Raw genomic sequence first — 60,900 nt, 5'->3', positions numbered from 1 at the left:
ATTATAATACAATGTATCAATGCACTTTGAAACACATGAACAAATTGTTATACACACCACAAGACATGTAACCCTACAATATACACTACATTACCAAAAGTATGTGGACACCTGTTGAACATCTCATTCCAATGCCATGGGTGTTAATATGGAGTTGTTCCCCCCTTTGCTGTTATAACAGTCTCCACTCTTCTGGGAAGGCTTTCCACTAGATGTTTGAACATTGCTGTGGGGACTTGCTTCCATTCAGCCCCTAGAGCATTAGTGAGGTTGGGCACCGATGTTGGGCGATTAGGCCTGTCTTGCAGTTGGCGTTCCAATTCATTCCAAAGGTGTTCGATGGGGTTGAGGTCAGGGCTCTTTGCAGGCCAGTCAAGTTCTTCCACACCGATCTCGACAAACCATTTCTGTATGGACCTCGCTTTGTGCACATGGGCATTGTCATGCTGAAACAGAAAAGGGCCTTCCCCAAACTGTTGCCACAAAGTTGTCTAGAATGTAATTTTTTGCTGTACCTCTAAGATTTCGCTTCACTAGAAATAAGGGGCCTAGCCCGAACCTTGACAAATAGCCCCAGGCCATTATTCCTCCTCCGCCAAACTTTACAGTTGGAACCATGTATTGGGGCAGGTAGTGTTCGCCTGGCATCCGCCAAACCCAGATTCGTCAGTCGCACTGCCAGATGGTGAAGTGTGAATCATCACTCCAGAGAACGCTTTTCCACTGCCTCAGAGTCCAATAGTGTCGCGCTTGACACCACCAGCAGACGCTTGGCATTGTGCATGGTGATCTTAGGCTTGGAAACATGGAAACCCATTTCATGAAGCTCCCGACGAACAGTTATTGTGCTCACGTCGCTTCCAGAGGCAGTTTGGAACTCGTAGTGAGTGTTACAACCGAGGACATGCAATTTTTGCACGCTATTCTGTAAGCTTGTGTGGCCTACCACTTCGTGGGTGAGCCGTTGTTGCTCCTAGACATTTCTTCTTCACAATAACAGTACTTGCCGTTGTCCGGGGCAGCTTTAGCAGGGTAGAACATTTTACAAACTGACTTGTTGGAAAGGTGGCATCCTATGACCGTGCCATGATGAAAGTCACTGAACTCTTCAGTAAGGCCATTCTACTGCCAATGTTTGTCTATGGAGATTGCATGGCTGTGTGCTCGATTTCATAGACCTGTCAGCAACAGATGTGGCTGAAATAGCTGAATCCATTTATTTGAAGGGGTGTCCACATACGTTTGTACATATAGTGTATGTATTTCACAAGTTCCCAAGGATCATAGTGATCTTCCTCAACTAACACACATGATATCAAATGATGTTTTCTGTGGAAGTATTTGATCAGTAAGAACCCTGAATTGTTACATAACCCAGCAAAGCACTTCTTTAAAATGCCCTAATTCAAAGGCACCTCAGAGTTGCTGCTTTAGTTGCTTAGCAACCACCCAGCTCCACAGCTATGCTTGAAGCTAAAACAGCAGCAGCAGCACAGTTTTCCTAAGCAATAGATTGTATGTTGGGTGAATGTGCATCACTGTCGTTTTAAACCCAAAGGTTGGATTACATGTATTACCTAATGTAATGTAACATTGTGAAAAGTTTATTTTACTCGTTCCATGTAAAATAAGTTGATTGTGCAGGTGTAAATAAATAGCCCACTGGCCTAATGTCATGTATCCAGGGGAACTCGGAGGCAACAGCATGTCACACCTATGTTCATGGTCAATATTTCTTAGATTTGTGTCGGGACTATATGTTGTGGAATGATTCAATAGTATGAATAAATGAATAAAATAAAATAAAAATGAGAAAATATGTCAATCATTATTTGAATATGTCGGTAACCCGTTGTATAAAAGTGATAATGCCCTAAAGGCCGGTGTTTGGAGGATATATTGGCACGGTGTTCGAGCCCGAGACCGCCTCGAACCTAACAACACACATGCCAATATATCCTCCAAACACCGGCTCATTATCACTCAAACAAACCATACAAACTATACATTCCATCATCATCTCTGCATGTTAAAACACATAGACAAAACAAAGACCACAGTATGTTTGGCTGAGAGGATCCGAGGAGAACTCTTTCCCCTCCTTATGACCTCACAATGGGAACATTCTCTCTGGGAATATTCTCTTGGCCTTCCAGGACAAACGAGTTCTCTTCTCTCTGAGAAACACTGACTACCACTGCATGAAGTCAACATTCCTAACCTCCCATCAGTCCCCTGGCTCTGCTGTGGCTGTGGCTGTTCAGACGTAGAAATAGAGCAGGAAAATTTCCTCGGACCATGACAATCTAACAGTACATTCATGGATACACCCAAAATGGCTGACATGGTATTTGTGATGCATATTATTGCCTAACTTCTCTTGCCAATGCTGTGGCTGCGGCTGTTCAACCCAGGAAAGCCCATCAGACCATGACAATCTGACAGTACATTCAATATGGCTGTCACGGTCTTTGTGATGCATAGAATTGCTATGGTAATTATATTTTTATAGTTCAGTTTACACAGAGATGCATCTTATGGGACTAGTATTTCCATAGAATGTGGGTTTTGTAATAATTACCCCAGCATGTCCGTTTTTTCAGTGCACGATTCGGACGGGATTAGTTTTACCAAACTACCCCTGTGTGTGTCTGTGGCAACCGCTTCCTCATCTGACGGTACATCTGTTTGAGGAAACAGACACGTGGAATTGATGAAACTGGTTCTGAAGAGACATCAATCTTCCTGTCTGTTGTTGAATTTCCTTGTCGCATTGACTCTTGGATCTTGTTTTCTCTCCTTAACTCACACACACGTGTTTGTTTCTCAGGGCTGTACAGATATAGGAAAACATGTTGTTTTGAACACCTTTCTCATTCAGATAAAACATGCTGCTTGATTCATGTGTGAGCACTTCCTGCTGTGTGACAGTGTTGTGATATGAACATCCTCTGGTGAGGGAGGGAGGCCAACGAGGAGTTAAGCCCTCTCTCCTCTTTTCTCTTCTAATCTAGTCCTCTAGAGTCATATTTTCAGACTCTGTCTCACGTCACGATTTCGGCTTGTTGCGTAGATAAGCTGCCATATGTGAGAAAGACAGTCGTAGATAAGCGGCCAGATGTGAGTGAGAGAAAAAAGGAAGGAGGAAGAAAGAGAAGAGTGGAGAGGGGGGGTGAGGGGAGGACGTATACTTGAGAATCGTTTTTTTTTTGGAATGAGCGCTGTTCATTAGCAGTAAACACGAGAAAGAGAGAAACTCAAACCGGGGGATGGGAAAGGAACAATGGATCAGCAATCTACAGAGTCCACAGCCACACACATGCAAATTATATTTTGCCTAATCCTTAACCTAACCTTAAATCTAAAATAGCATCTTTCCTTTTGGGGACCGGTGAAAATGTCCTCATATTTTCTTTGTTTTACTATCCTTGTGAGGACTTTTGGTACCCAAAAGGATAGTAAGTTAGACCACACACACACAACACACATTGCTGAGAGATTAGTGTTTTTCTAGGTCGGTTCAGTTTCGGTTTGATTATTAAAAAATAATCACGTAAATGCATTATAAAATAACATATGGAAGTGTTTTAAAATGGTCGTACCATGTATCATTTAGATATTTGGACTTTTAGGCCTCTTTTAGGTATATAAAAACATATATATATATAAAATATATAATGAGGCTTTACTTCTATAGCCCATAGAAACACATTGAATAAGACATTCTGAAAATGGCAAGAAATACAGTCAAAAGAAAAATAATAAGGAATAAGGTTTTGAAGTGTCTGTCCTATATCTAGGAGATATAAGAAAGTTCTGGAAATATATGTATATATATATACATACAGTGCCTTGCGAAAGTATTCGGCCCCCTTGAACTTTGTGACCTTTTGCCACATTTCAGGCTTCAAACATAAAGATATAAAACTGTATTTTTTTGTGAAGAATCAACAACAAGTGGGACACAATCATGAAGTGGAACGACATTTATTGGATATTTCAAACTTTTTTAACAAATCAAAAACTGAAAAATTGGGCGTGCAAAATTATTCAGCCCCCTTAAGTTAATACTTTGCAGCGCCACCTTTTGCTGCGATTACAGATGAAAGTCGCTTGGGGTATGTCTCTATCAGTTTTGCACATTGAGAGACTGAATTTTTTTCCCATTCCTCCTTGCAAAACAGCTCGAGTTCAGTGAGGTTGGATGGAGAGCATTTGTGAACAGCAGTTTTCAGTTCTTTCCACGGATTCTCGATTGGATTCAGGTCTGGACTTTGACTTGGCCATTCTAACACCTGGATATGTTTAGTTTTGAACCATTCCATTGTAGATTTTGCTTTATGTTTTGGATCATTGTCTTGTTGGAAGACAAATCTCCGTCCCAGTCTCAGGTCTTTTGCAGACTCCATCAGGTTTTCTTCCAGAATGGTCCTGTATTTGGCTCCATCCATCTTCCCATCAATTTTAACCATCTTCCCTGTCCCTGCTGAATAAAAGCAGACCCAAACCATGATGACCACCATGTTTGACAGTGGGGATGGTGTGTTCAGGGTGATGAGCTGTGTTGCTTTTACGCCAAACATAACGTTTTGCATTGTTGCCAAAATGTTCCATTTTGGTTTCATCTGACCAGAGCACCTTCTTCCACATGTTTGGTGTGTCTCCCAGGTGGCTTGTGGCAAACTATAAACGACACTTTTTATGGATATCTTTAAGAAATGGCTTTCTTCTTGCCACTCTTCCATAAAGGCCAGATTTGTGCAATACACGACTGATTGTTGTCCTATGGACAGAGTCTCCCACCTCAGCTGTAGATCTCTGCAGTTCATCCAGAGTGATCATGGGCCTCTTGGCTGCATCTCTGATCAGTCTTCTCCTTGTATGAGCTGAAAGTTTATAGGGACGGCCAGGTCTTGGTAGATTTGCAGTGGTCTGATACTCCTTCCATTTCAATATTATCGCTTGCACAGTGCTCCTTAGGATGTTTAAAGCTTGGGAAATCTTTTTGTATCCAAATCCGGCTTTAAACTTCTTCACAACAGTATCTCGGACCTGCCTGGTGTGTTCCTTGTTCTTCATGATGCTCTCTGCTCTTTTAACGGACCTCTGAGACTATCACAGTGCAGGTGCATTTATACGGAGACTTGATTACACACAGGTGGATTGTATTTATCATCATTAGTCATTTAGGTCAACATTGGATCATTCAGAGATCCTCACTGAACTTCTGGAGAGAGTTTGCTGCACTGAAAGTAAAGGGGCTGAATAATTTTGCACGCCCAATTTTTCTGTTTTTGATTTGTTAAAAAAGTTTGAAATATCCAATAAATGTCATTCCACTTCATGATTGTGTCCCACTTGTTGTTGATTCTTCACAAAAAAAATACAGTTTTATATCTTTCTGTTTGAAGCCTGAAATGTGGCAAAAGGTCGCAAAGTTCAAGGGGGGCGAATACTTTCGCAAGGCACTGTATATATATATAGATACTTTTTTTTTTACACATATTTAACCCCTTGTTTTTTTTGCACAAAATCTCCCTTACTTCTATTTTTTGTATAGGTTACCTTCAGACGAGCGTTCATGAGAGTCTCCCCTTTCCACATATTAGTTTGTAGCTCAAACGGTTCAGACACTACAGACAAATTGGCACATCAGCTTTACCAACTTCGGATGAGTCCTGTGACACTTGTTGGGCTCGTAGAGCAGAAAGGATAATACTGTAGTTTGTAGTAATAGCCGAACCATTCAGACGCTACAGATGTTTTCATGAAAATACCAATTTTCGGGATGTCTTATGGGCTGACATACACCACTATAGCTCGGCCACCTTCCACCGCAGATGCGGAAGGCTGACATAGGCGGATGCGGTGGATTGGCTGATATCTCTATCTTGAACTGACAGATTTTGATGGGGATTTTTGTATTATGTTTCTTAGATTGGCGCACTGGTGCAAATTTTAATAACTGAATCCCCACCGAAATGTTGGTTAATCGCTCGGCAACAAAAAACACACACACACACACACACACACACACACACACACACACACACACACACACACACACACACACACACACACACACACACACACACACAGTCTGGATTTCATTATAAGTAAATACATTTGGCAGTGGGTCCGTGTGTGTGTGAGCGGGAGAGAGCAAGAGGGAGTGCTGAAAAGCCTTCAGAACTTCAGCGCACACACACCACTGTGCAAAATCAGTTGTAGAAAAAAAGTGAAGAATACAGACAGACGGAGGTTGTCATTTGGAAAAACAGCATATTTTTTATTTCATTCTGCTCCTCCCCTCTTCTCTCTCGGCAACTCTCTCTCCCACGCTACCGAGAAGAGAGCAGAGGCTTCAGCTCCCTGGAACTCTCCACTACTCCTAAGGTATTGACTGTGTATGTGTGTGTGCAGTGTCTGTTTGTTTGTGTGTGTGTGTGTGTGCTTGCCAGCTGCTGTGCTGCCTTTCAGCTCTTTCTGTGTGTTTTGTCTCTGCCTGCAGCTGAGGTGGGCGTGTGTAGGAGTTCACTGACCATCTCGCCTACTCTCTATCGTCCCCCATCATTCTTTCTCTCTCTCTCTTTTATTCTCTATCTATCTTGTTCTCTCTCTCTCTGGAATTGCAGGGAGGTCATGGATGGACTGCGATTACCTCCACTCATTGAGGATGCGCTGGAATCTACAGGTCTGTGCCCTCCTTGCCAGCGCGCACGCGCAAATTGTTTGTTGACCGTGTGTATGTAATCTGAGGGGGCCCAAAGTACATGAGGATGGCTGGGGGGTGGTCCTATGCGGATGGCTAGCTCATCCGTGTGTGGAAGTTGGAGAATTTAGCATTTTAGCATTTTTCAAACAACTGAAACTGTTTTTTACTGCAACTGAGAGCCATAATCATTATGCTTAATTATACGTTGTTTTTTTTTAAAGGTTTATTTTTCTGAATATCTAACCATACCTCTTGAGCTGACTGTCCTGACTGGTGGTTATTGTTTAAAAGAAACACAATGTGTCCGACCGGCTCGATTTGGTCTTTTGTAGCAAAATTTGAAATTGTGTTTTGTGCAAGTAGAGACTCAGAGCTAGAAAATGGTATATTATACACTACAAATGAGGAACAATGGGAAAGTAATTCTGATTTGAAAGTTGATCATCTTGTAACCCCATTTTTTGAGAAAGTGGCTCTTAAATATTTTGGTACACCTACTGGAGAGCTCTTTTTTGTCTACACCCATTCACCATTGTTCATATCCTCTTAAGCCTTAACCCCACCCATCTCTTTAAGGATTCACATGTGGGCCATGTGCTGAACAGAGTGTGTACAGTAGTATACTAAACAACCGAAGATTTCAAGTTTAAAGACTGGGTTATACTACGTCAATCGACATGTCTGTAGACAGTTGTCCCAGTGACACCATGAACATTCTATTGTCATCCGACAATATAAGTATAAACACAAAAAACGACAAGCTGCAGCCTGGTGGTCCAAAATAGCATAACTGGTGTATTTTAACACCAGTAAACCCATCAGTTTAAAAATGAATTTAATATACAGTATGTCAATCTAGAAAACCAGGCAACTAAAAGCAACTTTCTAAATGTTTTGGTTTGTTTCTAGCTTGTTATTTCGTTAGTTAACTTTAAGTTAGCTGCGAGCCAGTTCAAATAATAACCATATCATATAGCTGACAACGTCTTAAATTGAGCTCATTTGAATGAATTATTACAGAAAAATAAACTCACAAAATATCATTGTTTACAAATTAATAGCGAGTTAATTACATGAAATAGTTTACGGTTGTGAGTGTGAAGAAATAAAAGAATGGTATTCTAATGAACTTGGACACTGTCTCGTTGGCCTAACGTTAAATCCTAATTTGACTTTGGTGCAGGTCATGTTGTTCTTCACATTAATGTCTCTGGTAAATGCATGCTATATGAAATACAATCAAAGTTTATTTGTTACATGGACAGGATACAGAAGGTGTAAATGGTACTTTGAAATGGTTACTGGTATAGGGGAGTCTTTTGATTAGACAAAAAAAGTTTTGCATGATTTCCTCATTTCCCCTTTCAGTTTTTAATACCATTATGTTCGCTAGCTAAACAATGAACCATAATCCCAACTCATAACGTTACTACTGTCACGCCCTGACCTTAGAGAGCCGTTTTATTTCTCTATTTGGTGAGGTCAGGGTGTGATGTGGGGTGGGAATTCTATGTTTTGTATTTCTTTGTGTTTGGCCGAGTGTGGTTCCCAATCAGAGGCAGCTGTCTATCGTTGTCTCTGATTGGGAATCATACTTAGGTAGCCTTTTTTCCCACCTATGTTGTGGGATCTTGTTTTTGTACAGCTCTTGTAGCCTACGGAACGGTACGCTCGTTTTGGTTTCACTTTGTTATTTTGTTGCTGGTTCTCATTTAATAAATATGATGACCACAAATGACTCTGCGCCTTGGTCTCCTTCAAACAACGGACGTTACAACTACCCTGTATGAATCTGACGGTAGCTAACCAACTAGGTTCAATGTTAGCTAGATAGCTAGGCTATAACTAGCAATTCAAATGCCTCTGAGATATGAATAATATTACTACACAGATCATACACGTAATGTTAGCTAGCAAGTAATGAAAACAACTTTTTGACAAAATTAACATGTATAATATCTGAAAATGGAGCTAACTAGACTCTCCTAACCATATACATGGATGAACGCTTCTCCCTCTCTGTCGTGGATGCCATGGTTACCCTTAGTTTGAAGATGCAATCCGGAGACAGGTGTTTTAAACAACAGCCTTCTATGTTCTCCTTTTGACTCCCTCCGCATATTTGCAATCAAATGCCAGAATTTTCTCCATCTCCTTATCATACTCTGCTTCCACCGGGCATTTCACTTATTTCAAAACTCAGTCCTCCAGAAAGTGGAGAGCAACACTTTTGCAGTTCTTCATGATATCTTTCAAAAGAAAGAATTGCCTACACATACTGAGCCTCTCATGTTACAGAAAGAAGCATGCTACATGACAGACCAATCCGATCTCATCTCTCGGCATGTCCTATTATCTAAGCCAATGATGGCTTGCAGGAAGGTACCTGTCTGTTTCCATGGTTAAACCAACTAGGCTTGTTATCTAACAAATGTATTCCTATTTAAAGATGGCATACACGTTTGTTATTAAGGCACATAAAAGTTCACATGGTTCAGAAGGCATTTCCCCCAAAAAGCATATTTTGTTAAAAAAAACAAATGTTTACGTTAAAATGTTATGTTTATGTTTAAAATGGCAGCGAAGAGAATGGCTGACGTTTTACATGCCCATAATTTTTTTTTTTTATGCCATTTAGCAGACGCTTTTATCCAAAGCGACTTACAGTCATGTGTGCATACATTCTACGTATGGGTGGTCCCGGGGATCGAACCCACTACCCTGGCGTTACAAGCGCCATGCTCTACCAACTGAGCTACAGAAGGACCACAATAATCACTTGTGCTATTTTGTTAGTTTTTTGGGGGATTGATTGTAACTTATTTCTTTACTTATTTTGTACATAATGTTGCTGCTACCGTCTCTTATGACCGAAAATAACTTTTGGAAATCAGAACTGGGATTACTCACCACGGACTGGAAGAATCTTTTTCCTTTAACGAGTCCAACCAGAAAGATATACTGCTCTCCTGGGAACAGGCCCAGATCCACTTAATTTGCGTGAAGAAAAGACGAAGGAAAAGAGGACGGAGATCAGGCTGCCTTTTGAGAATCCGTAGGCGAGCGAGATCTCCCATTGCCATCAATTCTACTTGCTAACATGCAATCATCGGAAAATAAAATGGATGACTTCCGATTATGATTATCCTACCAACGGGACATTAAGAACTGGTTGATGCTATGTTTCACAGTCGTGGCTGAACGATGACACGGACAATATAGAGCTGGAGGGATTTTCAATGCACCGGTAGAACAGAGAAGCCACGTCTCGTAAGAAGAGGAGTGAAGGTGTGTGTCTTTTTGTCAATAACAGCTGGTGTGCGATGTATAATATTAAAGAAGACTCGAGGTATTGCTCGCCTGAGTACCTTATGATAAGCTATAGACCACACTATCTACCAAGAGAGATCTCATCTATATTATTCGTAGCCATCGATTTACCACCACAGACCAATGCTGGCACTAACAGCGCACTCAACCAACTCTATAGGGCCATAAGCAAATAAGAAAATGCTCAGAAGAGGCTCTCCTAGTGGCCGGTACTTTAATGCAGGCAAACTTAAATCAGTTTTACCAAATTTCTACCAGCATGTCACATGTGCAACCAGAGGAAAAAAACTCTAGACCACCTTTACGCCACACACAGATATGCATACAAAGCTCTCCATCGCCCTCCATTTGGCAATTCTGACCATAATTCTATCCTCCTGATTCCTGCTTACAAGCAAAAACTAAAGCAGGAAGTACCAGTGACTCGCTCAATTCGGAAGTGGTCAGATGGCACGGATGCTATGCTACAGGACTGTTTTGCTAGCACAGACTGGAAAATGTTCCGGGATTCATCTAATGGCATTGAGGAGTATACCACCTCAGTCATCGGCATCATCAATAAGTGCATCGATGACGTCATCCCCACAGTGACCGTACGTACATATCCCAACCAGAAGCCATGGATTACAGGCAACATGCGCATCTAGCTAAAGGCTAGAGCTGCCGCACCTATAAGGAATCGCCCTATGCCCTCAGACGAACCATCAAACAAGCAAAGCGTCAATACAGGATTAAGATTGAATCGTTCTACACCGGATCTGACGCTCGTCAGATGTGGCAGGGCTTGAAAACTATTCCGGATTACAAAAGGAAACCCAGACGCGAGCTGCCCAGTGACGCCAGCCTACTAGATGAGCTAACTGCCTTTTATGCTCGGTTCGAGGCAAGCAACACTGAAGCACTGAGCACCAGCTGATAATGCTCTCGGAGCCGATGTGAGCAAGACCTTAAAACAGGTCAACATTCACAAAGCTGCGAGGCCAGATGGGTTACCAGGACATGTACTCAAAGCATGCACGGACCAACTGGAAAGTGTCGCCACTGACATTTTCTGTAATACCTACATGTTTCAAGCAGACCACCATAGTCCCTGTACCCAAGGAAGCGAAGGTAACCTGCCTAAATGAATACCGTCCCATAGCACTCATGTCAGTAGCCATGAAGTGCTTTGAAAGGCTGGTCATGGCTCACATCAACAGCATCCTCCCGGATACCCTAGACCCACTCCAATTCGCATACCGCCCCAACAGATCCACAGATGACGCAATCTCAATTCCACTGCACACTGCCCTTTCCCACCTGGACAAAAGGAACACCTATGTGAGAATTCTGTTAATTGACTACAGCTCAGCATTCAACACCATAGTGCCCACGAAGCTCATCACTAAGCTAAGGACCTTGGGACTAAACACATCCCTCTGCAACTGGATCCTGGACTTCCGCACGCAGGTGGTAAGGTGGTAAGGGTAGGCAACAACATGTCTGCCACGCTGATCCTCAACACTGGGGCCCATCAGGGGTGTGTACTTAGTCCCCTCCTGTACTCCCTGTTCACCCATGACTGCGTGGCTAAACACGAGTCAAACACCCTCATTAAGTTTGCTGACGACACAACCTGATCACCGACAACGATGAGACAGCCTATAGGGAGGAGGTCAGAGAACTGGTGCCAGGACAACAACCTCTTCCTCTATGTGAGCAAGACAAAGGAGATGATCGTGGACTATAGGAAAACAGGCCCGCCTTTCAACATCAACAGGGCTGTAATGGAGTGGGTCAAGAGTTTCAAGTTCCTTGGCGTCCACATCACCAATGATCTATCATGGTCCAAACACATCAAGACAGTCGTGACGAGGGCACGACAAAACTTTTTCCCTTCAGGAGACTGAAAAGATTTGGCATGGGTCCCCAGATCCTCAAAAAGTTCTACAGCCGCACCATCGAGAGCATCCTGACCGGTTGCCATGAAGAGGAGACTCCGGGATGCTGGCCTTCTAGGCAGAGTTTCTCTGTCCAGTGTCTGTGTTCTTTTGCCCATCTTAATATTTTCTTTTTATTGGCCAGTTTGAGATATGGCTTTTTCTTTGCAACTCTAGAAGGCCAGCATCCCGAAGTCGCCAACTATTGACGTTGAGACTGGTGTTTTGTGGGTACTATTTAATGAAGCTGTCAGTTTAGGACTTGTGAGGCGTCTGTTTCTCAAACTAGACACTCTAATGTACTTATCCTCTTGCTCAGTTGTGCACAGGGGCCTCCCACTCCTCTTTCTATTCTGGTTAGGGCCAGTTTGCGCTGTTCTGTGAAGGGAGTAGTACACAGTAGTATGAGATCTTCAGTTTCTTGGCAATTTCTAACATGGAAAAGCCTTCATTTCAGAAAAAGAATAAACTGACAAGAACAAGAATAAACTGACAAGTTTCAGAATAAAGTTATTTGTTGCTGGCCATTTTGAGTCTGTAATCAAACCCACAAGTTCTGATGCTCCAGATTCTCAACTAGTCTAAAGAAGGCCAGTTGTATTGCTTCTTTTTATTTATTTTACTAGGCAAGTCAGTTAAGAACAAATTCTTATAACAGTGGGTTAACTGCCTTGTTCAGGAGCAGAACGACAGATTTTTACCTTGTCAGCTCAGGGATTCGATCTTGCAACCTTTCGGTTTCTAGTCCAGCGCTCTAACCACTAGGCTACCTGCTGCCCCTTTAATTAGGACAACAGTTTTCAGCTGTGCTAACGTAATTGCAAAAGGCTTTTCTTATGATCAATTAGCATTTTTAAATGATAAACTTGGATTAGCTAACACAACGTGCCATTGGAACACAGGAGTAATGGTTAGTGATAATGGGCCTCTGTACGCCTATGTAGACACTCCATTTTAAAAAGCTGCCGTTTCCAGCTACAATAGTCATTTACAACATTAACAATGTCTACACTGTATTTCTGATCAATTTGATGTTATTTTAATGGACCAAAACAAGGACATTTCTAAGTGACCCCAAACTTTTGAACAGAATGTATATAATAGGCAGTGTCAGAGGAAAGCCCATAACATTCTGAGAGACTCCAGTCACCCAAGTCATAGTCTGTTTTCTCTGCTACCGCATGGCAAGCGGTCCTGGAGCACCAAGTATAGGACCAAAAGGCTCCTTAACAGCTTCTACCCCCAAGCCATAAGACTGCTGAACAATTAATCAAATGGCCACCAGACTATTTCATTGACCCCCCCTACATTTGTTTTGCTGCTACTCGCTGTTTATTATCTATGCATAGTCACTTCACCCCTACCTACATGTCCCATTTACCTCTAGCCTTTACCCCTCGCATACTGACTCAGTACCGGTACCCCCTGTATATAGCCTCGTTATTGTTATGTTATTGTGTTACTTTTTATATATTTTTTATTTGGTAAATATTTTCTTAACTCTTCTTGAACTGCACTGTTTGATAAGGGCTTGTAAGTAAGCATTTCACGGTAAGGTCTATACTCGTTGTATTCGGCAAATGTGACAAATAAAGTTTGATTTGATTTTTGATTTGAAATGCCTCTCCTGTGAAGTAGTGACGTGGCGACATACGCCTAGTTTCCTGAAACGAGTCACAAATATGCTTCTCTGCATCTATGCTAAAATCTGGGTAAAATATTGAAAGGGATGTGACTCTTACTCAGCACATTTAGTTATTGCTTGCTTTTCTAGCATGCCAGCTAAAATAGTTAGACAAGCTAGCTACTCTAACTTGATTGATAGCCTGAAATGGCTTCTTGGTAGCTAGTTATGAGGTTGTGAGATTGAACTAGCTAAAGCCAACTAAGAGCATGAGGCCTCTGTGTTTATTTGTACATATTTGCATGTGTTTTTGCATATCTTTGTGTATGTGTGTATTTCTGTGATGGTTCTTTAACATCTTTCAACAGCACTAGGTCAAAGAGCAGATACACTCAACTGATATGACAATATCTTTGTACGTATAGGTCTGTGTGGTCAGTGAGGAAGATCAGAGAATGTTTCTGAACAGGAGAGAGGGATGAGCTGTTAAACTGAGGAGGTGGAGAGGGGACACGTGGTCAGGTGGTTGGAGAAGAGAGGAGAGGAAAAGGAGGTGGGGAGAGAGACTGATGTGCTAGCTAGTTTGTTCTCTTCGTATCAGATAAGAGGAGAGCTGCATTCCATCTCTCAGTTGTCAGGCTTCAGCACTTCAGATAGGAGAGACTGGAAAAAGGAGACAGAGCAGATGTTACTGTGTGCTATCTATGGGATTACAGGAGATTTAATGGTGCAACCACAGCCACAGCATCAGGTATGAATGGACTGTTTTAATGATGGGGTGAAGTGGAAATGACATGGTCAGGGGTGTATAGAGGCAGTCAGTCGAAGTGAATGGTCAATTATTAAGGATGCTTGTGATTTCATGTTATGTGATGTTACAGAGTCAGGTTTGATGGATGGAGAATTGTACAGTTGGAATAGCATTTGACAAAATGCTGTATTGTCAGTCTTTAGAAGGGAATAGTCAATAGAAATGATTGTATGTGATTTGATATGATCTGATGTTTCTTCATATAATAATGTTTAGTGATGTAAGATTTACCAGTTCCTTCTTGATCAGCTTTTGCTTGAATGATCTGTAACCAGTTCTATTTTTTTAATACATTTTTATGAAGGTGCCATGTCTGACTGCTGGTATTCTGTTTGAACTCAGCTCAGTTCAACCTAAAGCTTCATGCATACTACTTTTAAGGTGCACAAAGCACTAATTGTAATTTACTCTGGATAAGAGCGTCTGCTAAATGGCTGAATATAAATGTGTTAGATAATGTACAATGGCCTTCTGTCACTGTCACATAAAAATAAATATAACAACACAATGATATTGTTATAGTACCCATTATGAGAGGAATGCAAAGAACGCTTTTGGTGTTATCCATGTAGGAAAGAGCTGCAGGGATTCAAAGCGTGTAGGCCATTGAATGGGCAGTCTCAGTGGAGGTCTGTGTGTCCACATTACAGAGAGGACACACACACACACTCGTTACACAACGAATCACTGCTGTGGTTGGAGCTTTCTGCTCAAATCTTGTTGTTGTTGTCTGCTGGATACTGAACGGCTCCTTTGGACCAACGCTGACTTTGCCAGATTGAAGATTCCCGTTCTTCCATGTCTTGTTGTTATCTCTTGACTGAACTGGGAGCCTTCAGAGTAGAATGTGGGTTAAGTTGTACTTGTATCCTCCTCCTCACACCTCCCTTGGGCTTTGCCCTCGACTTTGGATGCAGACTCAGAATCCAGAACAGGGTTTGCTGGAGATGCACTGTTGTTAAGGCCCTTTGCTCCACATGGAATAAGTCAGGTTTACTTGACGACAGTGTAAATGCATCTTCACCTTTTATTCGTAATGCTAAGGGGAACTCGGTAGTCTTTTGTTACCCCAGACAGAGGACTCAAAATGTATCCGTGTCAGCCAGAGGAGGAAGATGGATCCTGACTCAGGTCAGGTCTGGTGTGGCTCTTCCTGTTATCTCGGCTCTCCCAGGGACTTCTCTCCTGTCATCAGCTTTAGGCCTGACACATCTCAGGCATGCATTTAACTAGCTCAGTCAAACCAGACTGATCACTGCACCATGGTTTCACTTGAGGCCTGCTTTTAGAACCTTGCTGTTAAAAGCTCCCTTATAGTGTCATTTTAGGTTTACTGTTGAAGTGCCTCTTACCCTTGATTGACAACTGAGGCTGGAAAAGAACTGAGAACTGAAGTGGAGGCTGATAACACTATCATGTCAATGTATGGATATACTTTAGGACTGGGAATTCACCCTGAGTTGTGTTGCTTCATCTTTTTGTTTATCTTTTTTTGGGGCTGTGGGCTTATTCTACATACAGCACAGAGAGTACCATCTCATAACAAAACTAGACACACATCCCTCAAGAGTGCACAGCCTGCACATGCACACACATGCTGCATGCATACACACACACAACGCACATACAGCAGTCGTGAGTGAATCGTGTACCCCACCATCCTCACCCACCACCTCTTACTCCCACACGAACTTGCCCACCCAGACAGTTTTCCCATGATTACAAGTCAGTATTCAACGTCCATAAATGTCTGGCGAGTCGGGAGATGACATGGAAACCGGCCACTAGGGGCAACGGTGAGCTCTGTTAACTTCTGCTTCCAAGGGTTGCAAGTTTGAATCCAGTGATAGGAAGTTGTTTTTGATATTTTTGTTTTAAGCCTATCTCAAACCTTAACCATTCGGGGTTAATGCCTAAACTTAAGGATTTGACTTTAATGCCTAAACTTAACCTTAAACACTTTGATATCTGACATTTCAAACAACTTTGAAATTGGACGTTTGAGAAACATAGATGAAGGTCTTATTCTGACATGAGACTATGAGAGCTGGTAGTGCCCACCATGCCTCTCTCGCTCTTTCTGTCTCTCTCCCACTCCTCCCTCTCTCTGCCCCCTCTCTCTTTCAGCAGCAGTCCTACGCTCTCTTTGTCTCCCATACACAGTGGTACCTGACTCCAGTGTTCATACTTCCCACACAATGCTCCTAACCACCCTTCTCCTCCTCCTCTCTTCTGCTCCTTCACTGTCTTCCAACTGGTGGCGTAATACCTACACGAGTCACGATGCTAGTCTTTTCCAGTGCTCCTTTCCTCCTCCTCTCCTCTCCTCCCCATCCAGTGCTAGTGCTGTATGCTGAGAACTTCCCCAGGCAGCCCTCTCTCACAGGCCTGTACCCCTGGGTTTTGATTTCCCTCTCTCTCCTTCTCTGCTTTCAGGGTAGTGTGCTGCAGGTCCTTGAAATATTGAGTATGTGATGTGTTTTTTTCTCTTTTGGTTACATAATGGAAACATCTCTGCTTTAAAGTTCCACAAGTTGGACAGGGAGGGATGTTAGTGCACTCATGGGACTTTTTTTTCTAGTTTGTTCTGAATCCTTAGCTACTCTTCTCCTTTCTGCAAGACTTTGTTGTTGTCAACTTGCCCTCAGCATTTCGCATTGCTTGTGTGTGTGTGTGTGTGTGTGTGTGTGTGTGTGTGTGTGTGTGTGTGTGTGTGTGTGTGTGTGTGTGTGTGTGTGTGTGTGTGTGTAGGCTTCTATGCATGCATGCATGCCTGTCTGTCTGTCTGTCTGTCTGTCTGTCTGTCTGTCTGTATACTGTACATGTGTGTGACTGTCACAATTTTTATGTGTATCTACTATGTGTTTTATAATACATGTGTTTTTCTGTGTGCATGTGTTTCTGTGAGTCTGTACAATATATATCTGTTTTCTATGTATGTCCAGTATGTGTGCCATGGATACATCTTTGTGGCTGCTTGTGTAGGTGGCTTTGCATTATTCACATACCGCCCACTCCTGCCCTTGCTCTGAAGCCTTCCTTCTCTCTCTCTCTCTCTCTCTCTCTCTCTCTCTCTCTCTCTCTCTCTCTCTCTCTCTCTCTCTCTCTTCTCTAATTTAGCAGTACTCCCTCTCTTCCTCACAATTTAAATGAGATTTCTAAAGAATACTGAATGCATTCAGGTGGGAGCTGCAGATCTCTGATCAAAGCATGTATTCCCACATCACTCGTCTCTCTGCTTTGTTCTCTCTGCCATTTTACATCCCTGTAGAACAGATCAATAGAAATAACATGCCCACACACACACACACACACACACACACACACACACACACACACACACACACACACACACACACACACACACACACACACACACACACACACACACACACACACACACACACACTCACACAGATACACACAGATACACACTTACTACCCCCAACCCATACTTTTATGCCTGCCCATCTAATGAGGCCCATTGTGTAATATGTCTATTCCTCTGACCCACTTACAATGTTTCCCTTTGAAAGAGCAAATACGGATAACCATTTAAATAACACAGTGGCTCATTAAATCAGCCAAATTCTCCCACTTTGCTTTTGTTCTCCTCTTTTTCCCACCTTGTCTTCCACCATACATTACCCCATGTATGGTGTTAGTTAACTCACTCTATATCTCTCTCTCTCTCACTCTCTCACTCTCTCTCTCTCTCTCTCTCTCTCTCTCTCTCTCTCTCTCTCTCTCTCTCTCTCTCTCTCTCTCTCTCTCTCTCTCTTTCACTCTCTCTCTCTCTCTCTCTCTCTCTCTCTCTCTCTCTCTCTCTCTCTCTCTCTCTCTCTCATTCTCTTTCTGTCATTCCTTCTCTCTCTCATTCTCTCTTTCTCTCCCACAGTCTCTCTCTCATTCTCTTGCTCTCTCTCTCTCTCTCTCTCTCTCTCTCTCTCTCTCTCTCTCTCATTCTCTTTCTGTCATTCCTTCTCTCTCATTCTCTCTTTCTCTCCCACAGTCTCTCTCATTATCTTGCTCTCTCTCTCTCTCTCTCTCTCTCTCTCTCTCTCTCTCTCTCTATCCATCGCTCTCTCATTCTATTAATTTCATCTGAGAGCATCTCTGTTATATGTTTGAAGTGATCCTCCATCCTGTGATGTTGATCTAACTAACCATATGGGTCTGATGAGACTCGTTGCCATTGATGCTGATGCTCTTTGGTCACCAGGGGCAACAAATCGAGCACACCTGGGGACCTCTCAAGGTAGATGAGATGAGGATGGAACCTTTTTATACAGGAAATTAAAACATAGTAAACAAAAACAGTGGGCTCATTAGCATATTCATATTCCATACACCCCTAAGCCTGGCGGAGGGGGAGGGGGGGGTCACCATTGTGATGATACGAGAGTATCACTTCATGCTCATCTAATGAGGCACATTCTGTACTATTTCTATTCCTCTGATACACTTTCCCTTCTTCCCATTGAATGAGCAAACACAGATTATCCATTTAAATAACACAGTGGCTCATTAAATCAGCCAAATTCTCTCTTTCATTGCCTCTGTAATGTTACTGCACTCTTCAGTTCTGTAGGTCCTTCCACTTTGCTTTTGTTTTCCTATTTTTCTCTACTGCTTTTCTCCCCTCTGGGGTCTGGGTGACTTGGGTCATAAACACAAAGTGGCAATGGGATAACATTATCCCATGACACACTATGGCGTTAGTTAACTCATTTTATATCGCTCTTCCTCTCTCTCTCTCCCTCTCTCATTCCCTTTCTCCATCTTTATCCATTTCTCTCTGTTTCTCTTCCTCGTGCTCTCTTTTACCTCTCTCTCTCTCTCGTTCTCTCTTGCTCTCTCTCTACTGTCACTCTCTACTCTCACTCTCTCCCTATCTCTCTTACTCTCTCTCTCTCTCTCTCTCTCTCTCTCTCTCTCTCTCTATCTCTCTCTCACTCCATCGCTCTCTCATTCTCTTCATTTCATATGAGAGCATCTCTGTTATGTGTTTAAAGTGATCCTCCTCTCATGTGATGTTGATCTAACTAACCATATGGGTCTGATGAGACGGGTTGCCGTTGACGCTGACACTCTTTGGTCACCAGGGGCAACAAATCGAACACACCTGGGCACCTCTCAAGGTAGATGAGATGAGGATGGAACCTTTTTATACAGGAAATAAAAATATAGTATACAAAAACAGTGGGCTCATTAGCATATTCATATTCCATACACCCCTAAGCCTGTGGGCCCATTCTGTACTATTTCTATTCCTCTGATCTACGTTCCCTTCTTCCCATTGAAAGAGCAAACACGGAATATTCATTTAAATAACACAGTGGCTCATTAAATCAGCCAAACTTTCTCCTCAAGCTCTCTCTTCAGTGCCTCTGTAATGTAGCCAACTACAAGAATTGCATCAACTGGTTAGCCACGCCCCCAATAAGCCACACCAACTCTTCTAATAGGTTGAATGAACCAAAGCATAATTTTGGATGAGAATGATAAAGGCCTCTAGTGGCCAAAAGGCCAATTTAGCATGGGCAGTGCCATTGAGGGCTTCCACCATGCTTACGCCATTTTAAAGTAGTCAAATTAGTCAACTGGTTGGGGATTCCAATGGGTTGTAGCCATAGAGAATGATAGAGGCCTCTAGTGGCCAAAATGCTGTATTCCACTATTTTAATGTGGTCAACTGGGTGGGACATCCAACTTCATTGGCTGATCCCTCCTGGTGATCCTGTTGGAGTCATGTCCAACTGGGTCATTAGAGGGATCAGCCAATTGTGAAGACTAAAATGTACTACTTCAAAATGGAGATGGCCTCAATGGTGCTGCCCATGAGAGAGCGAGAAAGAGAGAGAGAGCTTCAGAACAGGGACATAATGGGGGGTGAATAAATGCAAAGCCTCCTACACAGGCATCCACAAAGATGTATACTGTACATGCATAGAAACACATACAGTACAAGTCCAAAGATTGGACACACCTACTCATTCAAGGGTTTTTCTTTATTTGTACTATTTTCTACATTGTAGAATAATAGTGAATACATCAAAACTAGGAAATAACACATATGAAATCATGTAGTAGCTAAAAAAAAGTGTTAAGCACATATATATTTTATATTCTTCAAAGTAGCCTTTATGACAGCTTTGTACACTCTTCGCATTCTCGCAACCTTCATGAGGAATGCTTGTCCAACAGTCTTGAAAGTTCCCACATATGCTGAGCACTTGTTGGTTGATTTTCCTTTACTCTGCCGTCCAACTCATCCCAAACCATATCAATTGGGTTGAGGTTGGGTGATTGTGGAGACCAGGTCATCTGATGCAGCACTCCATCACTCTCCTTCTTGGTCAAATAGCCCTTACACAGGCTGGATGTGTGTTTTGGGTCATTGTCCTGTTGAAAAACAAATGATAGTCCCACTAAGCGCAAACCAGACGGGATGGCGTATCGCTGCAGACTATTGTGGTAGCCATGCTGATTAAGTGTGCCTTGAATTCTAAATTAATCACAGACAGTGTCAGCAGCAAAGCAAACACCTCCTCCTCCATGCTTCACGGTGGGAACCACACATGCGGAGATCATCCGTTCACCTACTCTGCGTCTCACAAAGAAACAGCGTCTGTAATCAAAAATCTCTAATTTTGACAGATTTCCACCAGTCTAATGTCCATTGCTCGTGTTTCTTGGCCCAAGCAAGTCTCTTCCTCTTATTGGTGTCCTTTAGTAGTGGTTTCTTTGCAGCAATTCGACGATGAAGGCCTGATTCACACAGTCTCCTCTGAACAGTTGATGTTGAGATGTGTCTGTTACTTGAACTCTGTGAAGAATTCATTTGGGCTGCAATCTGAGGTGCAGTTAACTCTAATGAACGTATCCTTTGCAGCAGAGGTAACTCTGGGTCTTCCAGAGGTGGTCCTCTTGAGAGCCAGTTTCATCATTGCGCTTGATGGTTTTTGCGACTGCACTTGAAGAAACTTTCAAAGTTGTTCCTGACTGACTGACCTTCAAGTAATGATGGACTGTCTTTTTTCTTTGCTTATTTGAGCTGTTCTTGCCATAATATAGACTTGTTTTTTTCCAAGTAGGGCCATCTTCTGTATACCACCCCTACCTTGTTACAACACAACTGATTGGCTCAAATGCATTTAGATGGAAAGAAATTCCACAAATGAACTTTTAACAAAGCACACCTGTTAATTGAAATGCATTCCAAATGACTATCTCATGAAGCTGGTTGACAGAATGCCAAGAGTGTGCAAATCTGTCATCAAGGCAACAGGTGGCTACTTTGAAGAATATCTAATGTAAAATATATTTTGATTTGTTTAACACTTTTTTGGTTACTACATTGTTCCATATGTGTTATTTTATAGTTTTGATGTCTTCACTATTATTCTACAATGTAGAAAATAGTAAAAATAAACAAAAACCCTTGAACGTGTAGGTGGGTTCAAACTTTTGACTGGTAGTGTATGTGTTTTCATTTTAGAGCTAGAAGAGAGGATAGATAAAATAGCAGTTTTCCTAAAATGGCCTTGTAAATAAGTATGTACCAGTGTTTGAGCCTGCAAGTTGCTAGTAATGTCCACTCGACAGCACTGTAGAGCTCACAATGGTGAGTTAGACCTCTCTGATTGGTGACAAAACGAAGGTCTGCATGATACATAGCATGCATAGACCTTGATGAAAAGGTAGTGTGTGTCAACTAGGCAAATGAGAAAGCCTTCAGTGTAGAGCAAATATGAACGCAACATGCAAAGTGTTGTACAAAAAGCATATTACGATAAACTTTAATGCACAAATTTGTTTTACATCCCTGTTAGTGAGCATTTCTTCTTTGTCAAGATAATCCATCCAGCTGACCGGTTTTGGTATATCAAGAAGCTGATTAATTAAACAGCATGATCATTACACAGGTGAACCTTGTGCTGGGGACAATAAATGGCCACCCTAATATGTGCAGTTTTGTCACACAACACATTGCCACAGTTTTGAAGGCGCGTGCAACTGGCATGCTGACTGCAGGAAAGTCCACCAGAACTGTTGCCAGATAATTTAATGTTCATTTCTCTACCATAAATTTGGCAGTAGGTCCAACCGGCCTCACAACCGCAGACCACATGGCGTTGTGTGGGTGAGAGGTTTGCTGATGTCAATGTTGCGAACAGAGTGCCCCATGATGGCAGTGGGGTTATAGTATGGGCATGCATAAGCTACGGACACAACGAACACAATTGCATTTTATCTATGGCAATTTGAATGTACAGAGATACTGTGATGAGATCCTGAGGCCCATTGTCGTGCCATTCATCCTGGGCCAGCACCTCATGTTTCAGCATGATAATGCACGGCCCTATGTCGTAAGGATCTGTACACAATTCCTGGAAGCTGAAAATATCCCAGTTCTTCTATGGCCTGCATACTCACCAGACATGTCACCCATTGAGCAGGTTTGTCTCCTCTCTCAATATGTCTCCCAATGTTGTTGATATAGATAATAAACAGCAGGGGACCTAAAATTGATCCTTGAAACACACCTGAAGACAACTCTATGGTGTCCGACTTACAATCATCTACCTTAACACACTGGGTTCGATTTGACAGGTAATTCACGAACCACTCCAGAGCATGACCAGTAATCCCAATACACTTCCATCTCTGCACCAAGACAGTATGGTCCACATAGTCAAATTCCTTTGCCAAGTCTGTGACTACAAATTCACCATGCAGTTTTCTATCCAGGGCACAGTGAATATCATTCAAACCTTCAAAGTTGCTGTGACAGTGCGGTGGTCACACCTGGAACCTGATTGCAGAACACTCAAAATACTGTTTTCCTGGAGGTAGGCCTTAAGCCGCTTATTGACTAGAGACTCCCAATACCTTTTCCAGAACAGACTATTTAGATTATGGGCCGATAGTTATTCAGTAGAGTGGGATCACCTTGTGTGACTCCAGATGTTTCTAATGATAAGTAGCAAGATGACGTGATGTCTGATCTGCACTAGCTGTGACCGCGAAATTGATTTTTTTTTTAGCGCATGAACGGATGTCAAAACAGCATCGGCATTATGTTTCTCTCCTACTCTTCTGCTGTCTCTACTGATTTCTCACTATTTCTCATTGTTAGAACGTTGGCAGCCTTTCTTTTTGCTCTCCACATTTGGAGACACAAAACACAAGACAGATATAATGCCAAAAATGGTCTCATAAATTTGTCCGATAATATTTTGATTTCAGCAAGTTACTTTGGGATTGCTATTGCAGATGGAAATGACCTACGTTGCTAAATCTGTGCATGGTCCCTGGCAAATAAACAACGTCTTATATCTGTTCTCAGAAAGTGGAGCAGTGGTGTAATTCCGACTTATTGCGATGTGTTTCACTCTAAATGTGTTCCCAGAAGATAAACCAAGCGTTTTTCCCCTTTGAAGGCAGGTTTGACTGTTGAAATATGCTCATGAAGCATTTATAGGTGATATTCTTCAAGTATCAACAGCTGTATCATCAATGGCTATATTTGTGTGTGTGTGTGTGTGTGTGTGTGTGTGTGTGTGCGTGTGCGTGTGCGTGCATGCGTGTGTGTACAAGATGGACACTATAGGGCAGGATATGAGAGTTAGTGAACAGAAGGCTAAAGTTGTGTGGTGTACTGTTCGATTAATGTCAATGGAGTGAGTGTAGCAATTAGCTGTCAACAAAGGAAAGATCTCTAAAGAGAGATGTGATATAATCAGTCATGTGTAAGGATGACTGTTGAGGGGAGTGACTTCTACACTTTTATACGTCTCACAGGCATACTTTCTGTTTCTGTTTCATTCTTACTTCCTTGACTCTAAATTAGGTATTGCAGGATATAAGAGTTGATGAACAGAAAGTTAAATATGTTGTGTGATACAATCAGAGTAAATGGAAGTTGTCATAAAGCAAGAGCTAGTTTCATATCTACTGAACAAAAATATACATGCGACTCCGGAAGCCAGATGTGGAGGTCCTGGGCTGGCATGGTTACACATGGTCTGCGGTTGTGAGGCCGGTTGGACATACTCTCAAATTCTCTAAAACAATATTGGAGGTGGCTTATGGGAAAGAAATTATCATTCAGTTCTCTGGCAACAGCTCTGGTGGACATTCCTGCAGTCAGCATGCCAATTGCACGCTCCCTCAAAACTTGAGACATCTTAGACATTTTATTGTCCCAGCACAAGGTGCACCTGTGTAATGATCTTACTGTGTAATCTGTGTAATTTGTGCGAAAATGTATGGGATCTTTTATCTCAGCTCAGTTTACATGTTGTGTTTATATTTTTGTTCAGTATATATACTTGACGACTGTATGACTGATGCTTCTTAGTGGTTAGAGCATTGGGCCAGTAACCGAAAGGTTGCTGGATCGAATCCCCGAGCTGACAAGGTCTGCCCTGAGCAAGGCAGTTAGCCTACTGTTCCCTCGATGCCGAAGATCTCTGGTTCAGAGGGGTTGGGTTAAATGTGGAAAACACATTTCAGTTAAAGGCATTCAGTTGTACAACTGACTAGGTATTCCCCTTTCTTCTATTTGTGTCCTGATGCCCTAGCAGGCAGCCTCTTGGGGCTATGCCCCCCCACCCCCTTGATCTCTCAATGCTCTTCATTGCTAACTCATTACAACAGCATCAAACTTTAATGAGACACTCTCATCCAACGACACACACCCAAACCCTTCCAGGCCTTAATGTGTTTTCAAACAAAGGTGACTGTACAGGCTATACGTGCATGCACATGTGTACATGCGACAGAAATAATTACCTCTGTCAGTGCTGTGCATGTTTCCCCTGAGCTGTGAGATTTTGCGATTGGACCCTCTGGGCTACTGTAGCACATTAGCTAGACAGCCTGGTTAATATCAGGAAATAGGAAAATGTATAAGTTGAAACACGAACACACACCGTTAGTTAATGTTTTACTCTCTGTCCCTCGCTGCTTTTTTCTCTCTTCTCCTCTCTATCGTTCTTTCTCTCTCTTTTTTCCCCTCTTTATTCTGTCGCTCTCCTCTTTCTCTTTGATTTTTTCTCTCTGTCTTTCTCTGTCTCTCTTCTATTTCTCTTTCTCAGCATATCTGTATTGTCACCAGTCATCAGACAGTCTGGGATATATCGGAAAATAGGACAACATGTCACATGGTACACACACACACACAGGACCAGGATTAATTCAGCACAACAACAGATCTATTTTCACAACTAAATGGATAGACGTTTGTTTTAGAGCAGTGTGGAAGTACTCCAACGTTGTTGAAGATAGACATTGGAAACATTGTTCACAAGGTGAGAGTGAGAAGCCGAAGCAAAGAGGAAGAGAAGAGAGACCGAGACTAAGAGAAAGAGAACGGCGACATCACGCCCTCCCTTCGCCCCTTCATTTCACCGTCTGCTGTCCAGCCAATGGCTGTAGCTTACTTTATTTTTCACTTAACAGAATGCACTACATAACAAACAGGCCTGTAAGGACATAGGAATGGGCACAAAACAGTACTACAAAAAGCGACAACACAACCATGAAATGTGAATGAGGGGTTAGAAAGAAGGAAAGAAAGGAGCAGAGGACAGTAGCTTACTCTCACCCCACCTGGAGAAATGAGAAATGGATGTTTGATTTGTAGTAAAAGGAGGAAGACGAACGTCAAAAATCTGAGTTATGTTTGCTAGCTAAGCTACGGTGAATATTTTACCAACACTGCCATGGATGGATGTCTTTGTGAATTAATTCCATGTCAATTCATTCAGAAACCCAAAACACTGTGTCTTTGTGTGCCGTCGGCTTTGTGCGCAGATGAAGTTTAAAAGATTGACCTGTTGTCTTGTTTAGTAAATGTCACTGCATTACATTCAAGCTTCATCTTGAATAATGCGATTTTTGTTCCTGACCAACATCAAATATGGGCTCTGTGCTCATACACCATGTACATGTGTTTAATTCTACAACTGTGTCAATATGCACAAACTTCAATACATGCTCTTTGACTACAGACTGTAGGCCATGTCTGATGCACTGTAGGAGCTGCATCACTAGATGGCGCTGTTGGATATAATGTTTAAAAGGCCCAGAGGGAAGAGACATCTCTGGAGCAGCTTTTATGGAAGTAAACATAAGATAGATTAAGTCTGTAGGTCAGGGATGCTCCAATTTTTGGGCTTGGTGGGCCAAAATATATTCTGAGTGGTGGGCTGCAGATCGAACAAATTGACAAGCAGTAAGACCTGGGGGGGGGGGGTGGTATATGGACAATACCACGGCTAAGGGCTGTTCTTATGCACGGTGCTTTATTGATATTATAAACGGGTTACCAACGTAATCAGAACAGTAAAATGTCATTTTTTGTCATGCCTGTGGCCAATCAGCATTCAGGGCTCATACCACCCAGGTTTATAATTAGAATTATAAACTGGGTGGTTCCAGGCTTGAATGCTGATTGGCTGACAGCCGTGGTATATCAGACCGTGTACCACATGTATGATAAAAGTCTACACTAGACTTGCTAGTTTTGTCACAAATTGAAATTAGGTGAACAATTGGAATTTTAGCAAACAGGAAATTGCGTAGCGATTTCTTCATAGTGTGTCTTTAATTAATTTGTAAACATTTCTAAAAACATAATTCCACTTTGACATTATGGGGTATTGTGTGTGGGCCAGTGACACAAAATCTAAATTTAATAGAATTTTTTTGAGGCCGTAACAAAATGTGGAAAAAGAAGTACAAAATAAAGATTTTAAAGCCTTGAGACAGATGAGACACAAATTGTGTATGAGTGCCATTCAGAGGGTGAATGAGCAAGACAAAAACAGTACGTGCCTTTGAACGGGGTATGGAAGCAGGTGCCAGGCGCACCGGTTTGTGTCAAGGACTGCAACGCTGGGTTTTTCACACTGTGTATCCAGAATGGTCCACTACCCAAAGGACATCCAGCCAACTTGACACAACTGTGGGAAGCATTGGAGCCAGCATCCCTGTGGAACGCTTTCGACACCTTGTAGAGTCCATGCCCCAACGAATTTAGGTTTTTCTGAGGGCAATATCAGGAAGGTGTTCCTAATTGGTATACTCAATGTAGTTTTGCTGTATGATGGTCACTGACAGTTAAAGGGACAATCCTTAGTTGTTACATCCACTTTAGGACATATTAATGACATTGATTCTTGAAGAATATAACGTATAAATACATCAGGAGCTTAGTTCAACTGTCGTACCTCATCAGAACCCAAAATATAACTCCACTGTTTTTTAAATGTAGCCTAGTAGTTAGAGCGTTGGACTAGTAACCAAAAGGTTGCAAGTTTGAATTCCAGAGCTGACAAGGTACAAATCTGTCGTTCTGCCCCTGAACAAGGCAGCTAACCCACTGTTCCTAGGCCGTCATTGAAAGTAAGAATTTGTTCGTTGGGGCAAGGTGTCGAAAGCGTTCTAGTAACCAAAAGGTTACTTGGGTAGTGGACCATTCTGGATACACAGTGTGAAAAGCCCAGCGTTGCAGTCCTTGACACAAACCGGTGCGCCTGGCACCTGCTTCCATACCCCGTTCAAAGGCACTTACTGTTTTTGTCTTGCTCATTCACCCTCTGAATGGCACACATACACAATTTGTGTCTCATCTGTCTCAAGGCTTTAAAATCTTTATTTTCCTCCCCTTCATCTACTACACTGATTGAAGTGGATTTAACAAGTAACATCAGCAAGGGATCATAGCTTTCACCTGGATTCACCTGGTCAGTCTGTGTCATGGAAAGAGCAGGTGTTCTTAATGTTTTGTGTGCTCAGTGTATGTCGCCATTTGAACGTGATCCATTACCTGCCCCAACAAAATGTATTCCGTCCATTGCTCTGCGAATGTCCCGTAAAATCATTTGGGCTTTTTTTAGATGTCTTCAACATAATTCCACTGGTGGAAACATGCTACTGCAACATGTTTAAACCATCCTTTCACTTGTGAGGAGAATAATATTACTTCAACCCTGCATGCGAATCTGCAATTCCACATGTGAAAGTGAGATTTTCACAGTTAGAAATATGGTTTCATGAGTAAAATGTAAGCTCACCATGAAAACAGCTACAGTATTTCACATGTGAACCTGCACATTTGACATGTGTTTTTTTGCAAAGGTTTCTTAATTTAAAGGGCTTTTTAGTCCAATCTGTGTCTGGGAAAGTGACTCTTGAAGTAAAAGGTCTTGGAGAATATATAGCTGTGTGATCTGAATAGGTTGTTTTGTTTCTACCATAAACTATAGGGTTTCAACCATCTATAATTCTGTATTTTTTCAATCACCCTCAGATGAGCCCTGTGGAGATCTGAAAGCGGAGAGCAGCCCCAGCCTGAGCCGCAGCATGGACAATGAGATCACAGCCAAGGAGAGAGGAGTACTGGAGAACAACGAAAAGGAGACAATGGACAGAGATCAGGAGGAGGAGGTAGAGAAGCTCTTATGTTTGTTGGTGGTATCTGTTGTGGTCTTTATTTGTCTGGCATGTTTATGGGTCCTGATTTTGTATTCGTTTTTTTTTGTTCTATGTGTGTCTTTTTTTAATCTGCTGCTGTTTGACATTACATTTAGTTTCCATGTGATTGATACCATTCCATTCAGTCCATTCCAGCCATTATTATGAGCTGTCCTTCCCTCACCAGCCTCCTGTGAGATGGCTGCCGTTTTACGGGCTCTTAATCAATTGTGCTATTGTGTGTGTTTTTTGTTGTTGTGTTATTTGTAACCTATTCTGTTCATAATGTTTTTGCCACTGTCTCTTATGACCGAAAAGAGCTTCTGGATATCAGGACAGCGATTACTCACCTCGTACTGGATGAAGATTTTTTTTCTTTAACGAGTCGGACACGAAGGATTTACTTCAGACACTCAACAAGGCCAACATCCACGTCATTCGCAGGAGAAAGAGATGGAGATATCGGGGACTTTGCCTTGTAAGGATCCGACGGCGAGTTGGTAATCTGCCTCTAACATCAGTCCTATTAGCCAATGTACAATCATTGGATAACAAAATAGACAAGCTACGATCACGAATACCCTACCAATGGGAAATGAAAAACAAATATATTTTGTTTCACCGAGTCGTGGCTCAACGATGACATGGATAAAAGACAGCTGGCGGGGTTTGCGCTGCATCGACATGATAGAATAGCTAAGACAAGGGGTGGCGGTCTGTGTATATTTATGTAAACAACAGCTGGTGCACGAAATCTAATATTAAGGAAATCTCAAGGTTTTGCTTCCCTGAGGTAGAATATTTCATGATAAGCTATAGATCACACTATTTAACAAGCAAGTTTTCATCTATATTTTTCATAGCTGTCTATTTACCACCAAAAATAATGCACTCAATGAGCTGTATACCACCATAAGCAAACAGAAAAACGCTCATCCAGAGGCGGTGCTCCTAGTGGCCAGGGACTAATGAAGGGAAAACTTAAATCCGTTTTACATTTCTACCATGTTAAATGTGCAACCAGAGGGAAAAAAAACTTTAGACCACCTTTACTCCACACACAGAGGCACGTACAAAGCTCTCCCTTGCCCTCCGTTTGCCAAATCCGACCATAATTCATGCCTACAAGCAAAAACTAAAGTGACTCTGTCAATAAAGATGTAGTCAAATGATGCCGATGCTAAAGCTACAGGACTGTTTTGCTAGCACAGACTGGAATATATGGCATTGAGGAGTACACTACATCAGTCACTTGCTTCATCAATAAGTGCATCGAAAATGTCCCCACAGAAGCCATGGATTACAGGCAACATCCGCACTGAGCTAAAGGTAGAGCTTCCACTTTCAAGGAGCGGGACTCTAACCCGGACGCTTATAACAAATTCCACTATGCCCTCAGACGAACCATCAAACAGGCAAAGCGTCAATACAGGACTAAGATTGAATCCTACTACACCGGCTCTGACGCTCGGCGGATGTGGCAGGGCTTGAAAACTATTACAGACTACAAAGGGAAGCACAGTCTAAATTACTTCTATGCTCGCTTCGAGGCAAACAACACTGAACAATGCATGAGAGCATCAGCTCGCCGGACGACTGTGTGATCAAATCAAATGTATTTATATAGCCCTTCTTACATCAGCTGATATCTCAAAGTACTGTACAGAAACCCAGCTTAAAACCCCAAACAGCAAGCAATGCAGGTGTAGAAGCACGGTGGCTCGGAAAAACTAGGAAGAAACCTAGAGAGGAACCAGGCTATGAGGGGTGGCCATTCCGCTTCTGGCTGTGCCGGGTGGAGATTATAACAGAACATGGCCAAGATGTTCAAATGTTAATGAATAACCAGCATGGTCAAATAATAATAATCACAGTAGTTGCGAGGGTGCAGCAAGTCAGCACCTCAGGAGTAAATGTCAGTTGGCTTCTCATAGCCGATCATTAAGAGTATCTCTACCACTCCTGCTGTCTCTAGAGAGTTGAAAACAGCAGGTCTGGGACAGGTAGCACGTCTGGTGTGCAGGTCAGGGTTCCATAGCCGCAGGCAGAACAGTTGAAATCATGTGATCATGCTCTCCGTAGCCAATGTAAGACTTTTAAACAGGTCAACATTCACAAGGCCGCATGGCCAGACGGATTAGCAGGACGTGTACTCTGAGCATGCACTGACCAACTGGCAAGTGTCTTCACTGACATTTTCAACCTTTCCCTGTCTGAGTCTGTAATACCAACATGTTTCAAGCAGACCACCATAGTCCCTGTGCCCAAGAACACTAAGGTAACCTGCCTAAATGACTACAGACTCGTAGCACTCACGTCTGTAGCCATGAGGTGCTTTGAAAGTTTGGTCATGGTTCATAATCAACACCATTATCCCAGAAACCCTAGACCCACTCCAATTTGCATACCGCCCCAACAGATCCACAGATGAAGCAATCTCTATTGCACTCCACACTGCCCTTCCCCACCTAGACAAAAGGAACACCTACGTGAGAAAGCTATTCATTGACTACAGCTCAGCATTCAACACCATAGAGCCTTCAAAGCTCATTATTAAGCTAAGGACCCTGGGAATAAACACCTCCTTCTGAAACTGGATCCTGTACTGGTGGTAAGGGTAGGTAGCAACACGTCCGCCACGCTGATCCTCAACACAGGGGCCCCTCAGAGGTGTGTGCTCAGTCCCCTCCTGTACTCCCTGTTCACCCATGACTGCATGGACAGGCACGACACCAACACCATCATTAAGTTTGCCGACAACACAATAGTGGTAGGCCTGATCACCGACAACGATGAGACAGCCTATAGGGAGGTCAGAGACCTGGTCGTGTGGTGCCAGGACAACAACTCCTCCCTCAACGTGATAAAGACGAAGGATATGATTGTGGACTACAGGAAAAGGAGGACCGAGCACACCTCCATTCTCATTGACGGGGCTGTAGTGGAGCAGGTTGAGAATTTCAAGTTCCTTGGTGTCCCCATCACCAACAAACTATCATGTTCCAAACACACCAAGACTGTCGTGAAGCGGGCATGACAAAGCCTATTCCCCCCTCAGGAGACCAAAACTATTTGGCATGGGTTCTTAGATCCTCAAAACGTTCTACAGCTGCACCATAGAGAGCATCCGAACAGGTTGCATCACTGTCTGGTATGGCAACTGTTCGGCCTTCGACCGCAAGGCACTACAGAGGGTAGTGCGTATGGCCCAGTACATCACTGGGGCCAAGCTTCCTGCCATCCAGGACCTCTATACCAGGCGGTGTCTGAGGGAGGCCCAGTCACCCTGGTCATAAGACTGTTCTCTCTGCTACTGCACTGCAAGCGGTACTGGAGAACAAAGTCTAGGTCCAAAAGGCTTCTTAACAGCTTCTACCCCCAAGCCATAAGACTCCTGAACAGCTAACCAAATGGTTACCCAGAGTATATGCATTGTCCCCCCTCACTCTTTTACGCTCCTGCTACTCTCTGGTTATTATCTATGCATAGTCACTTTAACTCTATTACCTCAATTTCCTCGACTAACTTGTGCCCACACACATTGACTCTGTACCGGTACCCCCTTGTATATAGCCTCGCTACTGCTATTTTACTGTTGCTCTAATAACTATTTGTTATTTGTTATTTTTACTTATCTATTTTTTACTTAACACTTGTTTTTCTTAAAACTGAATTGTTGGCTAAGAGCTTGTAAGTAAGCATTTCACTGTAAGCTCTACACCTGTTGTATTCGACGCATGTAGTGAATAAAAATGTATTTGATTTGATGTATCAATCTCTATCTTGGAGGAGGAGAAGGGGAGGAGGGAGCAGCAGGAGCCCCTGTCTGAGGAGCAGGAGCTGGAGGAGTTGAGGAGCCAGGTGCTGCAGCTCCTTCTGGAGTTAGAGGAGGCCAGGGAAATGTCCAACAAACACCAAGAGGCCTTCCACGAGCTACAGGGTAAGAGAGTAGTTGATGCGAAATGGCTAGCTAGTTAGCTGTTAGCTGTGGTCCATTAGCAGTGCCATATTATAGGTCAGGGTTCTCCAACCCTGTTCCTGGAGAGCTACCCTCCTGTAAGGTTTCCGCTCCAACCCCAACCCCAACCTGGTGCAGGTGATCAACCAGCTAATTATTAGAATCAGGTGTGCTAGATTAGGGTTGGAGTGAAAACACATATTTTGACCAATGGGTAAATAGTTAATTGGGTAGGTAATCCTCTCAGAAAACCAATGTCCAAACCTCATGTCTCTGTCATAATCCGTTGAAAAGCTACACATTTTTACACTTGTAGGATGGGCAAAATTAAATGAATAGGGACCAGATACTCTGTGAGATTTAAATCTAACAGGTTCACTCTCCAGTTGAACTCTTCATCTTTCTTCTCCCCGGACATAAACATTATAGAGGTAAGATGTAGTATTTTCGTATCTTAGTAGACACTTTTCATATTAATGCGAAATTCAAATTCTAGTAGAAGATTTCTCACAAAGACGAGCGTAACTTTGTAAAATGTAAATGGAGCACTGGGCGTACCTGAAGATTTTTAAAGCAGTTGACATTTAATTCAGTTTGTGTCATGCAAAATTGTATTGGTTGCAAGATGACCACCACAACATGTAAAGTCATCAAAAGTTGCTGAGAGAAAGCTGCACCGCTCTGTCGACAGAGCTGATTATCGGATGTATTAGGTTACGAAATCTGACTTTTTGGATATACTGTTAATTAGATGTTAGAAAAAGACCCCACTGAACGATTCAGAACATAAATAATCATATCTGTCTTGGTAAAATATATTTTATAGCACAAGGAAGTGAAATGTCATCACCAAAGTGGGTTTTCACCCACTCTGGGAAAAGTAGGTGGACACCCTACATACTGCAGACATAATCCCTTCCCTGAGATTGCTAGATGTTTTGTCTCATACACACTGAGTAAGGCCTTCGCGCTGAGGACATAGTGAACACATTGAGTAAGGCCTTAGTGCTATGAACTCAGTGAACACACTGAGTAAGGCCTTAGTGCTGTGAACATAGTGAGCCAACTCAGCTCAGTGAGAACAGCTCATGCCGGGGTACTTTTAGAGTGTCAGTTGTTTGTCTGGTAGGGGGCAGGCATTTCACAGACAGACAGAAAGCTGCATGCTCACAGCACGCTCAGATACACGTACATGCGCACACACACGTGCGCACACGCACGCATACACGCATGCATACACACACACAGGCGCATTCAGCACGCTCAGGCTTCAGGGAAGCTTCCAGGTTGGGTTGGACCACACTATGATGTCATCACTCCCCATATGCTGGGGATGGAACAGGATGTCTGGGACACTTCCCGCGGGAAGTAGGGGGTCCTGTTTAAATATATATTTATGGTGCATCACCACCACCAGTTGGACGGGGTATAGAACAAGAAATAAAACAACCATTGTGGGAAAGGGGGAAAAATGGCATCAAATTAAATTCTAAAATAGACACGTAAACAAACAAAATACCCCAAAATTATATTATATTTATTCATGATATTATGAGTAAAATCAGAGGAGTTATGTCACATATGCAATTATCAAAAATATGTGGGAATATCTGCTCAATCCAAACTTACAACCAACTGATTGCAGCACTACAACAAAAATGAAGGCAGGTGGGAAAGGGAGAAGGTAGGGAACTTGGTTGAAAGGAAATATACCAGTTTCATTTGAGGACAAAAATGTTGACAGCTGCGCCATACAGGTTGTAAAATAAATGGGAAGACAATTCCATGGCATATGGTTTATGAACTGGTTAAAAAAACTACACTTGATTCAACACTTAGAGTTTTTCAATTTAAATTATTATATAAAATTCTTGCCACCAACAGAATGCTATATATATAGTTGAAGTTTGAAGTTTACATACACTTAGGTTTGAGTAATTAAAACTAGTTTTTCAACCACTCCACAAATGTCTTGTTAACAAACTATTTTTATTTATTTAACTAGGCAAGACAGTTAAGAACAAATTCTTATTTACAAGGCCTAGGAACAGTGGGTTAACTGCCTTGTTCAGGGGAAGAATACAGAGTTTTACCTTGTCAGCTCAGGGATTCGATCTTGCATCCTTATCGTTACTAGTCCAACGCTCTAACCACTAGGCTACCTGCCGTTAACAAACTATAGTTTCGGCAAGTCGGTTAGGACATCTAGTTAGGACATCTAGTTTATTTCACTTATAGTTCACTGTATCACAATTCCAGTGGGTCAGAAGTTTACATACACTAAGTTGACTGTGCCTTTAAACCGCTTGGAAAATTCCATAAAATTATGTCATGGCTTTAACCTGCAAGGCCGCTCAGCAAGGAAGAAGCCACTGCTCCAAAACCGTTATAAAAATGCCAGACTACGGTTTGCAACTGCACATGGGGACAAAGATCGTACTTTTTGGAGAAATGTCCTCTGGTCTGATGAAACAAAAATATAACTATTTGGCCATATTGACCATCGTCATGTTTAGAGGAAAAGGGGGAGGCTTGCAAGCTGAAGAACACCATCCCAACCATGAAGCACGGGGGTGGCAGCATCATGTTGTGTGCTGCTGCAGGAGGGACTGGTGCACTTCACAAAGTAGATGACATCATGAGGGAGGAAAATTATGTGGATATATTGAAGCAACATATCTAGACATCAGTCAGGAAATTAAAGCTTGGTCGCAAATGGGTCTTCCAAATGGACAATGACCCCAAGCATACTTCTAAAGTCGTGGCAAAATGGCTTAAGGACAACAAAGTCAAGGTATTGTAGTGACCATCACAAAGCCCTGACCTCAATCCCATAAAAAAGTTGTGGGCAGAACTGAAAAAGCGTGTGCGAGCAAGGAGGCCTACAAACCTGACTCAGTTACACCGGCTCTGTCAGGAGGAATGGGCCAAAATTCTGGGGAGCTTGTGGGAGGCTACCCAAAACGTTTGACCCAAGTAAAACAATTTATAGGCAATGCTACCAAATAGTAATTGTGATGTGAAATGTCAGAATAATAATAGAGAGAATAATTTATTTCAGCTTTTATTTCTTTCATCACATTTGTAAACTTCTGACCAACTGGGAATGTGATGAAAGAAATAAAAGCTGAAATAAATCATTCTCTCTACTATTATTTTGACATTTCACATTGTTAAAATAAATTGGTGATCCTAACTGACCTAAGACGGAATTTTTACTAGTACTGAGTTTAAATGTATTTGGCTAATGTGTATGTAAACTTCCAACTTCAACTGTATGTGGCATATAACAATCTCAGCTCAATAGATAGTTTATTCTGGTTTTGTCCCCATGTAGCTTGTTTCCGGCCACAGGTTCAGGATTGGTTAAAAAAATCACAACATGCATTTAAAAATAACCCTACAAATAGCAGTGTTGGATGATTTGGAAAGCCATAGTCAGTCAATAAATAATATAATAATACTCGTAGGAAAGGTTTTCATCTTTAGCTCACAATCTATGGATACTATACGATTTAGAAATGTTCAAAAAGTATGTAAAACATCATAGCACAATTGAGAAATATATGGCACATGGAAACCCAATGAGGGTGATCTATGGTGATAGGTGGGATGGGCTGAGAGCGGCTGAGGGTTGGGATTAAAGAGTTTGTTTGATAAAGTATTATTATTACGTGACTGCTTTATATAAAAGTACCATGTATGTAAAATTGCATGTATATGTAGCAAAAAATCTGTAAAAAAAACTGAAATATATTTGTCTTCCAAAGAGAGTGGAAGGGGTTAATGGTAAAAAATAAATACAAATAATAACCATTTTAAAAAATGATGTAGCTTAAAAAATACATTTTCTGCTGATTCCCTCACTCGGATCAGACCGGGGCTGGATCTGACTAGGTCTTTATTTATTTATTTTACCTTTATTTAACTAGGCAAGTCAGTACGCCCCGTCTATACGGAATGGGTCTAGATATCCTCAAGTCTGATCAGAAGGTGTCTTAGTTAATTTATGCATGAGAATGTGAGAATGAGGGGTGAGAATGCCCCAGTTCCATTTCAGAATGGGTCCAACTTTTTGGACCAGTGAAGACCTTTAGAGTAAATCACTACTGTATTGTCACATCACATGCCAGTTAATGTATATGGGTGTAAAACCTAAAGACTTGCTAACAAGACCATTGATGTGGATGTCAAATTTTAAGGCTTTGAAAATAAATAGAATATATGAATGAGGCCAATGTTGACGCTTCAGAAAAATGTGTGAAGTGAGAATATACCACTACACCATAAACTGCTGACTCATTCTTTCTCTCATACCTGTCTCTCCCTCCCTATGTGCCCATACAGGTCTGCTGGAGGATGAGCGTCTGGCCAGTGCCCACCAGGCAGAAGCCTTTGCAAGACAGGTCTACAACCTGCAAGGTACTGTCTGCAACAGATGTATAAAGTGCTGCTCCCGAATGCTTTAATCCTGGCACCAAATAAGTGACACCATTGTGAATTTGGTGACAACAATAAAGCATATATCAGTATATATCATGAGGCCCTCCAGCACCCGTACTTAGAACGTTTGGGATGTGAATATCACCGACTCACGCTTCACAGAAGCCAAAGAGAGCCGCAACAATTACATGTAAAAGGCTGTTATAAGTGTGAGGTGATGTAATTGGCTGTCAAGTGTTACATGTGTGTGTCATTTGTCTTACGGGGATCTGAGTCAATTGTCTGATGTCAATGTCCGGGGCTCACTTTACAGCCCATTTACCACCAGTTACACTAGTTACTCTTGAAATCCCAACTTACTTTTCTCCCAGGAACACCCATATGCTCATGCACCCTGTTATCAGATCTCCTCACTTATCACTACCTAACTCATTGTAGCCTAGAACGAGCACACCTGATTCAACTAGTCAATGGCTTGATGATTACTTGACAAGTTAAATCAGGTGAGCTAGCTCTGAAATAGATAATCTGGAACTGCTAAGGGTCCCAGAGGAGAGGTTTGAAGAACACTGCTGTATGTATAAGCATTTCAACTCTTGTCCCTGTATGTCTCCCTCCCCAGCCCAGCTGCGTTCAGTACAGGAGGAGATGGACTCTCTCGAGGAGGAGAAGGAGAGTGAGCTGACTGAGGCTCACGAGGAGCTACGCCTCGCCCAGGAGGAGGTGGTGTTTTACCTTATGCTCTTTTACTTTACTTAAGCTACTTTACTTTAGGCTATTGGACTTTACTTTAGGCTATTGGACTTTACTTTAGGCTATTGGACTTTACTTTAGGCTATTGGACTTTACTTTAGGCTATTGGACTTTACTTTAGGCTATTGGACTTTACTTTAGGCTATTGGACTTTACTTTAGGCTATTGGACTTTACTTTAGGCTATTGGACTTTACTTTAGGCTATTGGACTTTACTTTAGGCTATTGGACTTTACTTTAGGCTATTGGACTTTACTTTAGACTATTTTCCTTTACTGTATGATACTTTACGCTATTTTACTTTACTTGAAGGTACTTTACTTTAGGCTACTTTACTTTCGACTACTTTAGACTAACTTAATAAGGCTATTTTACTTGGATTTAGGATACTTTGCTTTACTTTAAGCTATTTTACTTTAAGTTACTTTACTTTAGGCTACTTTACTTTAGGTCTATTCTACTTTAGGTTATTCTACTTTGTTAGGCTATTTTACTTTACTTTACTATTTCCAGAAGTATGTGCTCTCTGCATGCGAGGATAGGTTTGACTGTTCGGTTCCTTGTGTTACAGGTGGTGCTGCTGAGTTTGATTGATTGATTTATTGATTGATTATTTGCAGGTTCTGCTTCTGCAGCAGGCGGCTGAGGAGGCAGCGGCCGAGAGGGAGAACGACATTGCGTCCCTGCAGGAGGAGCTGTGTCGCCTCCGGGCCCAGCTGGGGAGGCTCAACGATGAGGCGCAGGAGTACGAGCTGGAGATCACCACACTGAGAGCAGAGATCAGCATGAAGAGTCAAAGGAGGGAGGAAGAGAGGAAAGGAGGTGAGAGAGAGGGGAGGAGATAAGAGGAGCAGCAATAGGAGCTAGAGATCACCACGCTGCGAATCGAGATCTGGGAAGGTCTTCACAGTAAATTTGCTGATCTTATTATCCCTGACCCCTGACCTTGTCCACTGGCCAGGTCAAAGCAGCATCAATCAGCAAAGGGCTTCTCTAGACCCTTCCCCCCTTCCCTGAGTCACACCCTAACCCTCACCACCAGAGCAGTGATGATGACAGTGATGTCATGTATTGGGTATGTGTCCCTTACATGTCACTGTGCCTCCCCTCTACTTCCCCCCTAACTTGCCTCATGCCCTGACTCAGAGGGTGACATCACTGACATCACTGTCATCCTTGGTATTCCAAACACACACAACCTATCACCCTACCACCACCCCTGTGGCTCCCTGTGTGAGACATTTTTGTAATATTTAACCCTTTCCTCAACCTCTTTTATTAAACCCCAACTGTCTTTGACTGTGAGATTCTAACCATGATGCAGCTAGCAATAACACAGCAATAACACAGCCAGGACCTCATGCACAGGTTTCATCATGTTATCAGTGTCGATGCCTAGACAGAGCAGTACAGGAGTGGCAGAGTCAGTAGGGTTTGGGTCACAGTTTTATGAGTGTCAAATTCCAGTCTGATGTTAGGTTTACAGACAGTAGGTCTTTCTCTTTCTGTGTCTGTCATTGATGTCTATTTACAGTGGGCAGAGTACAGACTTGTAAAATAGGCCGAATGGTTTTGATGGGTAGGGCACATAAGTATAGACTCAGCGTTGATACTTTAGTTAAACCTCCCATGTGCATAGTGATGAGCGGTACATCTATCATACCCAATGTTTGCCTGTGGTCACACAAACAGAACTTGTGGAGGATGTGTTACTGTGTAGCTCTTGGGTTGTGTCCATTAGGGGACACATTAGCAAAATGTTTCAAAATGTGCAACGGAAAACAAGTGTTTCTTATTGGACAAGTTCAGAGAGTACCTCCCTAGATCACTCCGTTTCAGACCGTTTTCCTGCGTTTTGTGCCGACTGAACTCAACCCTGATGTGTGACGATCCTGTTGTGTTCTGTCAGGTGATGTAGGTACACTGAGGCAGGAGTGTGTCACTTTGAGGGAGGAGTGTGAGACTCTGAAGGACGACAACAGACGCCTGACTGAGAAACTACAGCTCCTCCAACTACAGAGGACAGGGTGAGAGGACGCATCCAATTATTTGGCTACTTAGTCTGCTTACAGTATCTGCTACCCATTTAAACTGAACAAAAATATAAATGCAACATGCAACAATTTTTTACTGAGCTACAGTTCATATAAGGAAATCGGTCAATTGAAATAAATAAATTAGTCGCTAATCTATGAATTTCACTAGACTGGGAATACAGATATGCATATGTTGGTCTGGTGAGTATGCAGGCGAATAACTGGGACATTTTCAGCTTCCAGGAATTGTGTACAGATCCTTGCGACATGATGCTGAAACATGAGGTGATGGCGGCGGATGAAAGGCACGACAATGGGCCTAGGGATCTCATCACTGTATCTTTGTGCATTCAAATTGCCATCGATAAAATACAATTGTGTCCTTTGTCCGCATCTTATGCCTGCTCATACAGTACCATAACCCCACTGCCACCATGGGGCACTCTGTTCACAACGTTGACAACAGCAAACTTCCCACCCACATGATGCTCTACACGCTATCTGCCATCTGCCCATTACAGTTGAAACTGGGATTCATCCGTGAAGAGCACACTTTTTCAGCGTTCCAGTGGCCATCGAAGGTGAGCATTTGCCCACTGAAGTTGGTTACAACTCCGAACTGCAGGCAAGTCAAAACCCTTGTGAGGATGACAAGCATGCAGATGAGCTCCCCTGAGACGGTTTCTGACAGTTTGTGCAGAAGTTCTTTGGTTGTGCAAACCCACAGTTTAATCAACTGTTTGGGTGGCTGGTCTCAGACGATCCCACAGGTGAAGAAGTCGGATGTGACACTCCCGGGCTGGCGTGGTTACACGTGGTCTGCGGTTGTGACAGAGATGGCGCCGACAGAGATGGTCGCCTCGCTTTGAGTCCTTAGGAAACTATGCAGTATTTTGTTTTTTATGTATTATTTCTTACATTGTTATCCCAGGAAATCTGAAGTCTTATTACATACAGCCAGGAAGAACTATTGGATAGAAGAGCGATGGCAACTTACCAACATTACGACCAGGAATACAACTTTCCCGAAGTGGATCCTCTGTTTGGACCACCACCCAGGACAATGGATCTAATCCCAGAAGCCGACCCAAAACAACGGCGGGGCAGATGGAGCGGCCTTATAGTCAGGCTCTGTAGACGGGAACGGTGGGCGACGTGCACGAGTATACTACTTGCCAATGTCCAGTCTCTTGACAACAAGGTTGACAAAATTTGAGCAAGGGTTGCCTTCCAGAGAGACATCAGAGATTGTAACATTCTCTGTTTCACGGAAACATGGCTCTCTCGGGATATGATGTCGGAATCAGTTCAGCCACAGGGCTTCTCCATGCATCGCTCCGACAGAGATAAACACCTCTCTGGGAAGAGGAAGGGCGGGGGTGTATGCTTCATGATTAACGACTCACGGTGTAATCATAACAACATACAGGAACTCAAGTCCTGCTCACCCGATCTAGAATTCCTTACAATCAAATGCCGGCCATATTAACTCCCAAGAGAATTCTCATCAGTTATCGTCACAGCTGTGTACATTTCCCCTCAAGCAGACACCAAGACAGCCCTCAAGGAACTTCACTGGACTCTATGTAAACTGGAAACCATATATCCTGAGGCTGCATTTATTGTAGCTGGGAATTTTAATGAAGCAAATTTGAGAACAAGGCTACCTAAATTCTATCAGCATATTGAGTGCACTACGCACAGGGGGTAATACACTCGATCACTGCTTCTCTAACTTCCGCGATGCATACAAAGCGCTCCCCCGCCTTCCCTTTGGCAAATCCGACCACAACGCCATATTGCTCCTATGTCTTATAGGCAGAAACTCAAACAGGATGTACCAGTGACTAGAACCATTCAAAGCTGGTCAGATCAATGGGAATCCACGTTTCAAGATTGTTTTGATCCAGCGGACAGGGATTTGTTCCGATCAGCCTCAGAGGACAACATCGATCTATAGGCTGACTCTCTGAGTGTCTTTGTGAGGAAGTGCATGGGAGATGTTGTACCCACGGTGACTATTAAAACCTACCCTAACCAGAAACCGTGGATGGATGGCGGCATTTGCGCAAAACTGAAAGCGAGAACCACCACATTTAACCATGAAAGAGGTCTGGGAATATGGCTGAATATAAACAGTGTAGTTATCCCCCGCAAGACAATCAAAAAAGCAAAATGCCGGTACAGGGACGAAGTGGAGTCGCAATTCAACGGCTCAGACACGTATGTGGCAAGGGTTTACAGGAAATCACGGACTACAAACAGAAAACCAGCCACGTCATGGACACCGACGTCACTCTTAAAGACAAACTAAACACCATCATTGCCCACTTTGAGGATAATGCAGTTCTATCGTCGTGGCCCGCTAAAAAGGACTGCACCTCTCCCTTCTCTGTGGCCGACATGATTAAAACATTTAAACGTGTTAACCCTTGCAAGGCTGCTGGCCCAGACGGCATCCCTAGCAGTGTCGTCAGAGCATGCGCAGATCAGCTGGCTGGTGTGTTTACAGACATATTCAATCGCTCCATATGCCAGTCTGTTGTCCTCACATGCTTCAAGATGGCCACCATTGTTCCTGTACCCAAGAAAGCAAAGATAACTGAACTAAATTACTACCGCCCCATAGCACTCACTTCTGTCATCATGAAGTGCTTTACCTGCCACCCTAGACCCACTTCAATTTGCATACTGCCCCAACAGGTCCACAGATGACGCAATCGCCATCACACTGCACACTGCCCTATCCCATCTGGACAAGAGGAATACCTATGTAAGAATGTTGTTCATTGACTACAGCTCAGCATTCAGCACCATAGTACCCTCCAAGCTCATCATCAAGCTGGAGGCCCTGGGTCTCAACCCCTCCCTGTGCAATTGGGTCCTGGACTTTCTGACGGGCTGCCCGCAGGTGGTGAAGGTATTTTGTATTTGTATTTATAATGGATCCCCACTGCTGCCAATGCATCAGCTACTCTTCCTGGGGTCCAGCAAAATTTAAGGCAGTTCATACAATTTTAAAAACATTATAATATATTCACAGATGTCACAACACACTGTGTGCCCTCAGGGCCCTACTCCAACACTACCACATATCTACAGTACTAAATCCATATATATGTGTGTGTGTGTGTGTGTGTGTGTGTGTGTGTGTGTGTGTGTGTGTGTGTGTGTGTGTGTGTGTGTGTGTGTGTGTGTGTGTGTGTGTGTGTGTGTGTGTGTGTGTGTGTGTGTGTGTGTGTGTGTGTCTGTGTGTGTGTCTGTGTGTGTGTCTGTGCCAATGTTTGATTTGCTTCACAGTCCCCGCTGTTCCATAAGGTGTTTTTTTTTTATCTGCTTTTTAAATCTAATTTTACTGCTGGCATCAGTTACTTGATGTGGAATAGTTCCATGTAGTCATGGCTCTATGTAGTACTGTGTGCCTCCCATAGTCTGTTCTGGACTTGGGGACTGTGGGGAGACCTCTTGTGGCATGTCTTGTGGGGTATGCATGGGTGTACAAGCTGTGTGCCAGTAGTTTAGACAGACAGCTCGGTGTATTCAACAATACCTCTCATAAATAAAAGTACTGATGAAGTCAATCTCTCCTGGCTGAGATTGACATGCATATTATTAATATTAGCTCTCTGTGTACATCCAAGGGCCAGCTGTGCTAGTAGGAAGGTAGGAAACAACATCTCCACTTCGCTGACCCTCAACACTGGGGCCCCACAAGGGTGCTCAGCCCCCTCCTGTACTCCCTGTTCACCCACGGCTGTGTGGCCATGCACACCTCCAACTCAATCATCAAATTTGCAGATGACACAACGGTAGTGGGCTTGACTACCAACAACGATGAGACAGCCTACAGGGAGGAGGTGAGGGCACTTAGGTGTGTGGTGTCAGGAAAACAACCTCTCACTCAACGTCAACAAAACAAAGGAGATGATCGTGGACTTCAGGAAATAGCAGAGGGAGCACCCTTCCTATCCACATCGAAGGGACAGTGGAGAAGGTGGAAAGCTTTGAGTTCCTTGGTGTACACAGCACAGACAAACTGAAATGGTCCACCCACACAGACAGTGTGGTGAAGAAGGCACAACAGCGCCTCTTCAACCTCAGGAGGCTGAAGAAATTTGGCTTGTCACCCAAAACCCTGACAAACCTTTACAGGTGCACAATCGAGAGCATCCTGTTGGGTGGTATCACAGCCTGGTACGGAAACTGCGCCTACCTCAACTGCAAGGCTCTCCAGAGGGTGATGTGGTCTGCATAACACATCACTGGGGGCAACCTACCTGCCCTCCAGGACACCTACAGCACCTAATGTCACAGGAAGGACAATAAGATCGTCAAGGACAACAACCACCACTCCATGTTCACACCGCTACCATCCAGAAGGCGAGGTCAGTACAGGTGCATCAAAGCTGGGACCGAGAGACTGAAAAACAGCTTCTATCTCAAGGCCATCAGACTGCTAAACAGCAAACACTAACTCAGAGGCTGCTGCCTACATTGAGACCCAATCACTGGCCACTTTAATAAATGGATCACTAGTCACTTTAAACAATGTCACTTTAAATAATGCCACTTTAATAAAGTGTAAATATCTTACATTACTCATATCATATGTATATATTGTATTTTATACCACCTATTGCACCTTCCCTATGCCGTTCGGCCATCGCTCATCCATTGCCAGGTCGCAATTGTAAATGAGAACTTGTTCTCAACTTGCCTACCTGGTTAAATAAAGGTGAAATAAAATAAAATAAAAATACGTACATATTCTCACCACTTTAGATTTGTGCGTATTAGGTAGTTGTTGGGGAATTGTTAGATTACTTGTTAGATACTGCACTGTCAGAACTAGAAGCACAAGCATTTAGCTACACTCGCATTAACATCTGCTAACCATGTGTATGTGACCAATAAAATTTGATTTGATTTGAGGCCGGTTGGAAGTACTGCCAAATTCTCTAAAATGACATTGGATAGGTGGGTTATGGTAGAGAAATAAACCTTACATTCTCTGGCAACAGCTCTGGTGGACATTCCTGCAGTCAGCATGCCAATGGCACACTCCCTAAAACTTGAGACATCTGTGGCATTGTGTTGTTTGACAAAACTGCACATTTTAGAGTGGCCTTTTGCTGTCCCCAGCACAAGGTGCACCTGTGTAATGATCATGCTGTTTAATCAACTTCTTGATATGTCACACCTGTCAGGTGGATGGATTATTTTGGCAAATGAGAAATTCTCTCTAACAGGGATGTAAACAAATTTTTGCACAAATTTGAGAGAAATACGTTTTGTGTGCGTATGGAATATGTCTGGGATCTTTTATTTCAACTCATGAAACATGGGACCAACACTTTACATGTTGCGTTTCTATTTTTGTGTGTCGTAAAAAGCCTAAGATTTAATTGTTCACCACATCAATTAATCTTCTTCTCCTTATTTTCACCTAATCCCCTTTGGGATTTTACTCTCTCCTCTCGCTCCACACCAGCTCCAACAGCGTATATCTGTCCCTGAAGGATGGTGAGATAGCTGGTACAGGAGTGGGGGTGGGCACAGAGGAGGGGGGCATGGCAGAGAGCTATATGACCATGGTCGAGTGCCAGTCTACGAGCCCAGGCACCAACTGCCGCCTTGTGGACGCCTCCATCCAGAAGAACATTTCGTTCGATGGGAAGCCCATGACCCCCACCAGCTGGAATGGAGGATTTGGGGAGATCTTCTCCCTGAGGGACCAGCTGAAACAGGCTGAGGAGAAGGCCTTGCTGGTACAGAGACAGGTATGTTATGGTAATAGAACGGTACGGTACAGTACAGTCTATTGGATGGGTCTGGAAAGGAAGATTCAGGGAGATTTTCTTTCTGAGGGACCAGGTGAAGAAGGCAGGGGAAGGCCGCGCTGGTACAGAGACAGGTATATTAGGCACCAGACGGTACCATAGTAACTATAGTAGTGGATGCTCACTGACTATTGGAGCAGATTCAGAACTGCGCTGAAGAAAATGATAAAGCCACACATATCAGTGGCAAAGAAAAACAACAGAGCATTGATTGATTGATTGATTCTTTATGTTCTACTCTGTCTCCCTCAGTGTGATGGGTTGAAGACGGAGCTGCGGGAACTGCAGGAACTGTATGACTGCAGCCAGAGGGAGAGGGCTGAATTGGAGGAGGAGCTACTGCACTGCAAGGCAGAGCTCGAGAGGTTGGCTGGAGGGTGGCAGGTGAGAGGTCACATTGGGGTTAGAGGTCAGGTGTCACCCTAGTGATATGAGTTAATAACGGTATATTGCATATCATTAAGGCTTTTGGGGTTTGTTCTAATTGTTTTCTGACTTCAACATTTCTCTGCTTGAGATTTTTGACTTGTGTTTTACAAAAAAGTTCAAGTTTACGCAAATGAAAACAAGAAATACAGCACACACATCACACCTATTCTGTGTCTGTTTATTCCACATGTTATGTGTATAGATACTGTTGAAATATTGCCTACCCAAAGGGGTAGGCAAGAGAATGGTCATGGACAAGCAAAAATGTTCCAACTAGATCAGAGACCAAGAGGTACAGAGTGGCAGACAGGCTTGTGGTCAGGCAGGCGGGTACAGAGTCCAGAAACAGGCAAAGGTCAAAACCGGGAGGACTAGAAAAAGGAGAATAGCAAAAGGAGTACGGGAAAAGCACGCTGGTTGTCTTGACTATACATACAAGACGAACTGGCACAGAGAAACAGGAAACACAGGGATAAATACACTGGGGAGAATAAGCGACACCTGGAAGGGGTGGAGACAATCACAGGAACAGGTGAAACAGATCAGGGCGTGACACAAATGTACAAATAAAACATACAGAACACAAATTATTACACCATCAACTCAAACACAATCATACAAAACAAACACATTCTTCAGTAAAAAAGGTCAACAATTAGCTGTCTGAATTGCACGAGCTGCATCAAAGCATTACATTTTAGAGAGTTTTGGAGATTAGTCCACAAGTAAGGTGACATTTTTTTAAAGGAGATTTACCTAATTTAGTGGATATTGAAGTGATTTCGAGAGCTAACCATCCCTGAGACCGGGTCTGGTACCTACGTCTGTAGGTTAAGGAAGTATTTAGCATTTTTACAACCAAATCTAAAATTTGGATGGAAATGGCATGTTATAGAAGGGTCCAGGACACTTGTTTTGTGATTTCACTTGTTTTTGAGAAACTTACCCCCCAACCAACAATAATTTCCTCAACCTTGTTGTGTAGTATATAGGGGCTCTAAAGAAAACCCAAATGAGTCATTTTAGAAACCGAAAAGCTCTCAGTATAGTGATGCAGATCTTTACATATTATACACATCATATCCACAACGTTATATTCCATTATGTGGCAACTCGAGCGATTACCTCTCTGTCCATTCCACAATTAACTGCCAAAATAAAGGAAATACCTGAGTAAATGATGAATACAAAGTATATTGAAAATAGGTGCTTCCACACAGGAAGTTGTAGAATCTATGCCAAGGCGCATTGAGCTGTTCTGGCGGCTCGTGGTGGCCCAGCATCAGTAATGATCCAGACTCTGACACAACTTGCTTAGGCATTGACAGAGAGGAATTTCCACGCGTCAGTGCATGAACTATTTCCCCAAATGTAGACACATTACCAGAGTCTGAGCTAGAACTCAGAAAGTAGCTTGATTTCGCTTTCTTAAAAGTGGTTATTTCGCAGTTGCCTGAAAGCCTCCAATCAGCAACCGAGTCAGTTCTTTATCGCCTTAGCCCAGGCCAGGCAGGACTGATTTTTCATCATAAAGAGATTTGAAAGTTCTAGAGAGTACCAAGCATTTGTTACATTTTTGACTCTAAGGTGTTTGAAGGTGGCCTGTTTATCTGCCATAGAGATTAAATCTCTGAGTAATACATTTATTGAACTAGGCAAGTCAGTTAAGAACAAATTCTTATTTACAATAACAGGCAAACCTGGACCAATTGTGCACCACCCTATGGGACTCCCAATCACGGCCAGATGTGATACAGCCTGGATTTGAACCAGGGACTGTAATGACACCTCCTGCACTGAGATGCATTGCTTTAGACCGCTGCACCACTCGGGAACAACAAGATACATATATCATGAAGAAACCCTTGGGGAGAAAACATTTTTTTAAATTATTACTTTACGAGGATCAGGTCTGTTTGGTATTTCTAATACATGCAACAGGATAGTGATCACTGAGCTAATTTGCAAAGACACCACCGGAAAAGTACTTATGGGGGCAAGTTTTCAGAATTAGGTCAATCAGAGAGGATTTAGCTTTTTTCGTCTTTTACATGAATCCATGTTTGTTCTGAAATAAGTTGAGTCAAGACAAATATTCTTAAAATGATCTGAGGCCAGGGTAAACTAATCTATGTTAAAACTAATTCAGATGACAGAAAATACCTTACCAATAATTGTATGTGTGGGGTACAGAGATGAGGTAGTAATCCAAAATCATGCTATTATTGCACACAGAGTGAGTCCATGCAACTTTATTATGTGACTTGTCAAGCCAATTCTTACTTATTTCGGCTTACCAAAACAAAGGGGTTGAATACTTATTGACTCAAAACATTTCAGCTTTTAATTTGTAATCAATTTGTAAAAATGTCTAAAACATAGTTCAACATTACGGGGTATTGTGTGTAGGCCGTTGACAAAAAAAAGTCTAAATTTAATACAATTTAAATTCAGGCTGTAGCACAACAAAATGTGGAAAAGGTCAAAGGGTGTGAATACTTTCTGAAGGCACTGTATATCAATATACATACATGACTGTATATTATAATATGCTTTCATATAAGCTGGCAATAACTGTCAGATCATATCAGAGAACATGCTTGAGGGCTAAGATCTCTGTCTGTATGTGGCACTGCAAATTGCCCTCCACTTTGTCTGTGTCATGCAGCACTGTCCCTTGTGTAAAACTGTCTGCCTGTCCCAGTCTACAAATACTGTCCCTGTGCGTTGTATTATATTTCCACACGCTTTATGTGTTTACCGTGGACTTGGGAAATTATAAAAAAAATAAAAAAAAGTTTTACCTTTTGAACTAGGCAAGCCCAGCTTGATAGCCTAGCCCAGCCAAACGATGCTGTGCCAATTGTGCACTCCCAATCACAGCCAGATGTGACTCAGCCTGGATTTGAACCAGGGATTGTAGTGACACCTCTTGCACTGAGATACAGTGCTTTAGAGCGCTGCACCACTCAAGAGCCCCAATGAATAAGGAAAGAGTTATGAGATTTTCACCATGTATTTCAACACCTTGTTTTGTGTCACTATTTTTCATTGTTGTTTGCTTTGTCACCACAGACAATTTCAGTCACGTATGCACATAAATAATCACATGCATTGCACTAATATATTCCATTATTTTTTTCTTAAAACCTTTGAAAAAATATGGTGGCTTACTTTGGCATAATACATTCTTATGTACTGTCGTTCAGTCGAATTGACGGAATCTATCTATCTTATCTAGATTTCCATCCCTACCCTATTTGTATCAGTCCATACCATAACTCGCCTACCCCTTCATAGCAAGGCCATATCATGTTTCATTTTGGATTCATTTGGGTGATTTTTGGTGTCCGTATGTAAACGTTTTTGCCCTCCACTCATTTATTATTTCGTTCTCTCCAATGCCCCTCCATCTTCATCCACCCCCTCCCCCCTTTTCTTCCCCTAATCCAGAGCAACATCCATTCGTCTGAGTCCCCTGTTCTCTCCATCCCCTTCATAGGAATGATTGTAATATTGGGAGTGGTTTGGTGCTGGTTGTCCGAGCTGGCGTTCCAGAAAGCAAGGTAGGAGGAAGAATACTTCTCTGTCTGTCGGTCCTCTGCACTTTGTTATGTCCATATAGATAGTTACTGTACGTAAAAGTAAGGCCCTATCTGAAAGTAAAGTAACTTACAGGGGAATGGAAGCATTTTACAAGCTAGGCCATATAAAACAATCTAAACAAACCCTAAATACATGCCCTGGGTGTTTGTCATACAGAAACTGCTACTTTGAATAAATTTGAATACTTTTTTTCGGAGCCAATGCTAATTTGGGACTAGGCCCTGCCATTAACATTGCCATGTTAATGACGCAAGCTGCAACTTCATTGACTGGGTCCAGACATTTGGAACGTTGATTTATTATTGTACAGTCAGGGGAGTGAGAGCTCTCACATCCAAATATTAAAGGGTTTCCACCCTAGAAATGAAACGTGTTACATCATCATGCTACTTGTGTGTAACTACGTTTGTTAGCTAGCTAGCAAGCTTGACCAGAGAGAGAGAGCACTGCGGGGTTTGAAGTCAATTTATCTGCAACAGATTTCCACAAAGATTTTCATTTTTTAAATGTAACCTTTATTTAACTCGGCAAGCCAGTTAAGAACAAATTCTTATTGACAATGACGGCCTAGGAACAATGGTTTAAATGCCTTGTTCAGGGGCAAAATGACAGATTTTGACCTTATCAGCTCAGGGATTCGGTCTAGCAACCTTTCAGTTACTGGCCCAGCGCTCTAACCACTAGGCTACCTGCTGCCACATGTTTCTCCATATCTTATTATAAGTACAGAAACATTTGTTTGCCAAAAATGTTGTTCTCACATATTAGTTATTGAACACTGTAAATAATAGGAATTAGTGGTTTGGGGTGGATTATTCCTTTAAGCAAAATTACTGTGAAATACAAGATGTATTTGCATTGAAACCTTGATGCTCATTGTGCAATATAGCTAAACCCTGTTAAACTTCAAAGTAAACGATATTCAATATTAGCTACGGTAGGCCTAGGCTATGTAGACATATACTACTGTTCAAAAGTTTGGGGTCACTTAGAAATGTCCTTGTTTTTGAAAGAAAAGCAAATAATAGTCAGTTAAAATAACATCAAATTGATCTGAAATACAGTGTAGACATGGTTCATGTTGTAAATGACTATTGTAGCTGGAAACGTCTGATTTTTTAAAATGTAATATCTACATAGCCGTACAGAGGCCCATTATCAACAACCATCACTCCTGTGTTCCAATGCCACGTTGTGTTAGCTAATCCAAGTCATTTTAAAAAGAGTAATTAATCATTAGAAAACCATTTTGCAATTATGTTAGCACAATTCAAAAAATAAATAGTACCCGCAAAACACCAGTCTCAACGTTAACAGTGAAGAGGCGACTCCGGGATGCTGGCCTTCTAGGCAGAGTTCCTCTGTCCAGTGTCTGTGTTCTTTTGCCAGCATCCCGGGGTCACCTCTTCAGTGTTGATGTTGAGACTGGTGTTTTGCGGGTACTATTTAATGAAGCTGCCAGTTGAGGACTTGCCGTTGTTACAACTATGAAACAGAAAGCATTGGTGTTGGATCCCGGTATAAGCTTCTCTTATAACTACAAAAAAAATACCCCAACCACTAAGAAGTACGGTCAGTAAGATGCATTTTTTAGTTTTTTAATTGTACATTTATTTAACTAGGCAAATCAGTTAAGAACAAATTCTTATTTTCAATGACGGCCTAGGAACAGTGGGTTAACTGCCTGTTCATGGGCAGAACGACAGATTTGTACCTTGTCAGCTCAGGGGTTTGAACTTTACAACCTTCCGGTTACTTGTCCAATGCTCTAACCACTAGGCTACCCTGCCGCATAGTCAAATGACAAAAACATCAGTAGCCTAAACATCATTACAAGCACCAAGTGTGCTTGATAATGGAGAATATCATCACAAAAAGCAATAATGGCATTATGAATATAAGTGTTGATATGACAGCAGTCAAAAAGTCAGCTTTCAGTTGGAGCATGTCCATGTCACATAGCCTAAACAACGAAAGCTGTTGAGTGCATTGCTGATTTTATGTCTTGCTTGAGATGTAGGGCCGGCTCCCTCAGTGATGACATTTGTGGTGATTTTCACCGGCTTGTTCTATTCCAAACCCTGCCATCCTCTCTCCTGTCTCACCGTTTAATTTGGTGGTGGCGTGGGCATCTGCACAGTGCAGACAGTTTTTTTTTTAGCTTAAGCTCCGGAGGTGAAGATTCAGTTTGAGGCTCAGAATCAGAAGAATACTCAACAGAGAAGTCATCATGATTCATTTCCTCCCCTCCATCAGAAGTCGTTCTAAATCAGATTTCGTAGAAACGCTAACGAGTGCATCCATTCGTCTTGGTCTTCGTGACATTGTCAATTAGGCACGCTCTCACTGTGTACACCAAGTAGGCCAGAGTAGACTGATATAGTACATAACATTTTGAGATTATATCATTAGAATAGTTCAATACAATATAATGGACCGCCCTGTTCTTCATTCACAATTGGTGATTACATAATTATGCATAGTTCACTTCCATTTTCCCCATCATACTTTAAGCCTACTTCATGTATTTCATCTCTTACTATACTGAACAAAAAAATATAAAAACGCAACATGCAACAATTTCAAAGATTTTGCTGAGCTACAGTTCATATAAGGAAATCAATCAATGGAGAAACATTCATTAGGCCCTAATCTATGGACTTCACATGACTGGGCAGACAATCAGAGTGAGTTTGGCATCATCGACTATCGGGAGGAGGAGGGGATCAGGCCCTAATGTAGAGAGAAGGCGGGGCAATGGGGAAAACCATATACGACATGCCATCCTAAAACGGTCTATAACACCAGTTCTAACAATGGCAAGGACAGAGTGGGGCATGACTTTATTAGAGATTGCACAGCAATACATTCCTTACATTCACGAGCAGTCCAAATGAGTGCTTTAGCAGTTCTATTGTGGGTTTTATAGTAACGACATGTGACTATACAAATGTGTTAGCCTGACTGTTAATGTGGCATGAACACAACCAGTCATGGTGATTGTAAAACAAATAACTTAGAAGTAATAGGTTACCTTCGCAAATTAGTCCAAAATAGCTTCCGATCGACTGAAACAGCACCCTTCTGTCTTGTAGCCCCGTGTATCTGATGTGGTTTGGTCAAAAAATGATGTCATGCCATACTCTTTTAGTCCAGACAGCATCAGATACATGGGCTACACATCCTGAGATAGAGAGACGCTGTTTTTCGCTTGCTCAGATGCTTTATCTGACAATGATGGGTCTTTCTGACAGCGCCTGTCTCAGTCAAATAAATGATCAATATTTGAATGTTTTATTTGGACAGGCAAGGAGGAACGTTATAGGGCGGGCCAGGAACCCTTAAGGCCCTCCCATAACACCGGCTCTGCCCTGGCTGTAAATGTAGGCAATCAAACATCCGCTGTTTCCCATTGAGCTAAACTCTTTGAAAATGGCAAGTTTACGTTCTCATCCATGCTGTTCAGCAATGTAACGGAAGCTTTATGTGAGTTGAGGGCTTGCGAAGTTCACATTGCATACAGCACCTGTCATCCCAACATCTGAAATGTGTTTCTTGCACGGTGAAATTCGCTGCTGCAGCTATGGCCTACTCTTTTAGTTAAAAACACCTTACAAGTGCAGTTATTTCTGAAATGTTGCATGTGCAGGATAATGGAAAGACACAATGTACAAAATATATTGATGGGGGAGAGTTTAAAGGTGAAAGAATAGACCTATGGCTAGTAGGCTACGACAGTGTGATGCTGATCAAATTCACAACCATTAAGAAAATAGAAATTCCAGCAACCGGTCACCTACATAATGATTCATCCTTTATCAATGGGAGTTAAGCATGTGGTGGTCAATGCCGACAATACATTTGATTTTGAAATCAAATCAAATTTGATTTGTCACATACACATGGTTAGCAGATGTTAATGCGAGTGTAGCGAAATGCTTGTGCTTCTAGTTCCGACAATGCAGTAATAACCAACAAGTAATCTAGCTAACAATTCCAAAACTACTACCTTATAGACACAAGTGTAAGGGGATAAAGAATATGTACATAAAGATATATGAATGAGTGATGGTACAGAGCGGCATACGCAAGATACAGTAGATGGTATTGAGTGCAGTATATACATATGAGATGATTATGTAAACAAAGTGGCATAGTTAAAGTGGCTAGTGATACATGTATTACATAAAGATGCAGTAGATGATATAGAGTATAGTATATACATATACATATGAGATGAATAATGTAGGGTATGTAACATTATATTAGGTAGCATTGTTTAAAGTGGCTAGTGATATATTTTACATCATTTCATTTCCCATTATTAAAGTGGCTGGAGTTGAGTCAGTGTGTTGGCAGCAGCCACTCAATGTTAGTGGTGGCTGTTTAACAGTCTGATGGCCTTGAGATAGAAGCTGTTTTTCAGTCTCTCGGTCCCAGCTTTGATGCACCTGTACTGACCTCGCCTTCTGGGTGATAGCGGGGTGAACAGGCAGTGGCTCGGGTGGTTGTTGTCCTTGATGATCTTTATGGCCTTCCTGTGACATTGGGTGGTGTAGGTGTCCTGGAGGGCAGGTAGTTTGCCCCCGGCGATGCGTTGTGCAGACCTCACTACCCTCTGGAGAGCCTTACGGTTGTGGGCGGAGCAGTTGCCGTACCAGGCGGTGATACAGCCCGACAGGATGCTCTCGATTGTGCATCTGTAGAAGTTTGTGAGTGCTTTAGGTGACAAGCCGAACTTCTTCAGCCTCCTGAGGTTGAAGAGGCGCTGCTGCGCCTTCTTCACGATGCTCTCTGTGTGGGTGGACCAATTCAGTTTGTCTGTGATGTGTACGCCGAGGAACTTAAAACTTACTACCCTCTCCACTACTGTTCCATCGATGTGGATAGGGGGGTGTTCCCTCTGCTGTTTCCTGAAGTCCACAATCATCTCCTTAGTTTTGATGATGTTGAGTGTGAAGTTATTTTCCCGACACCACACTCCGAGGGCCCTCGGAGTGTAAACTCTAGAAACCGCCAGAATTGTTCTCTCTTGCAAAGTGGTAAATCCACTACAGTAGTAGGGACTGCGGTTGAAAATTAGCCGGCTGGCTAAAACCGGCACTTTTACTGAAACGTTGATTAATGTGCACTGTCCCTGTAAAAATAAAATAAACTAAACTAAACTAGTCCCGTTAGGCATAATATTTAGCCTACGAATGATGGTTAAGGATGAGCTTTAAATAGGTAGCCTTCATCTTTAGCCTATTCATCTTCACTTGTCTCCTGCGCAATAACGCACTTTCGCTTGCCTCTCCGCTGACATTTGAGCAATTCCTCTAAGCTTTGTTGAGTCATAGGGGAAAACTAGGCTACAACATTTTGGGCAGTTATTTTGAATACGTTTTGTTACTATTAGCCTATTTGAGGAGAGAAGCAACCTTGCTTTTGGTTGCTGAATGTAAATACAGCATAGGCTAAATCAACTGGTGGGGAAAAGTTTGACAGGAGATGAATTGATACATTGTTGCACGGACAGTATGCACTGGAGAGGCAGATATCTGTAGTCTACTGAGAAAAATAAGATCCAAAAGAGTTCCCAACCATTAGAAAAATAGAAATGACCTGCAAACCACTTGAGCATCAAGCATTTACAGGCCATCATAAATCAGCATTCTAAAATGTTTCTACCCGGTCACTGATGTAATAATATGAACCCAAAAGCAATGGCAATTTACAGTTACAGTTAGAACCTAGTGTTTCCATTTCCCTTTAAAGTAAAGTAAGACAGATGCTAGTTCAAATCCATCTCGAAGGACCACGAAGATTGTCCGGAATTTTTATTTTGGTTACTACTGCTGTTGTGTAGTTTTGGTTTGATCAGGTATTCAGAGTTGACATAGGAGTTGAGATATATCATTGATACTCTATGTGTAAGAAATAAGGAGAATATACCACGGCTAAAGGCTTGTCCTTACCCACGACACAGTGCGGAGTGCCTGGATACAGCCCTTAGTCGTGGTATATTGGTCATATACCACAAACCCCTGAGGTGCGTTATTGCTATTATAAACTGGTTACCAACATAATTAGAGCAGTCAAAATAAATGTTTTGTCATACCCGTGTGTATACAGTCTGATATACCACGGGTGTAAGCAAATCAGCATTCAGGGCTAAAACCACCCAGTTTATAAATGTGGATAATTACTAGTCTCGTGCCAGTCAGTTTGTACTTTAGCCAAGTCTCTTCATTCATTGTCAGGTAAGGCAGAGAGAAGTTGGCTACAGCACATACAGTATGGTACCAGACAAAGTAATTGCTAGCTAGAGGGTGGCAATTAGAAAGTCCCATTTATCGTAAGATGTACATGCATAAAACATACCAAGTATTTTTGAGTGACGGACATGGGACGGTAGGTAGTTTCACACAGTGCTTTCATGTATGACATCACTGTTATATTTGAGATAATTGTTGTTGTAACGTCAGCAGATTATTTAATGCCGAATGTGTACATATTTGTGATTTAAATATTTGGTGACAGTTTTCAGTGCACGTTTGGCGTAAATGTGTTTGTGTGTGCATGTTTATTTCATATTTGTATTTATTGTATGCCTTACTAAGTGTGCAAAGGTCTCTAAAATCCACCCCTAACCTTTGTCTCTGCATCCTCAGGGGAGTGATATAGAATGGAACCCTATTCTGACCGTCACCGCAGCAACAGCTGCGCTTCTGATCATGGTTAGCTTGTTGAGAGCCTTGACCTGATGTTGAGCAGAAAGACAACAACTGTATACGGACAAAGACAGTGATGTCTGCTTATAGACCGCTACCTTCCATTCTACCCTCCTATCACGTCTCTCTGGGACCCTACCAGGGCACCAACAACAGATCAGACACCATTCCTCTAATTCATAGCTTGGAAGCAGCAAAATATATTTAAATGGCAACTAATATTTGAAAAACACAGGATTTGTGAAAGCAATGTTCTGAAATTGGTAGATAAAGTGATGTGCTGCCACAGCCTTTCAGATGAAAAGAGATGGATTCATTTTCTCCCCTGTTCTGGGGAACACATGTCAAGACTTATTAAGAGAGTGTCTTCGTGAAGCTAAGAAGAGAGTGTGAATATATAGTTTCAATGGGAGAGTACCCGTTGAGCCTAAATCTATGTCTACTCCTGTTGTATCCTATTCCTTTCCTGTCTCTCTGTGGATTTGCTTAAGTCCTCCTGAGTTTGAATGTCCAGTTTTATTGTTATACAACACTCACCTTGTGTCTTTCTACACAAATGTATTATGCTACTATCAATGTTGAGTCCTCTATTGATTTGCCTTTGTGATTAGTTATCTTTAACAATAGCAACCTCTGCATCTTGCACAATTGCTGAATGAAGCTCTTTAACTCATGATATTGTAAATAAGTACTAACAGAAATGTTCTTCAAATATAATTATATCTATGTGTACTGAATTATTTAAAGCGCCGGTCAAACTCATTCCACGTAGGACCAAGTGTCTGCAGGTTTTCGCCCTTGTACTAATTCGTAAGCAACTCCCCTCACTTGGTTGTCTAGGTCTTGATTGAAAGGGGGGAAAAAAACACACACACACACACAAAAAACAAAGACAATCGACACTCCGTGGAATGAGTTTGACACCTCTGATTTAAAGGAATATGTCAAATTACATGAAATAATTATGTATTTTGAATAGCTTGTGTCTTGTGAATAGCTAAAACCCTAGGGATTTCTCTAAATTAAAGTGAAATGAGTCATGAAGGTCTCGTCTAGAGTGGCAGATACGTTCCCCTAAAGGCAATAACTAATTTATAACACATACACTATGTTCTCATCAATATACACTGTTGTGAAAAACTTTTTGTCCCCTTTCTGATTCTCTACTTTTGCATATTCTTTTTATTCTGAATGTTATCAGATCTTCAACCAAAACCTAACATTAGATAAAGATAACCTGAGTGAACAAATAACGCACCAATTACGTACTTATTTCATAAACAATGTTATGCAACACCCAATCGGTGAAAAAGTAGTTGCCCCCTCATTACGCTCTATAACTGGTTGTTTAAAAAATATATATATTTTACCTTTATTTTACTAGGCAAGTCAGTTAAGAACAAATTCTTATTTTCAATGTCGGCCTAGGAACAGTGGGTTAACTGCCTGTTCAGGGGCAGAACGACAGATTTGTACCTTGTCAGCTCAGGGATTTGAACTTGCAACCTTACGGTTACTAGTCCAACGTGCCACCTTTAGCTGCAATTACTCCACCCAAACATTTCCTGTAGTTGTTAGGCCATTCCACAAATGTCGCTGAGTTAAAGCAGATCTGCATGGAAGTGTGGGACAAGATTCTTTCACAGTGAAGTGAGAGACTGATCAACAACTACAGGTAGTGTTTGGTTGTAGTCATTGTAGCTAAAAGTGGCACAACCAGTCATTGAGTGTAAGGGGTCAGTTATTTTTCACACAGGGGAACTGGGTGTTGCATAACTTTCTTAATTAAATCATTAAAATACGTTTGTTATTTGTCTTGCTCAGGTTCCCTTTATCTAATATTAGGTTTTGGTTGAAGATCTGATAATATTTAGTATAAAAAACAGAGAAAATCAGAGAGGGGCAAATACTTTCACGACACTGTACACTTACTTACATTTACTTAAAAATACCAAGATCATTCTACTCGTTCTATCTTTAGTGAGGATGAGGATGTTCAATCTTTGTGTCCAAGTTGTAAATACCTATTTGTTATGGTTTCCTCATTAAAGAGAGAAGAGTATGTGAGATAAGCTCAGCTTTTCTAAAGCACCTGTCAACCCTAGCCCGGTGTTTCAAGCCTATGTTTAACCACCACCTCACCCACATAGGAGTGTCCTATGTGTCACTTTAAAAAAAATTGAATTTAACTTAGCCTAGGGCACTGTCAAACAGACTTGGGTTAAACATCTCAAATCAGTTCAAATACCTCATCCGTGCTTGATTGAGCTTGTTTGTTGAATGCACCAATACAATAGTCCCAAAATTGCAAACCACACCCATCTGGCACTTCAGGCAGGCTAGAGAAAACACTCAGAGTATTTGGAAGACGTCAAATAGTATTCAAATAGTATTTGAGCCCAGGTTTGTCGCCGGTAAAGCCTGCATGACTGCACTGTCATACTGTGATAGTGGAATCAGCCTCCCCCCAAAATAAATTCAGATGCCAGATTAATAAACAAGTCCACTCACATTCCAAGTAGGGTCACATTTGGAGGTGTCTCCGACACGTCTTTGATGTCTTCACCAGTTCCCCTTGAAATCTGAAATGTTTAGTGCAGTAACACATTAGTGTTTTAAATGACCTACTTGTAATGTATTGATCATGTTATCTACTCATTTGAACATACAGTAGCAGCTATTCAGACAAAGGGACAGTGGGTATTTAACTTTGAATATTTACAAAACACCTGTACGCACTAATCATAATTGAGTTTTCCCTGTATCCTCTCTCTTGTATTACTCAAAATACTAGTATTATTCAGTATTACTACTCTCGTTAAAATGTATGTAAAAAGGAACCTACAGGTGTTTTTATGAGAAGGACAAGAGACTTTAGTGTCTTTGCTTGGTGTTTGCACATGTAGTTGAGACTGAGATGTCATTCAAATGAATTGTTCAGATTGTTCTAGTTCCAGGTACACAGCATGAGAATGTTGACAGTCAGCATTCCATAGTTTAATGCTCTTGTGGTCATTACCAGAGATAGTACATTTACTTTCAACCATATCTGGTCATAACATGACAATAAGCATGAGTGTGGTGGTGGCAGAGGGTTGGTAGACTAAGTGGCAGCTAAACCAGTTTGATTGCAGAAACCATTCTTGAAATGGGATTGTTATGTCAATTATGTTCATTTTCTTTGCTTAATTCAAAATATGTCTAGATTGAACTGTCACATTCAAATCCAAGGCAGCATTTCAAATGTTTTCAATTCTCTGATAACACCTGGGAAATTTTGTGACACAGTAAAAGTACTTCCGAATAAAAAAAAAACGCATGCTGCATACAGTCTAAGATAAATGTTATAGTTCATTTATGTTTAATATGATGTTTCTGTTATACTCTGTATTTGATGTAAATAGTCAGAAGTGGTATAGAATAATGGGAGATATATATTTCTCCATTTGTAATAGATTTGTAGAAAGTCGATCTATTTTGAAAGAGCAGTGTATATTTGATAGCCAAATTAAGCTATATGTAAAAGCCTATTCATGGTGTGTTTATATTGACAATTGTTTTCAATACCTATGTTTGGTTGAGTAATCACTGGATGCATAATAGAGGTTTTTTTTCTTATTATTTGCCAGTATAAGTATGCTATCGCTAAAAATAAACAACCCACCAAAAGCAATACTGATCCTGTATTTCCTTGAGTTGTATATTTGCCTATGTTACAGATACTAATGTATCTTCATTTTTGTTGTGGGAGATCTAATAGTAGACAACAGTTAGTTCTCATTCAAGGTCCTACATCTTGACAGGCAACGTAGAACTTAGTGACTCACCTCTTCCGAAAAATAATGCATCTTAATGCTGCTCAACTTACTAAACTTCAGTCCCTAATTCCTATATGACTGCAATAGTGCATATGAATGATGCTTTATCCTGAACACGATTGTTTAAGCTTATTTGACCTATGCTTCATAGCAAATGCTATTGTGTGTATATGAGTTATGAGCCTCTATTTCAGACTTCTCAGTTTTCTGCTTTGCATTTATTTCCCTTTGAGTTTGTTGTTTTGAATATACAGTAGTTGTGGTCATTTTGATACCTGGAGGTATATTTTGTACCGTAAATGATTGGAAAAGTAAATTATAATCCATATGTGTCAGTGCCAATTATACGTATTAACACATACAGTGCATTCAGAAAGTATTCAGACCCCTCGACTTTTTCTACAATGTGTTATTCTAA

The 60,900-nt window shown here is 42.0% G+C and overlaps 1 protein-coding gene across 7 annotated transcripts; it reads left to right on the top strand.

Moving 5' to 3' along the window:
* The first annotated feature begins 6,157 nt into the window (after positions 1–6,157).
* Positions 6,158–60,337, top strand: LOC118400917 (coiled-coil domain-containing protein 136-like). Of its 7 annotated transcripts, XM_035797925.2 has the most exons (12): positions 6,158–6,396; positions 6,636–6,694; positions 28,723–28,859; positions 32,676–32,826; positions 37,192–37,266; positions 37,910–38,010; positions 38,661–38,862; positions 39,950–40,067; positions 45,568–45,856; positions 46,169–46,300; positions 49,799–49,911; positions 56,605–60,337. In XM_035797925.2, exons 2-12 carry the CDS (start codon positions 6,643–6,645, stop codon positions 56,615–56,617), a joined length of 1,383 nt encoding a protein of 460 aa, XP_035653818.1. In that variant the 5' UTR covers positions 6,158–6,396; positions 6,636–6,642; the 3' UTR covers positions 56,618–60,337. The 7 variants fall into 7 exon arrangements, 6 of the variants coding, with proteins under 6 accessions (XP_035653818.1, XP_035653821.1, XP_035653819.1 ...); XM_035797928.2 differs by lacking the exon at positions 6,158–6,396 and having other exon boundaries at positions 6,682–6,694; positions 28,723–29,364; XM_035797926.2 differs by lacking the exons at positions 6,158–6,396; positions 6,636–6,694 and adding an exon at positions 14,164–14,339.
* The last annotated feature ends 563 nt before the right edge of the window (positions 60,338–60,900 follow it).

Source organism: Oncorhynchus keta, chromosome 22 (assembly GCF_023373465.1).
Source record: "Oncorhynchus keta strain PuntledgeMale-10-30-2019 chromosome 22, Oket_V2, whole genome shotgun sequence".
NCBI classification, from domain to species: Eukaryota; Metazoa; Chordata; class Actinopteri; order Salmoniformes; family Salmonidae; genus Oncorhynchus; species Oncorhynchus keta.
Note: the sequence above shows the minus strand (reverse complement) of the source record. Positions and strands in the feature narration are given on the sequence as shown.

Bases quoted from the DNA above. Each gene is read 5' to 3' on its own strand.
- LOC118400917 (XM_035797924.2), top strand. From the start codon at position 25,564: ATGTCACATGGTACACACACACACACAGGACCAGGATTAATTCAGCAC. The intron at 25,718-28,722 runs GTGAGAGTGAGA...AATCACCCTCAG, and splicing joins TTGGAAACATTGTTCACAAG to ATGAGCCCTGTGGAGATCTG. The intron at 37,267-37,909 runs GTACTGTCTGCA...CTCCCTCCCCAG, and splicing joins ACAGGTCTACAACCTGCAAG to CCCAGCTGCGTTCAGTACAG.